Source organism: Cibotium barometz, chromosome 29, assembly GCF_041138505.1.
Source record: "Cibotium barometz isolate CiBa-2024 chromosome 29, ASM4113850v1, whole genome shotgun sequence".
NCBI classification, from domain to species: Eukaryota; Viridiplantae; Streptophyta; class Polypodiopsida; order Cyatheales; family Cibotiaceae; genus Cibotium; species Cibotium barometz.
In genome coordinates, this window is record NC_141074.1 from 45,467,540 (window position 1) to 45,539,628 (window position 72,089).

Here is a 72,089-nt window from a genome sequence, read left to right on the forward strand (position 1 = left end):
AGGCTAGTCCATTTCTTCTCATATGCAAGGCTTGTGAGATCCTTTCTCTTGATGGCCTTGTGTTCGTGAGAGAGAGAGAGAGAGAGAAATGTAAATGAATTTACATCTATATTTATTAAAGAAATATATTTTGTGCATATTGAAACTATAAGTATTAGAGAAATTCCAACAATTTTTTGATCAAGGTAATATTCAGATATGTATCTTTGATTTAATGAATTTTAGTAATTTAATGTGCATGATTTGGATGATGTCAAATAATGGTTTTATAGACATGATGTCAAATAATGGTTTTATAGACGGTTCTCATAATTTATATGAAAAATACTATTTTTAAGAAGTTAAAACTTATCTATGCCTTCACTTTGTCACTCGGATTGCTCGTATGTTTTTGCTTAGAAAATGCTCGTCCCCCCTTCGCAAATCGAGGTCGGGGTCCCAAATTTGGAGACCCCGCCCTAAAAAAGGGATCGTACACACTTACCAAGGTGCCCATACGATGGCCGCATAAGAACCAATGGTCGGCCGCCCATTGTGTGATCCACACACACCGCTACATGGACACCCATGCTGCCTCTGACCAAATAAGGTATATGCGCACCACTCCTTTCCCTGTTAACCACCACCGTACCTTTCTCCCAGAGCCATGCAGGCAACTAATCTACAGCCTTTGTCGGCACACCGTCCTTTCGACCTTGCTTTGCGCGCAGCGCCCACACCCATACCCCACAACTATATAAACCCCTGGGGTGCTCCATGGGTAGCACGTATTTCTGCGTAGCCTATACTCTGTCATGTCGCCGTCCGTACCGCCATTTGTCCCTGCCCAGTGTACTTGCTACAGTGCAGCCGCCCTTGCGGTTGCCTCTCTCCACACCCCCTCATTGGCCACTTTTTAGATAAGGCAACTTTCCTCTACTCCCCCCTTGTTAGAAGGTAGTCTCCTTAACTCTTCTTCCCCACCCCCTCCCCCCCGCCGTAGAGACTTACAGCAGCACCCTTCTCCCCTTCAGCAAAACGTTTTTGTGTTAAGGACATCTCACAATTCTCTCTCTCTCTCTCTCTCTCTCTCTCTCTCTCTCTCTCTCTCTCCCCCCCATTCGCGTGGACTTTAGCAAGAGGTTTTTGCCTTAGAGAGGGTTCATGCGCTGTGGTCTTTTGCTCATACGGTGAGCAAACAATCTAAGAATTGAGATCTGGCTGGAGTGTTTCGACCGCGACAACAAGCCCTACAAGGTGACATCCAAAATGGTCCCATCCCGGAAACGAAAAAATATTACCTCGGGAGGAGTGCGCAACAATGAGATTAGAGAAGATGCTCCTAATGCGGCCCCAACCCTCCTGTTATAAGCTCCTCAAGGAAATGGTGGCCAGGTTAGCTTGGTTATCTTTTAAAGAAGAGTTTTTTTAAATATTAGTGTTAATAAATATGTATCTTTTCCTTATAAAATAATAAAATAAAATTGTATGAAGCTACGATTTGAAGTGATGAAATATTCAATGAATTGTATTTGTATTGAAATTATATGAAATAAAATTGTATGAAGCTACGATTTGAAGTGATGCTATATTCAATGAATTGTATTGAAATTGTTATCTTTAAAGAGTGCAAGTTTTTCCTGGCTTCGACACTAACTCCAAACCGTGCTTGTGTAGCTGGGTGGCGTTGTGCAAAGCCCGTGAATGGTCCAAGGTATCCCTCGTACCATTGGGAGAATAAGGTTTGCCGATTGAGGCGAGAGATTATGATGTTGTCTAGTTCTGAGGGCCCAGGCTAGTGCGGTGAATAAGCCCACCCTAGTGTGCAGACATCCCTCTGAGGGACGGGAGAATCGAGCGACGGAGCCTGAGAGGGCTACAAGCGCCGGCTTGAGTCCTTGCCAGCGGCCGACGATGAGGTGCATGGTCCCGTAGGGTTTTGCCCAGCATGTAGAGGCTGGAAGGCCAAATTGTAGATCATCAGTAGTATAAAGGAAAAGAATAAGAGAGCTGGTTTGGCTTGTATGGAATTGATTCATGTATAATTTTTTTTTATAAATCTTGTCTTTGGCATTATTGTACTGTGAAAAAAGGCTAATTTAACGAACCTTGTGAAAAGGGCCTTAATTAAGGAACATGTTTATTTATGTCAAATACAGTGTGGTAGGATTAATTAGAAAACAAATTGATGCGTAAGTAGGGTGGAAAGTGGGAGGATGGAATGCCACGACGGCACCATCCTACGGACGAGTGGACCTGATTAGTCGGGTAGCTTTCCAACAGATTAAGTGAAAGCCCTATGCTAGATAAATAGGTTCTTGGGCAATTCTATTCTAGAAGACTAGGCCAATGGCTGTACCTTGCATGGATGAGGAAAAAAGCGTTGCCTCTAGAAATCAAGTCTAGTAGTTGCCCAATTTATGATCAATTTCCCTATGGGTGATTTGATTTTTAGAAGATCACGCTCCCCCTGCGAGATAAGACTAGGTCTTACCTATGAATCGTATCCTTGAATCTCTGCACGGTTAAGGTGTCGATGAATAGGAAATTTTTCTCCAAGTTAAGACTTAGTGGACTATCTTAAGTGTTTCCCCTATTTTGGAAGGGGGGAACCTTATAGATATGGCAATACGTACATGAAAGTCCACCTTCAAGATAGGAGGTTAGATAATTGTTTCATTGACTAGGGCCTTTTTTAATATGTTGTATAATTCCTCAATTTCCTTGCACAAACTCTACCAATAGCGTGCACCTTCTTTGAAACTTCCACAATAAATGGTAACAGCCCATACGTATTTGAATCCCTTTGAAGTCTCTTGGTGGTGGCAAGTCAATGATCACCTTGATCTTGGCTTCATCTATTATATTTAATGCCTGAGAACACCACAAGCCAACCCAAGTTTTCTCTTTCATTAACAAAGTACTTTTTAAGACCATTGCCCCATGGATTTTCATCGTATTGGTACTAAGCATATACCCTAGCAATGTAATCCCTAGCTTTGTCATACTTTTGCTCTACCTCTTGTAGTTGAAGGAGATGTTGGCCCCAAAAGCCTACTTACTAGAGCCGAGGGATGATGGCTTGTTGCATGTTATCCCACACTCGAGTTGCAATTTTGGTAAATCTACTTACAGATTTGTATCTACTCATGCTAGGTACATTGGAAATGCACCTTCTCGTTTCAGGATCAATGTAGATAGTAGTGCTCCGTCCATCACACTATGTGGCAATTAAAACTTTAGCACCTAGCACACTTGTGTTGCTCTCCTCATGTGTGTAAGCTAATGAGTGCTTCTTTGTACCGATTTATTCTAGGCAACACATTGGTGTTGGGTGCTAGACATCAGATATCTCTACTAGGCCTTAAAGACATCGCATACTTGGCATGTGGCAATCTTGTCCTCGCCCCCATGACCCTTCATATGTAGTCCATTGACCATGGTCTCCACACTATTGTGGAAGGTTTTGGTTTATAAACGGGCTTTCAGATTGGCCGCTCATTGTGCCCTCCACCATTCTGTGGGGATTTTAGAAGAAGACGGCTGGCCTCGGATCTGACTATACACACAGATGCAGCTCTAGAGCACAAATGGTGCAGAAGGTTGCCTTTCACAGGTCGCATTCTTTTCCCCTTGGAAAAATGATTTAAAATTTGTGAAATTTCCGTCGTAAAAATACCGATCGCGTGTAGAGAAACTAGGATGCTCGACCTGCAAGTCGTGGGCTGTGTTCATTTTTTTAATTTTAAAATTTAAGCTTTTTCAATTATCTGACACTCTTTTGTGTCTTAGATCCTTACCTTAGCTGTAGAGCAAGCTGATTTATGGCTTGTGGGTGGGTTTGTGGATGACCTAGCACTTTCCCAAGCTGATTTATGGCTTGGATAGAGCCATGGAGGTAGCTCCTGGTGTGTTGGTATTGTTCATCAACGTGTTTATCTCTTATTTGCAGCAAGGATGCTACTTCTAGAATCAGGACTTGGGTGCTAAAGGAGTTTGATAGGTTGTTGCCATCTGCATAGCTTTACTAGCAGTTTCTGCATAATTCGGGTAGGAAAGTCCTTGCTCATGCAACCATGATAGTGAAAACCTTAGCAGGGAGAGTGCAGTATAGTAGTCAGTGCATCAGAAGTATATGGATAGAGGCCTACACGGGGACTCAAGAGAAGCTGTACAGACATACCACGACCACGCTGGACAGGGCACTATGGGGCCTGTATACATGGATGGACAGAGAACAGTGGCTGTTTGAGCCAGAAACATTTTTTCTACTGATTTTACTCCAACGCAAGTATGCAAGCATTCCATATTTTCAATACTTTTCAACAGTGGCCAACAATATACAACACTGATTTTCGTTGCTCTTTGGTTCCTGGCTCATAGACGCCTTATGATGTTTTGGCACATGCATCGAAGGAATGATGCATGTGACATGCCCTCCTGCCTATCTTCAAAAAGAGGGTGGAGTGTTGTCATAGATGCTTAGACCTTGTCCATTGTCAAGTCTTCTATCTAGTATTGACCCTGCTAATGGTGATGCAAACAGCTCTTGTAGCAGCTCTACAATCTTCTTCACCTGGTCTCAGTCCTCTGAGAAACTTTAGAATTAGCTTGGTGTAAACAATGCTCATCTAATTTGACTTGAGATGGTATCCTTAGAGGAAAATTTGGCAAGAGGGTCGTCCCTTGGACACTCCAAACCATTGAACAAAGCAAAATTGATGTAACGTGCACACTGCCCCTTGGTTGAAAGTGCAATTACATCTTGTGACAGGCCCTCTTGTCAGAATGCGCAGCGGAGATGATGACCAAATCTGGGAGCAAACGCAATGTTGAAAACAACAGCACAAGACAGAGAGAGATAGAGGCGTGTAACGCTGCTCTATATACACAAAGAAGATCCCGAAGTGATACAAATGTGACAAGGGACTGGGGGGCCATTTTATATGGCCCCCAAAGTGCAGTCGGCCTGTTTTAGAGGTAGCCGATTGGCACTAAACCTCCACGACCAGCCAAAAACCAGTCGGCCAGCTGTAGGGGTGTCGGCCAGCACATGTGGGAGGTCGTGGACCTGAAGCAACACAATCAGCCAGCATCAGCATGTACAAATGCAGTCGGCCAGCTTCAGAGGTCCTCCTTCCACCACAGGGCTGCCACCCAAGCCACAGAAAAATAGGGAAAAATGGGGAAAAAATACGGGGAGTGAGGAAAAATGAGAAAACACCTACAAGGGCAGGCACACCCACAACAAAGGCCTTGGTGTCAACATAAAGACAGGAGATGACTTCTAACACCCCCTCTCAGCTCCTGGCTGTGAAACCAACCATAGGGAGCCGGGGTGTCGCCTGAGCAAATCCTGAGATAGCGACTTCGTGAAGAGGTCCACCGTACTGTCCTCCGTTGAACAGAACACTAGCAAGATGTCATTAGCAACGATTTGTTCACGAACAAAGTGCCTCTGGATGACCATGGGTTCCTCCAGTGGAACCCCAATCCTGCAATGCAACCTCTGCAGCCTCACCACCTCACAAGCAGCATCACAAGGAGCCCGGTACTCTGCCTCTGTCGACGACAAGGCAAAAGATGACTGCCTCTTACTGCTCCATAAAACTGCTCCTGGGCCTGAAGTAGATCTCCTCGTGTCCGGATCTCCTCCCCAAGCTGAGTCACTCCAACCGTGGAGTCGGACTCCATCAATCAATCCCCCTCCTGTGTAAAAGAGTCCATGATTCTTCGCATGCCGCAGAAACCACATGATACGCAATCTTGCCTCCCAAAGAGTCATCTACAACCATGAGCTCAACTGCCTCATTAGGAAGCTCTCGTCCAATCTGGTGTCCATCAACCAAATCAATGAACCATTCTGCTTCCGAGTCAAAGAGGCATCACACTGCCCACAAGGATCAACACCTGTTACGGTGCAAAGCCAAGTCCTGGAAACTTGCTGAAGACCACGCAAGGCCTTCTGGAACCTGTCAACCATTCTGGAACCTGTCAACCACCCCTCTAAATCCGGAACAAATCCTGGAGTATGCACCTCCTTCTGCAAGTAATCTGCTGCCACCTGCCTGGCTTTCCGAGAGGTCCCCGTGAAAGAACATCCTCATCTACAGGAGTATCTTTGTCCCGAATACTGCGAGACATCAGAGCATAAGTTACTTTTTCAGTTTCCTCTGACTGACGAACACAAGAACCACCAACATCAGTACTGGGAAAGTTCCTGCCAACTGTTGCCATCAACTGGAAGCTATCCACCATTTGGTCCCGGAAAGCTTGCACCTGTAGCGTATCCACACTTAAGTGGCCATTACCAGACTGCCACTCATCACAAACCTGAGGACCTGGGGGAGAGGGTGCTGAAAGCTTGTAAACTCCATTCTCCACTCCGCCTTCCCAAACCACCTGGCCTGTTGCTTTGTCCCGGAGAGCAACAAATGCCTCATCAAACCTCCACCTGTACGCCAGTCTTGCAAACCTGATGCACTGACAACCCAGTGTTACGGCCTTTCGACCGTTGGCCAGTTAAGGCCTCCGAACCTCCACCTTGAGGAGGGTTCGTGAATCGTTTCTCCTGGTCCAAGACCATGGGCACAAGCTCCTCCCACGTGATGGTGCTGAGCCTACCACTGGTAATCAAGACAAAGTACTATGTAGTACTGAGAGGGCAAATGCGACAGCAATGTTATGGCCATGTCCTGTGACGATATCTCCTTCCAGCCTGAAGACTTCGTGCTGAAGAGCTTGCAGCTTCTTAATATGCTCCCCATCGTCAATGACTTTGCAGGGCTCTTAACCCGCATCTGTACTTCTTCCAAGGAAATCCTCTTCATGGGCGATACCCTGTTGTAAAGAGAAGCCAAATGCTGCCATATACCCCTCTGGCCCGCGTCATATGCTTTACATGATTGATTACCTGCGGGCGGTGTGCAGTTGATGAAGATAAACGAACGGACCCTGGCGTTGACACGATCCCACATCTGTGCCTGTGCCTCCCGGTCCTTTCGGATCGATGGTAACTCCCCTTCCTCTACTTCCGACCGTGGAACCCCAACAACGATGAAATCAGCGAGGTCGTAAGACTCCAGAACAGATTCCATCATAACCTTCCATATGCTGTAGTTGTTCCCGTCCAACTGACGGTCCACCGGGAACGTGGGGAGTGTAGGGATCTTTCACATGCCTCGGCCATTTCTAGCAGATCTGCCATTGCGGGGATGTACTCTGAAAAAGGGTGGGTGGGCGGGAACAAAGAAGAACTTACACCTGCAAGTGGCTGTCCAGCAAATCAGCCGCCGTCCTCTTGCTTCTCCTTTCCCAAACAGTCCCGTATAGTCCACCAATCAGCAACACAACAGTCCCCCTCTTGCTCACACAAATCCCAAGAACAATCAAGAGCCTAGGGCTCTGATACCATGTCAGAATGCGCAGCGGAGATGATGACCAAATCTGGGAACACATGAGCAAACGGAATGCAGAAAACAACAGCACAAGAGAGATAGAGGCGTGTAACTCTGCTCTATATACACAAAGAAGATCCCGAATTGATACAAATGTGACAAGGGACTGCCCCCCCCCCCCCCCCCCCCGCCCCCCCCCCCCCCAAGTGCAGTCGGCCTGTTTCAGAGGCAGCCGACTGGCACTAAACCTCCACGACCAGCCAAAAACCAGTCGGCCAGCTGCAGGGGTGTCAGCCAGCTCATGTGGGAGGTCGTGGACCTGAAGCAACACAATCAGCAAGCACCAGCATGTAAAAATGCAGTCGGCCAGCTTCAGAGGTCCTTCCACCACAGGGCCGCCACCCAAGCCACACAAAAATAGGGAAAAATGGGGAAAAAATACGGGGAGTGAGGAAAAATGAGAAAACACCTACAAGGGCGGGCACACCCACAACAAAGGCCCTGGTGTCAACATAAAGATAGGAGATGACTTCTAACACCTCCCATGTGTACTCAACCACCAAAGGCTCTTCTTCAAACACTACATCCTGTGTCTACCCCATTGGTTGTATCGAAAGGCTTTCCTTCAGACACCTTATCTTGTACTTCTGATACTTACAAAACGTTGAATCCAATTGCAACCTCATCCACGAGTGTTGTGAACTCAGAGACTACAGTCCTTGAACAACTCTATTGATTCTTCAAAATTGAAAAGTAGCACCTCCTCAGATGTTGAAAGCTGTTGCTTTTCTCAATTTCTCTGCTCTTTGTTGTGCTTGTGGAGTTGCAACAATTCATATTGAGCTACATCAAGCGAGAGTGCACTCACTTCCGGTTCCATATGTGAATCATGCCTTTCAGTTTTACGTGCAACTAACATGTATCACATGGTCTGTGTTGGATCAACCCACTGTGAAATTGCAAGACAAAGTCACGTCTAAGAAGCATGGTTGATGACAAGCAGAGAAGACAAAGTACAATACTGTGGTCATATTTTATTTTCTGACTTATGCATTCTATTTTACTCATTTTTGAACATTTTGATAGATGGCTTGAAGCAACATGAGAGGGAGGTCTCTTGAGTTTTTAAAAACAATCGTTTGTGTGTCGCATGATTTTCTTATTGCCCTTGGACCTTTAAGTAATTTTTTTTTTCTTGTTATGACCATGGCAGGAGAAAGTAAACTGCATTGTGTAACTAGCTTGCAAGGCTAAAGTGGTGGACGGGTGAAGGTTTCAGATTGTTGTTTATAGCAAAATTGGTTGTTAGACACATAGATTTGACTTATTACAAGGCAACATATCACCCTCAGCTGTTTTATCGATTTTCCACATGGATCTGGATCATTGGATCGAGAGGGTGAAGGAGGGGCAGCATTTGATGGAGGATGAGCTGAAACAGCTCTGTGAATACGTGAGTTGTCGTTTCCCTTGTCTGTACATGTTAATCTGATGCATGGCTGAGTTTCATTGGTAATAGTAAGATGCATGGTCACCATGAAACGCGTTTCAGCTTGGCTGAATCCTGGAAACGCTGAAATATGTTTCGTGTTTCGTGAAACCTTGAAATGCCATTTCTGAAACATCGTTTCGTGTTCTCAGTTTCAACTCTCTCTCTCTCTCTCTCTCTCTCTCTCTCTCTCTCTTGCGCGCGCGCAGAGACTGTTACATACATACGCACGTACGTATATACATAAATACATACGTACGTGTATACCTATATTTATATTTATATGTATATATGTATGTATATGTGTGTGTCTTTGTATGTGTATGTATATATTTATGTATTTATATGTGTGTATGTATGTTGGGTGTGTGTGTGTGTGTGTGTGTGTGTGTATAGCCATTTTGGTCGAGCATTTCAGTAAGCACTTGTCAAGGGGTGAAATGTTTCAGCGTTTCCTACCCCGTTTTGAGGTGATGCGCCTAGGATCAAGAGGTCTGGGTTCAAAACCCGCCTTGGTGCTTCTTCGGCGGCATCACCTATGGGTGGATAAATAAGCGCCTACGAGCGGCTGTCTACGAAGGGTGAAATTTGGTAACCTTGGGCCAAAGGCCAGTTGAAAAAAATTAAAAAATAAAAAAAAATATTGTAACGTGCTATTATGGCTCTTAATTTATTAATAAGTTTCCAACTTGCCATACCTAGCCCATAGGTTACTATCTTGACTCAAGGTCAATTCACCTCATCCATGCTAGCACCTTTGATCGAGCGTGGACCATTCAGGCCTACACTCTGCTAAACCCTAACCTAGGGCTTAGTCGTACGCCCAAACTAACCCTAGCTAGTTCGACACGTAACATTATCTCCCCCTTCTTTGAGTTTCACATCCTCGTGAATCCATAAAAGAAGAGAACTGTAGTAGGCAAACCCTAGTTTCCACGATCCTCCATAGCCACCAAACAAGTTCCTTGGTTCGATGCGAACCATCCAAGACCCATCTTGTAGACATTGCTACTAGGGTTTGGAAATCCAAATAAGGCAACATGCTTACTCACGGTGAAAAGTAAAGAGCCCCACCAAGATAACCTTAGCTTAGGCCACTGTATTCTTCAGCTATCAAGCTAAATAATCTAGACCAGTGGTTGTTAGAAGTTACAAGCTGACCCTAACTACAAGGTTAATGGTATCTCATTTACATCCAACACCACGTACTTTTTAAAGTATGTACTGTTAGAAGTCATCTCCTGTCTATATTTATACACCAGGGCCTCTGTTGTGGGTGTGCCTGCCCTGTATAAGGTGTTTTTATCATTTTTCCTCACTCCCCGTATTTTTTCCCTATTTTTTCCCATTTTTCTGTGGTGTGGAGGGATTCCAGATGTTGGCAGAAGTCTCTCGTGGCTGGCTGACTGCCCAGACAGCAGTCGTGGAGTTTCCTCTGCTGGCCGACTGCTTTATTCAGTCGTGGCGGCATTTAACTGCTGGCCGACTGCCTTGTGCAGTCGTGGAGAGCTTCTAGAGCAGGCCGACTGCTTGCATGGGGCATATAAATAGGCCCCATGTCCCCCACCACTTTCTCATTCAGTTATCTGGGGGATCTTGTGTATAGAGAAGAGTTTACACACCTATCTCTCTATGTTTCCTGTGCTGTCTATTTTTTGCATTCTACTTGCTCTTGTCAACCCAAGTTTGGTTATCATTTCCGCTGCATATTCTGACATGGTATCAGAGCCCTAGGCTCGTGATAGATCTTGGGAGTTTTTCTGAGCAAGAGGGGGAGCGATAGGTTGCTGATTGGTGGACTGTTTTGGACTGTTCGGGAAGAGAAGTTGCAAGAGGAAGGTGGGCTAAGGTGCTGGACAGCCACTGGCAGGTTTTATAGATTTTCTTTTCCCACCCACCCACCCTTTCAGTTTACTCCCCGCGATGGCAGATTTGCTAGAGATGGTTGAGAAGCACGTGAAGTTTCTGACTCTCCCCCACGTTCCCAGTGGACTGTCAGTTGGACGGGTCCAATTACGGCATCTGGAAGGTCATGATGGAGTCTGTGCTGGAGTCATATGACCTTGTTGATTTCATCATCATCGGGGTTCCACGGCCGGAAGCAGAGGAAGGGGACCGAGAGGCACAGGCACACATGTGGGATCGTGTCAACGCCACGATCCGGTCATTTATTTTCCTCAACTGCACACCACAAGTGATCAATCATGTAAAGCACATGACGCTTGGCGAGAGGCATATGGGAGCACTTGGCTTCTCTTTACAACAGGGTATCACCCATGAAACGGATCTCCTTGGAAGTGCAGATGTAGGTTATGAACCCTGCAAAGTCCTCGACGATGCGGGAACACATTAACAAGCTGCAGGCTCTTCAGCAGGAAGTCCTACAAGCTGGGAAAGAGATATCATATGAAGACATGACCATCACTTTGCTGTCCCACTTGCCTGCTCAGTATTCTGCTTTCTATTCCTCGTTGATTACGAGTGGCAGGCTCAGCACCATTACCTGGGAGGAGCTTGTGCCAATGGTCTTGGACCAGGAGGAACGTTTCACGAACCCTCCTCACAGCGGCGGTTCGGAGGCCTTAACTAGCCAATGGTCGAAAGGCCGGAATAACAACAAGGGCAAAGGGAAGGCTTCACCGGAGAAGTCTTCTGAGAAGAAGCCTGACTCAGAACGAGAGAAGCTGAAGGCCGAAAGATTCTGCAATGATTGTGGCGAGAAAGGCCAGTATTGGAGGAAGTGCTCTAAGCGGACAGGGAAGAGTGCTGATTCCTCAGCCTCAGCTGCAAAGACTCCGGCATTTGTGCACTTAGAGATGATGGACTCCGACGCTTCATCATCTTCGAGCGAGGAGGCAGTTGGCTTCACCGCGAAGGATACCTGGGAATGGATTCTTGACAGTGGTGCTTCTAGGCACATGACTCCATCCCGTGACTTCTTTCTGGATCTGAAACGGCTTTCAGGTCGCATCTTTATTGGCGACAACTCCACTATTCCGATACATAGTGAGGGCCGGATGGAGATTATTCCCGACGGCAAGGGGAGCAAGCATGCTTCCCGTGTTCTTTATGTCCCTGTTGTGGGTTTTTATCTTCTGTCAGTGCATGAAGTATGCAAGACTGGCTTTCGGGTGGAATTGGAGGAGCATTCAGTTGCTCTACGGGACCGTGAGACTAGCCAGGTTGTTTGGGAAGGCGGTGTGGAGAATGGTATCTACAAGCTCTCTGCACTCTCCTCGTTGACAGGTTCTCAGGTCGGAGATTTGTGGCACTTTCATTTTAGCCACTTAAATGTGGACGCATTGAGGCGAGCTTTCCGAGACCAGATGGTGGTTGGCTTGCCAGATGTTGGTAGTAGGCAAGGGCGTTGCATTTCTTGCATACGTGGTAAGCAGCACAGGGAATCCTTTCCGAAGCAGGCTTCCAGGCGGGCTTCGAAACCATTGGAGTTGATTCACACTGACTTGTGTGGACCTCAGCAGACACCATCTTTGGGAGGATCTCTCTACTTTATGCTGCTTGTTGATGATTGTACCAGATTCACGTGGGTCTACTTTCTTTCCCAGAAGGATCAAGCATTTGCTCGGTTCAAGGATTGGCATGTGATGGTGGAGAAAGAGTCTAGATTTCAGGTCAAGACTCTCAGGGTTGATAAAGGAGGTGAATTCTCCTCGACTGTATTTCTCAGATTTTGTGCAGATCATGGCATCAAAAGGGAACTGGCCAATACAGGATCGCCTTCGGAGAATGGAGTTGTCGAACGCAAGAACAGGACTGTGGTGGAGATGGCGAGGACCATGCTGGAGCATCGTGATCTTCCTCGTCCACTTTGGGGAGAGGCTGTGGCAACGACTGTCCATACCCTCAACCGATCTCCGACGACTTTAGTACCCCATATGACTCCATTTGAGGCATACTTTGGCAGGAAACCTGATGTCTCGCACTTTTGTGTCTTTGGGAGTGACGCGTATGTACATATTCCGAAGAAGCAGAGGGGGAAGCTTGACTCCAAGTCTCGCAAGCTTGTATTTGTGGGGTATAATTCTCTTTCCAAGGGATACAGATTGTATGATCCAGACAGGAACGAGATTGTTGTCAGCCGAAATGTGGTCTTTGACGAGCATGTTCCAGTATCCACTGTCGAGGAGCCGCCACTTCTTGGAGATCTAGAGGAGTCTGGTGATGATTCCCAGACCATCATTCCAGTTGATCAACCTCAGTCAGTACAAGAGGTTGAGCCCGCAGTTGGAGTAGAGCCCCCGCGACCACAGGAGGATCCACGATCTGTTCGAGTACCTAGGTGGTTGTTAGACACCCTTCGGGAGTCCGGTGTCACGGAGTTACCCTCCGAGTGGACCACAGAGGACGGCCCTCAAAGATCACATAGAGTCCGAGATAAAAGCAATACAGGGGAGCTTCTTTAGGTGAACTATGCTTTGATGTCTCATATTATGCGGGACAAAGAGCCCACTTCCGTAAAGGAAGCACTTTCACAGGATACTTGGAGGAAAGCCATGCAGGTGGAACTTGATGCCATGGAGGAAAGCCATGCAGGTGGAACTTGATGCCATCGAGAAGAACAACACTTGGGAGTTGGTACCGAGGCCGTCGAAGCGGTCAGTCATTGGTGTCAAATGGGTCTTTAAGACCAAATATGCGTCTGATGGGTCGGTGGACAAACACAAAGCCAGACTTGTGGCTAAAGGTTATGCTCAGCGGCCAGGCGTCGACTACGAGGATACCTTTGCACCGACAGCACGGATGTCCACGATTCGGACCGTTCTTGCCCTTGCTTCTTCTTAGAGGTGGCCCGTGTATCAAATGGATGTAAAATCTGCGTTCCTTAATGGTGACCTGCAGGAGGAGGTATATGTTGAGCAGCCTCCAGGCTTTATTGTTCTAGGATCTGAAGGGATGGTTTACAGGTTACGTAAGGCCTTGTATGGTCTTAAGCAGGCTCCCAGGGCTTGGAATCAGAAGATTGATTCCTTCTTTATTCGGACTGGATTTCAGAGATCGGTTGCAGATCCAAACCTGTATCTCTTTCGGGAACGCGGCATGGTCACGCTTATCATCCTTTATGTGGATGATCTCATTCTCACTGGCGGTCATGTGGAGCACATTAGAGTGACGAAGGCTGCCTTGTCAAAGGAGTTTGAGATGACCGACTTAGGCTGACTCCACTTCTTTTTGGGATTGGAGATCTGGCAGACCCAGAGGGGGTTTTTCGTCTCTCAGTAGCGGTATGTTCATGAGTTGCTTGAGGCCTTTGGGATGGAGAACTGCAAGCCTATTACTTCGCCGATGGACCCGAACACAAAATTAACCGTTACTGATCCTTGTGAGCCAGTTGATGCCTCGCAGTACCGGAAGTTGGTTGGTTCATTGATCTGGTTGCTGCTTGTCAGATAAGCCCAACTGCAAACATAAGTTTGAAATCTTATTGGCAAACTGAAGGATTGGTTGTGTGTTTTGATGCGCTCCCCTAAACTCGTCTTTCGAGTCGCTGAAGGTAATGGGGCGGTAGAAACCGCTGTTTAAGGTCGAGGACAAACTCGTCCCAAACATAAGCCACAATACCTAATCTGGTGTGGGTATGAGTCCACTGGGTCCACCAAGAAATGGCCTCACCTTCCAAATACCAACTAGCCAAGATCACTCTGTTAGTATCACTTTTTCTAATTGCGGCAAAATATGCTTCAAACTGATGCAAGGAGGAATAAAGAAATGTGGGATTGAGTTTACCATTATACTTACCGAAGTTCATTTTCTCGGGAAAATGACTCGAGGAAGCCACTGGTGTCATTCTTGCATCCAAAGCCGCAAGGTATCATTCGTGTTCCATGCGTCGCCTGGCGTCGTCTTGTGCAACAGCATGGGCTACTACCGCACGATCTTCCATCTGTCGAATCTCCAATGCGCGCATCTGCACCTCGAGCATAGAACTCGGTTGCTGTCGTGACCCCTAAAAGGGTCATTTCGTAGAGGATCTAGAATTTGGGAAACGGAAGGAGAGGGAGGAGACGGAAAACGAGGAGCTGGAGAACGGGTGCACTCTTCCAGGGCCAAGATCTGCAGCTTTTGCTCTTCCAATTTGGTACCACGTTCTGCGGTTGCTCACATTATCTGTTGGAACATCTTCGATACACTCATGCCTGATGTCCTAGATGGGCTGCCTGGTGCACTTTGGTCCCAAGGTTGTCGTTCTCTCTCTCTTCGTCGTAGCTCGCCATAACAGGAAAGTGCACTTCCTTTCCAGAGTGCAATCTAACCATCCACTATGTGTGTGAGGCTTCTGGAGGCTGAAAACCAACCGTCCTTCGAGGGACGAGTCACATAGAAAGGGGTGGTCCACCGGAGTCTAGAAACCAACCAAACAAGTGAGAAAATTTTTCTCTCTCTGTTTTCTGGTTTTTCTTGCTGAATCTTCACACTTGAAGAAGGCTGTGATACCAATGTAACATGCGGATTCTCCAGGGTTGAATTGGTAACTTCAATGCTCAGAATTCAGCAATCGTTCACGATGAACATAACGCACAAAACTGAAGTAAATGTGCAGAAAATATATATATATATATATAGAGAGAGAGAGAGAGAGAGAGAGAGAGAGAGAGAGAGAGAGAGAGAGAGAGAGAGAGAGAGAGGGAGGGAGGGAGGGAGGGACACAGTATTGGGTCCCAAATCTGTAGGGTCCCCACCACGAATGGTGTATTTGCTTTATTAGAATGATGCAAATCAGCAAAATAAAGACTGAAATCTTGACCTTCAATGTTCACCTGGACTGGAACACTCCCTTGGCTGTCCTGGCCCCTTGGAATGCAGCTAATCCTTTGTGAAATATGAGATGCCTTCATCGTTTCTTGGCTGGAGTATTTATACTTCCCTTAGCATCTAGTCGGCCAGTTACTAAAGAGTCTCAAGACTAGGTCTTGGAAAAAAGTGCAAATAATTGGTTTCACACCACCAAATGGGCTGGCCATCCTGCGCAAGAGCCAAGGACAGTGTCCAGGCTGCTGGGCAGCCCTGCGCATGGATATTGGGCTGCTGGGCAGCCTGTGTGGGCTGTCCGATACCTGGTCGACAGCCATTCTAGGGCTTGGGGCCCAGTTGGCTGGCTGTCCAGAGGCCTTAGGGCTGGCTGACAGCCCCTTCTAGCCCAAGCGATGGCTGGTGACCACAGCCTGGGCCCTCCTGGCCCCTTGGGGGTGGTTATACACCTCCCCCATGCCCACACTAAGAGTGCAAATCTTAGCCCTGGGGTAGCCCTATGGGCTGGCCCCATCTCTACATGCAAACCTACATGCCTACAGAAGTCTGGCATCTAGTTACAAACCAGATACATAGAACATCTAACATTTGACATCGTTCCAGAGGGGGACTCGTAGCGCAAACTAGCTCTGCTTCATATGCAGGACAATGCACACCTGACCTTGAACGCATAGAGTGGAACCCTGGTTGACTCGTCCCGGACTAGGCTCGCATGGGACCAGTTTTCCACTCCAGGTCCTTCACCTTCTTGTTCAGATATGTCCACGTGGCATCCAAGTGCGGGATGCACATGACACTCGTTGAAGTCGCCATCGCTAAGGACGTTGCCTTGCAAGTGCCAAGGCCCAAGAGAGGAGAGCTTGAGAGGCTAGAGCTATGAGAGCTTGAGCTTGAGCTTGAGAGCTTGAATTTTGTGATGGAGAGAAGGTTGGAGGAGAGCTTTTTAAAGGGAGGCCAAAAAGTCCAAGGCACACACCCAAGGCCAAGGGCCAAGGCCCAACTATTGGAAGACGGTCTAAAACGACACCAAAAGCAGGCAAGCCCCATAACAGTCAAAAACAGCCATAAACGGGCAAAACGACCTTAAAAAAAAAGGGTAAAAAATGGTCAAAACAGTCAAAACAGCAATGGTCAAAAACTGCGGGATGATAAAAAATGTCGATGTTTCAGACCGTGCGTACTGTACCCTACGACTGCTGTACGGTGTATGACAACTATGGATGTTGCCATCAGGGCATATGTCGGTGTTGATGCTAGAACCGAAGTGGTGGTTTGGGGGGGGGGGGGGGCGGGGATGCGGGCGGAAGGGGGGAGCAACATGCTGGAGGTGCTGAATGAAAAGGGGTATGGGAGCAAGGCGGGGCGGGGCGGGGGTAGCGCGCAGAGGCGATGGCGATGGAGGGTAGATGCATGTGCGCACATGGGGGAGCTCCAGCTGCTTGATGGTATTTCTAATCATGTTAATCTGCCTGTTTTATCAATATCTTTTTTCACTTTTGTTTTTTGAAAAGGTTTTGGATTTGTCTTTTAGAAGCTCAGATGTGAAGTACCAAAAAGTTGTTGGCAATGCAGGTCAAGGAGATATTGGTGGAAGAGTCTAATGTACAGCCTGTTAATAGCCCTGTTACTGTTTGCGGTGACATCCATGGCCAATTTCATGATTTAATGAAACTTTTCCAAACTGGTGGTCATGTGCCTGAAACAAATTATATTTTTATGGTAAGCTTTTGGATGCTCTAGGGCTGCCAATATTCTGGACTCTTGATTGCACGTGCTGCTAACTTGGCTGTGGTACCATGGTATCAGGGAGACTTTGTGGATCGGGGTTATAATAGCCTGGAGGTCTTCACAATACTGTTACTACTTAAGGCAAGGTAAGGGATAGGACTCTCAATTAGCTTGCTGGTTTCTAACCTGAGGTTTCACTGAATTTTTTCATCAAATGTGGAGTTTTTTTTTTTGCACCTTGCTGGCAAGGAAGAGGGCTAAGGAGAGGAGAGGAGATCCTGCAACATTAGGCTGGAGGAGAGGATGGTTGAAAGTGAGGAAGAGGCAAGGGGCGGATTTGTGTTTTTATAGCCCTGCTCTTAGCCAGATATTTGCAACCCGCTAGTGGATGCTTGAAAGTGGAGGAAAGGGAGAGTTGGAGGGAGAGGGTCTTTTTATAGACCTGCTCTTAGCCAGCTATTAGCCAGTCGCAACCACCTTTCAGCTAAGCTGGTTGCTGTGCTGCTGCCTGCTACCTAGCACTTATTGGCCAGGTCAACATGCCATGTGGAAGACAACATATTACCTCCATACTCGGGCATCTTTTTTTAAGGGGATTTTGGGCCCTTCAAAAGCTTCAAGACTCCATAGGTTGCCCAGAGCAGCTGACAAAGCTCCATGAGCTCCCCTGGGGTGTTGCTCGTCCAAACAGGCTTTGTCTCGGCTCCTAACCTTTTGGGTACTAGATTCCACTGCCTGCTCATTCATGTGCTAATGCTCTATTGTGTTAAGGCCCGTACTTCATGGAGTCACCGAGCGGTTTTACATTGTTTGTAGGGGTTTACCAAACTTTGATAAGTGCCAAGCGTTCTGGTCCCTCATTGCAAAGAGCAGTTCCTCCCACAAAGATCCCCTCACCCCAGTCATTGTGGTGTCTATACTGCCATGGCTACGCTCCTCCAGAGCTTCAGTCATGTTGACACCCCCCCCCCCCCCCAACCCAAAAGCCCCTTCAAAACCCGCAGCACTAATGACCTGCACGGGGAAGGCCGTGCTGCAAGTCAGCCGGGTCTCTGGCCTCAATATACGAACATGCTCCTCTCCAGGAGAGAGCGACATTCACTGGGCTCTACCTAGAATGATGGAGCTGGAACCCACCACCTGGATAACGAGCTTGCTGTTGACAGAGATGCAAAACCTTCCCTGGTACAGGGCACCAGAAGGTGTGGCTGCGGCCTAGGAGAAGCTTCTTACCGCGCACAGCCATGCCTGTTGTCAATTGATGCTCCTGAGTCATGAGAACATCAAGATCGCTCCCAATGAGGGCTCTTTGAAGCTCCTCCCCCAGTATGCGTCAAATGCACTAAGCACTGCCCAGACCACAAACGTTCCATGAGACACGGCTGCCTGCAAGTTGCTTAGTGTTCTAGAGGACAGGATATTGGAATACAGATATCATGCCAGAGCCTCCTTTTGGACACAGGCAGGGGACAGTTTCATGTGATTTCTTCTCGTCCACAGGACCACACCACAGGCGAGACGGTGTGTGCATCCTCAGGAACCCTGATGGGAAGGTGGAGTTGGACCCGCCCTTGGGTTTGGGCCATCACCTCTGATTTCTACTGCTTGCTTCTTACCGCAGGCCTTGAGTCCCCCCCAGCACGATAGATCATGCCAGAGTGTTTGGTGGCACACGAGGGCAGTTGTACCGGTGGCTGTGAGTAGTTTTCTGGATTCTCCCTTCTCCACCTATGTGTTGGGGGAAGCAAATGCAGGCTTTTCCTCAATGGAAATGCCCATGGCTGCCTGAGCAGCTTTCGGAGGGGCTGATCCATCTCATCCCCAAGAAGGGGGGGACTGACTGGAGGAGTGCCAGTGGAGACCCATCACTGTCGTGGGTACTGCCTACAAAATCCTTGCCAAAGCCCCCGGCAGGCGCCTTGAGCCATACCTCTCAGACCTCATCCATGGTACACAAACTGGTTTCATCCATGATAGGAGCATCCTGGATAACATTTTCACGTTCTAAGAGGTGAAAACGTCGGTTAGTATCCACAGGAGGACTTGGCGGTGCTGCTTCTGAACTTTGAGAAAGCCTACAATCAGGTGGACTGGGCATTTCTTGAGTGCACTATGCTCAGGATGGGGTTTTCAGCCCCTTGGGTACTGGGGGAAGGAAAGGAGGGGGTGGTGGGGGTGCGGGGGGTCTCAGTTCTATACTCTGCTTCCCATCTCTAGATGAGTGTGCTAGGGCTGCCCCCTGGCCCCCTTTCTCTTCTTGTTCGTGGCAGGGGAGGCCACGAGAAACTTTCTTGGTGTACAGGATACAGGTCTCCAGGGCCTCTCGCTCCCAATCAAGACCTTGGAGGAACTCTTGATTCAGACTTTACAGATGACACAGAGGCTTTCCTCTCCGGCGATGTGAGGGGAACGTTTGGCAACTTGCGGCCACGATTGAAGAGTTCTGCCTTGCCTCAGGAGCGAAGATCAATTGGCAGAAGTCATGTGGCTTTTGGGACTTGGTGCCCAGTTGAGGGTTTTCAGGGGATCCCATGCTGTGCCCCTATTTGGTATCTTGGGTGTTAGGTGGGCATAGACATCTCCCTAGAGCAGCAGATTGCCTCTCTTCTTGTGAGTATTGAGAGGAAGCTCTTATATTGCAGCTCTGCGCGGCTCTCTCTGGTTGGGCGAGTTATTATGGCCAACTAGGTTCTCTTGGCTACCATGTGGTACATCACTTCTTGCTGGGCATTCTCGCTTTCTTGCAGAAGCCAGGACTAGCGGCTTATCAGGAACTTCCTTTGTCTGGGGGCAGTGGTAAGGCTGCCGAAAGTTGCATGGAGAGTTATCATTCAGCCCATCCATAAAGGGGGCTTGGGGATCATCAATCGGATGGTGCAGAGCAGGGCCCTTCTGGGAAAGGTGATAGTCCACAGCCTCCTCTCATACGGGGAGCCGTGGAAGGATTTCCTTCTTGCCCACATCTCGACACAGGGGAGATCCGTTCTTGGCGGCCTTTGGCTCCTAGGCTGAGATGGATCTTCACAGAGGCCCGCATGCACAAGTTTGGTTCCTCTTTTGAGGGCAAATTTGCAGCCAGTCCTTTGCGTGCTTGGGTGTTCTTTTGGCTGGCCCCTCTTCCAAGCTCCTCCCTGCCCACTGAGACAGGGAGCGATCTGACAGGGAGCGATATCAACAGGCCATGATTTGGAACCATTTCTTCCGCTTACCAAGCAACTGGAGGCTAACAATCATGGCTTAGAGGCTTAACAACCATGGTCTTTGCAAAAGCCTCAGAGATCAAGTCCTGCCTCGGGAGGCAAAGATAGCCTACATCAGCATACCAAAGCAACCCCCCTGGCTCTAAGCAGGGTAAAGAGGGAATGATGGAGCATTACAAAAAGAAATATTGAGATTTTGGGGGACGTTGTTGGCAGAGAACCCATGACTAATAACATAATAGGAATTAGAAGAACTTTTGGAAGTCAAGAAAACTCCCCATGCTAGTGCAATGTCGATGAAGATCTTCTTTCGATGCTCTTGCCAAGCGATGGACATGTGGACTATCTTTTTAGGCTCAGGAGCCAAGGCTTTGATGCTGGAGGCTTAATGTTGAAAAAACCCCAAATCTTGGTGGGCATTGGATCTCCAATTTGATGAATTTCTCCATATTGGAGCAAATTCCTTAATTTCTAAGTTGTAGAAGCTTTAATTGCTAATTTCTCATTTGATCTATGAAATCCCCAGATCTTTGCAAAAACACCCGTGAAAGAAAAACTCTCAGAATATTCACCGGCAACTCCGAGTGGGCCGAAGGGGTTTCACAAATTACTTGACCATTAATGCAATTAAACACTTAAATTGGCCACAACCTTAAACATATGCCACTTAATTCCGCAAAATTGTGAAAGCGGGATGTGCACATTTGACACCACATAGAGGCCGGAATGAGTGGACCCCCCCTTGGAGTATTTTATTACCCAAGGAAAAAAAATATTATGTATAAGCTTTGGAGGAGCACACGTTCCAAATTTATTCACATACAACCATGAATAATTCATATACATGGGCTGTCATCAAAAAGCCCCATGAAATTGCCAAGAATATGTATAGCTTATCCAATATCCCACATAGCTGTCCATAAACCCAATTGACTGAATCATAAGCCCATAAAGCTGTCCATAAGCCAATATGGCTGAGATAAGATACAATACACCATGGAAATAGCAAGTGCCCAATGGCTCAATTTCATGCCCAATGGCAAAAGCAAGTGTCCAATGGATGTCCATATATAACCAATTAAGAAAACAAATGCCCCATGGCTGAAAATCATAATACAATGATTAAATACCCTTGGAAGGACTTCCTCTTGGCTAGGATTTGAACCTGTACTCTGAGGGGCCCTTGGCAGCAGAGCACTAGATGGATCTTTACAGAGATGCGGGCCCGCGACTTTAGTCCAACTTTTGAGGATAGATTCGTCGCCAGCCTATTATGAGCTTGGGATCACCTCAGGCCGGCTCTCCAGCAGTCAGTTCCGATTGCCTTGGAGGAGCGTCTTCGGTAGCGCCCCTAATCTAGAACCCCCTGATCTGTTTCACATGCTGGGGGCCCGGCCTCATGTATCCTGGGGAGTGTTGAGCATATGACCTGCCAGATCCCTTTTGCAGATCGGCTTGCATTCAGATAGCTTCCCCGTGAGGCTCAGGAGAGAGGCCTGGTTGGGATCCGGGGTTGAGACAGACTTAGCTTCGACATCGACTCTACTATTCCTAAGGAGTGGCTGATCCCTATTCCAGATCCGACTCTTCGGCAGTTCGTGGCGTGGACGAGGTTTGGGGTAGCTTGGAGCTAGGCAGGCTGATTGGCGAGCTGGGCTAGGGATGGACTGATGGGCGGGCGCCCAAGTGTGGACACCCCATGAGCGGCCAAGAGCCTATAAAAGGGTGGCCAAGTTCATTCAGTCAGTTAGAGTCTCGCGAGTCTTTGCAAGAGCTTTGCGGTTAGGAGCTTGGATCTAGTGTAGAAGTGCACCAGCTTCATGTAGTCGAGGCCAGCAACAGTCTCGAGGCTCGCGAGGGTAGCTCCGTGGCGGTATGGGACGTCATGGGGTAGAGATTGGTTGGTGCGTCTTGCTAGTTAGCTCAGCTCGTGGCTCAGTGGGGACAGCCAAGTCTTGTGGGTTTTGCCCATGGCTGTCATGGTTAGGTGGTGAGTCAGGTCTGCACCCCCTTCACGATTTATGGCTTTGTTTTGCAAGTTTCGGGTCATGTTTCAGGATTGCTCTACAAGGAGACACTTGGGGTTTTGACACTTTTGCCCATCTGAATGCTGCTACTCGCTTAAGATCTCACCATGATAGTTGCAATCTGTGCTAATATTGATGGCTGTGTTTTTTATCCTCTTGTTACCATCATCATCATCATCATTATGGGTGCGGTTTTTATCTTGTTGCCGCCATCATCAACATCATCAGGGCTGCACTTTTTATGTTGCTTGCCGCGATCATCACCAGCACTTGTGTTTTCATCATCATCATCATCATTGCTGTTTTTTTCTCATGCGTTAAACCTACGGCAACCGCCTCAGCCTCAGCCACCCTCTACTCCTCTTCTACTCCAACCTCTCTGCTGCATTGCACCTGCAAGGTGGCTGCATAGGAGCTTCTACAGCATCAAAGTTTTGGGTTTTTTTTCACGCATGAGGTGATGTTACCAACCTGGACATTTCCTAGTATGAAAGGGGTTTGGTGGACTCTTGTACATCTAAATATTGGAAAGTACAAGCTTTGGGAATGGGGGATTATCCATAATTCAATACAAGGATCTAGCCTGAAGCTTGGTCTAGGCGCTTGAGATGGTTTCTTGGACACAAAAATGGGCATTGGAACTCAAGTGTCAAGTGGAAAGCATGTATGGCGAGCTCCGGAGGATTTAGGAGAGATCTAGTATTGAAACATAGTTCTACATGGTGCTCAGATACATTTCTAATAAGGTGGAATACAAAAGATCACACTCCTAATATCTAGGAGAGTTACTATTTTTAGACAACCCCCAATAGAAATTCCATTCGTGTCATTGCATCTTTTTTTCCTTGGAAAAAGATCCTTCTATTAGTTAACAAAAAACAGCCACGAAGGGTTAAGTACAACCGCAAAGGTCTAGATACAAACTCGCCTCCATGTACGGGGTGAGGATCAAAGAGTCAAGGGGTGGAGAAAGATGCACTTCACCTCCGGCTGGCCGCTGTATGAGGAGAAGGCTATCTCATACAAGGGGAGGGGGAGGGAATAACCACACAGGTGGTCTATAGTGCCAAGTGGGCTCACCACCTCTATCTGTGAAGAAAGGGCCAAGCCACCAAAGCCTCAAGAAAGCTTCCCGCCCCTTCCGCATGCAATCAGAGCCACTGTGCAACTTCCCCCACTGGCCGTGGAGGGTATGAATGATGTCAAGCCAAATGCTCCTGATGGACTCCACAAGCGGAGTGTGGGTGCCTTCGATGGCTTCGCTCTGCATCTAGCTCTCCAGATGTGCAGGCAACAATGCTGCTACAAATCTCCCATCCTTGGCACGAACCCAGAGTCAAATGATCAGTAGATGGGGCTGGACTGGTACTGTCGCAATGCGAAGGTGCGAGACCTGAAGGGCTAGGCCCCCACCTTCCTCCTTATAAGCCATGACAAACTCAGCCTCAGTGGCCCAAGCGACACTGCCCCATGAGATGATACGATTCAAGGTCCTGTCCATCCTGAAAATGTTGAGAATGAGTTGCCAAACCTGCTGAGCCTTCGGGCAATCCCAAAGACAATGTCTCTGAGGCTCCTGAGGGTGGCCTCACCTCAGGCAAGCTGCTGGTTGACCGCCTATGTCCAACCACGTGCCAACTGCCAAACTCCTGTGTACTAGCAGCCAAAGAAAGAGGTTGATCTTTCAAGTCAGAAAATTGTCCTAGAGCCTCGTCCAAAAATCCAAGAGAAAACGCTACGAGAGGCCCTGTGACTCTCAGTGTGCTACTCTTGCCACGGTGCCCTCGACCTCGGGCATCTGGATCTTGCGGCCTAGTCATGCAATGTATGCGAAGAACAGAGTACCCAGCATCTCCTCCCTATCAACTGGATCACGCCAAGTCCACTCTCCCAAGTCCCACTGGAGTGCTGCACACGGTAGATACACTCTGAGCACATGACATACTCCCCTTCCTCTAAGAGCTTACTCTTAAGCTTAGTAATAAAAACTTTGGGTACTCCCTCTGAAGGGTAGTCAATGTCTCCCATGTAGCGTCCTTCTCCACACGATCCTTCCACTTGATCTTGTATTCCGTGAGTAGCGTATGCCGCAATCGTCTTTCACGAAATCCAAGAATCTTTTCCGGTTCGTGTGGCACAAATGTCATATCCTCGATATCTACGATTTCTTGAGGAGTAACTAATTGGTATGTTCCACCCAGTACTTCCTTAAGTCTATTGACATGAAATACGGGATGAACTTTCACATGAGAAAGTAAGTCCAATTCATATGCAACCGAACCAATCCGGTGTTTAACCCGAAATGGTCCACAGTATCTAGGGGATAATTTCGGAGATCTGCCTGCCCATAAAGTCTCCGAATTTTTCAGAACTCGCAAATACACCATCTTTCTTTCAGAGAACTCTCTCGGTGAACGATGTTATTAGAATAAAAGTTGTCTCTATCTTGAGTGCTTCTAATAGATTCCTTCACAACTTGTAACATTTCTTGCATGTCTTACAAAAAAGTACGCGTTGCATCATGCTCAAGTCGTGGAAATCCCATCGTAATAGGTGATCTAGGTGAAATCCGTACATAAGCATAAAAGGACTAAAACCTGCACTCGTATGCTTTGTACTGTTGTTGTATGCAAACTCTAACATAGGAAAATAATCATCCCATGAACCTTGTCTTTTGGAGATATATGCACTAAGCATGTCCTCCGAAGTCTGATTCACCCTTTCAGTTTGGCCATCAGATTGAGGATGATGTGAGGAACTCAGATTCAAAGTTGTTTCCAACTTCTAAAAAACAAGCATCCAAAAGTCACTGATAAATTTATAGTCCCTATCACCGATTATGTCCTGCGGTAAACCGTACAGTCTAAACAATTGCTCGATAAATTGTCTTGCTAATTGCGTAGTTGTAACAATCTTCCGTGTTGGTAAAAATCTAGCCATTTTTGTCAAGCGGACTACCACAACCCAAATAGAATCGTGGCCTTGACGTGTTCTTGGCAATCCGATAATAAAATCCATGGAAATACTTTATTACCTGGGATTTGGGAAAGATGCAACATCCTTACCTGTTTAAAGCGTTCAGCTTTATTTGCTTGACAAATCTTACACTTGAGGACATAATCTTCTACATACTCTTTCATCTTTGGCCAATAAAAAGTGTCTCACTAAAGCTAATGTCCTATGTACCCTGGGGTGTCCAATAGAAGGGGCGTCGTGACATTGCTTAGAAGGGGCGTTGTAACATTGCATAGAATCTTGGACCTAATGTCCGGGACTTGCGGTACACCAATTTTGTCATTACGGAACAGTAAACCATTCCGAATCATCCACCGGCCTCTCGCAGCTTGAATGGTAGGCTACTTAGTCACTGAGTCTTGGTCAATCAATGAGCTCCCGTCTTGGATCCTATGCCAATATGGACCAAAATAACTATCAGTCTTGCAAAGCCCTCTCAATGACTGAAATAAGTAAGTGGAAATCTCGGTGAATGAGAAAGTATTCACCTCTCTGATCCGACTAAGCGCATTTGCTACACTATTCATGGACCCCTTTCGATAGCGTATTCAAAATCAAAATCTTGCTTGCTGTCACATGTACCCTGCACTGGGGTACATAGTGACACATTGGCATGATCATCAGTGTAGCAGTTGTACAGAAGTAGAACCCTTTTCTAGGATTATTTGTCGTACGCTGTGACCCCATTGTGAGCCCTCAGTCTAGGGATAGTCAGGCACGAGCTACGTAGGTTAGTCTCTGAGATTTAGAGGTCAGTCAATAGTGAGTCACCTTAACCCACTTGGAGAAAGCATCATTGAGGAGCATGTATGTGTCAAGCTTAGCATTAGATGCATGTAAGCATTGTAAGTGCATTCACATAGAAGGGGGGCAGCCCTAAGGCCAGCCCCAAGGCAGCCCATACTTGGGCTAGGCCTTGCAAAGGCTTCGAAGAGCTTTGCCAAGCAGCTGTTATTACAGCCCGACCAATATCCTTGGGCAGCTGATTGTGCATATGGGCATTAATGCTGCAGCCAATTGTGCATATGAGTAGTCGTGGGCATTCTCTGCAGCCGACAGGTACTTTGCATCAGCCGACTGACATGATGAGGTCGTGGGACATAATTGCATCAGTCGACAGCCTCTTGAGGCAGCGACTGTTGACCAGATGAGGTATAAAAGCCTTGTCTCGGCCCACGTAAACCCATTCAGGTATTCAGCAATGAACATTCAACAACAGCAGCTCCACAGTCCTGCTCATCTCCAAGCAACAAGGAAGATACTCTTCTATCTCAGCCAGCATATGTGTAGTCCTACAATCATCTGGACTTGCATCAGTGGCCAAGGAGAGTCTTCAGCAGATCCTCGGGATAGCTGGATACTCAGCTGACGTACGGTCTTCCTCGTCCTTGCGTTGGGCATTCATATCACTTGTACTTGGCATTGTACAACATTTCTCCAAAGAATAATATAAGCAAATGCTCCTGCTTGCAGAAGAGGGCCCTTGAGTGGGTATTGGGACCCAATACTGTATCGTCTTCTACATTCTCATCAGCTTCTCTCTCTACTCTCTAAAGTTGATGCTAAAGATTCTCACCACATAAAGGTATAAAGAAGGCCTTGTTGTGTGTTATCACGATCAACCTTAGTGCATGTAATATCTGCCCATCTAGCTTTTCGTCCTCTCAAATCATCCACATCACACACATACTTGATTGACTGATGATCAGTCAATACCACAAACTTGGAGCCATATAAATAATGCCTCCAAACCTTGAGAGCGTAAACGACATCGTAAAGCTCCTTCTCAAGGGTTTGCCAATGAGATTGAGTGTTGTCTAGCTTTCGACTCTCGAAAGGAATAGGTCTACCATCTTGGAATAGAGCAACCCTGATTGCATAGTCACTTACATCAGTCTCAAGAACATAAGGCCGACTAGGATTGGACAATGCTAAGGTAGGTGCTTCCTTGACTTTATCTTTCAAAAGTCTGAAGGCCGTATCCAAATCGTTATTCCAAGGGATAGGTTGAATCGACTTACGTCCACGACCTTTCAACAAGTCGGTCATCGGTAGTGTGAGCTGAGAGTACTCCCGCACTGGTTTCCGAAGAAAATCTCACCGTCTGCGGTATTGGCCAAACCAAAACCTTCTGCACTTGGTCACAGTCAATGCAAATTTAGCATACAATCGATTCTGTCTTAAAATAGTCAAGACAATTGTGAGGTGGCTAAAATGATCCTCAAGAGTACGAATGTATACTAAAATATCGTTCAGGAACACCACCACGAACTTCCCAAAATGTTCACGAAAAAGATGGTTCATCGTTTGCTGGAAAGTGGCTGGAGCAACCCAAAAGGTAATACGAGAAACTCGTAATGGCCATACCTAGTCCGAAAGGCGGTTCTTTCGACGTGCCTTTCATGAATATGTATCTAGTGGAAGCTAGTACATAAATCTATCTTTGTGAAATACTTCGCTACCACTAAATGGTCAATCAGGTCATCTGATCTAGGGAGAGGATAGCGGTAATCTCTTGTAATCTACACACTCTCGCCAGGTGTTGTCCTTCTTTCTCCTAAGTAACACAGGCGCACCCCAAGGTGATTTACTTGGACGGATCTAGCTCATCCTTAAATAATCTGCGAGTTGTTTGGCCAACTCATCTTCCTCCTGTAAGGTGGAATGCTAACAGGTTAAACACTTAGGACTAGATCAATATGATGATCCACTGCCCTTTTGGGTGGTAAGCCCGATGGCAGCTCTTTAGGAAATACATCTTGAAACGAGTCAAGTAACTTCTTTAATTCTTTACGTTCAAGTACACTTAATTCATTAACATCCATAGCAGGGACGAGAAATGAAGAAAGTGGAATCAGGACACAGTGGAAAGCAATATACAAAGACTTCTTCAAACTGCGCCCAAGTTGTTGGTTTAGGTTTGAGTTCCTTCCACCACAGCAAAGCTTTACCCAAGGGGAAACTTGTTGCCAATTGAATCTTTTTGTTATTGCCATATGGATGAAATTGGAAGTGGACCTGCCACTTATGTAGCCACGTGTCCATAATCTCCTTGGTACGCTGCTTTTGCTCGCTCTGGAGGAGTGATGTTGGGGCCTAAAGCAGATGCCAAGGTATCCATGCCCGAGAGAGTAGAGAGGGAAGTGGTCAATAAAGAGAGAGAATTTTGCAAAGTTTACATGTGCGCGGTGACATGTGTCTAATGCTCTGTGAAAGAACCCTCGAAAGTAACTTTGAACTCTCGAAAATCAGATTTAGTCACGAAATCTTCGAAAGGATCGCCTTCAGCGGCCCTGGTAGCTGGCAAGACTTTGGGTTCGGTTATAGGTTCCATCTTGGATTCTTGGGTCGACATCTCGAAGTGGGAAAGTTGGAAAGTGAGAGAAAAGCCTGGCTACCAAACGAAGAGAGGAAACAAATGAAGGTGCTACAAGCAAGAGATGGTGCAAGAGCACTCCAGGAGAGGTGCTGTGCTGAAAACGAGAAGTCCACGGTGGTGTTTTTGTATGCCCACGGAAGCTTTTTGGTTGTTGAAAAAGAAAAACTTCTACGTTGGATTGCTTTTTAGCTTTACTAACGCCACCGACGTAAAAAAAAAACGGTTGTTAAAAAAGAAAAACTTCTATGTTGGATTGCTTTTTAGCTTTACTAATGCCACCGACGTAAAAACAAAAAAAACCGTGCTAGTCGTGTTTGAATGCGTTTTCTTTTTGTTTCGCAAGGTTCTGAAAAAAAAACAGTAAGCAACGAAAAGCTTAAAAAAACATGGGCTAAAAAAAAGGCCCCACTTGGGACTGCCTGCCACCTATCGACTGCAACGAAAAAAAAACACCGGCCGACACCTACGAACAGCGGCCGACCGTCACCTGCGAACAGCAGCGAAGAGAGAGAAACTTGCTGCCCGACTGTTTGCCACTTGCCGGACAAGCTCTATCTCCTTCTCTCTCTCTCTCTTGCTGGTTCACAGCCGACGATCTCTTTTGCTTCTCTCCTTGCCAAAAACAAACTCTCTTCACATGCTGTCCAAATCGACCCTTTGCAAGACCACAACCCAACTCGGGTTCCAACGATGCAAACAAGAAACCATACGCTGAATTCTGGAAAAACAATAGCAGTACACATGAAAAAACAGCAGTGTAGCCGAACTCATACCTCTTCTTGACCTCTTTCTTTTCCTACCTACCAACTTGCTCGCTTTTTGAGGCATGCTCTGATACCATTGTCAAAACCCCAAGGGTCTCCTCATAGAGCAATCTTGAAACATGACCCAAAACCTGCAAAACAAAGCCATAAATTGTGAAGGGGGTGCAGGCTTGACTCACCACCCAACCATGACAGCCGTGGGCAAAACCCACAAGACCTGGCTGTCCCCACCGAGCCACGAGCTGAGCTAACTAGCAAGACGCACCGACCAATATCTACCCCATGATGTCCCATGGAGCTACCCTCGCGAGCCTCGAGACTGTTGCTGGCCTCGCTTGCATGAAGCAGGTGCATGTGTGCACTAGATCCAGGCTCCTGACCGCAGAGCTCTCACAAAGACTCGCGAGACTCTAACTAACTGACTGACCTTGGCCACCCTTTTATAGGCTCTTGGCCGGTCACCAGGTATCCACAATTGGGTGCCCGCCTCTTAGTCCATCCCTAGCCCAGCTCGCCAATCCGCCGGCCTAGCTCCAAGCTACCCCAAGCCTCGAAGCTAGTCTTGTGTGCGTGCTGCACACGGTAGATACACTCTGTGCACATGACAAAAAGATGGTTGATCAGCAGCAAACAGTAAAATGTAAACAGAAACCCTAAAGCAGACAGAAACTATAAACGTAGAAATACAAAAAACAGAATGAAGCATATGACCGTGCTTTGATACCATGTTGGTATCCTCAGAATCAGAGAGCAAGCTATGGAGGGTGAAAGATATCCATGATGCGAGTGTGGAAAAGAAAGATGAGGATTCAAGAAGAGAGGGAGTTCAATCCATGAAAATGGTGTGGAGAGAGAGAGAGAGAGAGAGAGAGAGAGAGACATGATAGACCACAAGAGAGAGATGTTGCACAAACTCAAATGATATTCATTGTTGTAATGGAACCACCCAAGTACATGCTTTTGTAGGCATCAAGCCTCATCTTTTGACCTAGACCTTAATAAGGGGGGGCTGTTCACACCCTAAGGGGGTGGGGTGTTAACACCAATGGACACACTACTAGACTCCAAAATACCCTACAATTCCTAACTAAATCGATCTTGCCCATTCGAACGAGTACCCACATGCTATATGTTTGGCCCGGCTAGCCTGCTCAACACCTTGAAAATATTTTTTCTGATCTTTATGAAAATGGTTCATTGAGATGTTCCAAATGTAAATAACACATTTTTGTGATCGGAAAAACTTTCGACCCATAAATTTCTACAATTTGCAAATAATTAATTATTATTATTTTATCTAAAAATTGTGTTATTTACCCAAAGTTTAACATTAGTGAGGCCTTGAGAAATCTTCTACTCCCACAAGAAAATCAAGTAGGAGGCTTGGCTAGTATTACATATGAAAACTTTTGAGGATTGACCCAAGTTCAAATCCTACTTTCAATATTTTTTTTAAATCTTATATTTTAACCCTTAAAAGTTCTATTTTTTTCAATTTTAATTATTTCACCTTTGATAATTTTGTCAAACCTCAAATCCAACTGAATATTTGGCCAATATAAATTGAGCTGGTTGATTTATGTGGTTGTATGACACCGGTCAGAGTGCGGACGCCTGAGTTATGAGGAAATGGTGAAACATGCATTAAATTATGCTTCCTGGAACACTTCTGCTTAGGACCTTAACAGGGAACCCGATTGAACACACGAGTTCACTTTTCCGATGAGATCGTTATCGCCTCTTTTCAGAATTCAAAAATTCAATTCTCTCTCTTTATAAGAACTGTTCTCTTTTTTTGAAATTACAAGGCGATGGGGTAACCTCAGAAGAGGGATATTACAAGCATTGTGGCCCGCACGTTTAGCAGGCACGTTACAGTGAGCCTATTGAGGGTACTCCCACCCCTCCAGTAGAGTACATTAGCTGCATTTGGACAGACACTATCCACATCCTGCGTGGAAATTGAGATTGATTGGCAAAGGACTCCGACCGCATGCACAGCAATACCGCGCAGCCTTCTGCATACTTGGAACAGTGGCCCGTTCCTCACCAACATGGGTGGTGATATCACTTGGGATTACAGACCCTCAGTGTGGCTTTCCCCCCTTCTGCTAGGATGTAGTCTCCCTCTGAGAGCGGCAAGCCATGGAGACAGCACCTCCTCCTCCTTTTTTGAGCATTTTTTCCTCTATGGAGAATTGTAGTCCCCCACGGGTGGACGTCTATTTTTAGCTAATAGAAGGATCTTTTTCTGGGAAAAAAAACCATTTCATGAGGCAATCCGCATGGCTAAGAGAAGAGGCATGCAGGCCCTGGAAGGCCTCTCCTTGGCATGCAAGGTTTTTGGGGCAGATTGGGAAGGGTAATAAGCATAATCCGTCATAGGGTGCAATTGCTCGACGTGAGTGTGAGGGTGCAATTGCTTGACGTGAGTGCGAGTGCTTGCTGACAAGTAGGTTCACTCCATGCTCGCATGGAATCGGGCCTTGCTTGAGTGAAACACTTTGCCATGGATGTACTTGTAGATCCCCCTCTTGGCGGCGAAGCTGAGATGGAAGAAGTTGAACAAATGTATATCCTGGGCCTTCACCTCAAAGGCCTCGAGCGCCATCGATCCCAATGGCCCTTTTGGTCCTGAGGTCACCCACAGTGTGCGAGTATCTGTCAATAGCTTGGTTCCCGAGGGTACCACAGAAGTGTTGTCCCACTCCTGCTCTGACTTATTGCTGGTCAATCATGTCTTCTTATCAGAACAAAGGCCTTTAAAACATGAGCGATAGGATGCATGGTCCACTCGACACGGAGGTGGGAGCTTTGACATCTCACAATTCTACTAATAGAGTAGAGGACTCAATGTATGCCTACAATATGTTCTTGTGTTATGATGATTTGATGGACAAGATGTTGGCTCGTTTGTCCAGATTTGATGCTTGAAATCATCTTGCAATACTCTTGTCTTGAACTCCCCACTGTAATTGCATGTGCACCAACTCAAGTAAGGGAGTTCAAAATGGAGGACCAGTTTTACACTGTAAAAGTGAATCGATTCAAGCCACCTGGAACCTTGGATATATTCCAATCTTATGAGCTGGTGTGTGTCTCTGTGTGTGTACGTGCGTGTGTGTACACTGTACATGCACATGCGCATATGTGTGTGTGGTATGTATGTTTGCATGTGTATGTATGTATTTTGCAAGATGATTTGCACTTTTGCCATGAGGGGGTTGGTATTTTTGGTGCATGCAATTATGATAGAAATGTGTTCTTTATGATATCCATACGAGACATAAACAACTACAATCAGTTTTGAAATGTACCTGGTGAACAGCTTGATGTGAGATATCCTAATGCTTGAACAGGTATCCAGCAAACATGACACTTTTGAGGGGTAATCATGAGAGCAGGCAAATAACACAGGTGATACTGCTTGATTTGTTCATGTAGGATCATAATGTGTGCCACATTGTTTGTTTCTGAGTCCACACCATTGCTTTTCTCAAGTCATTTATGAGTTCAGGTGTATGGTTTCTACGAACGAGTGCCAACGAAGTGTGTTCATGTAGGATCATTATGTGTGCCACATTTTTTTTGTTTCTAAGTCCACACATTGCTTTTCTTAAGTCATTCATGAGTTCAGGTGTATGGTTTCTATGACGAATGCCAACGAAAATATGGAAATCCAAATGCTTGGCGGTACTGCACGGAGGTGTTTGACTACTTAACTCTCTCTGCCATTATTGATGGAAGAGTAAGTGTTTCTATCTTGGCAACACAACCTGCAAGAGCATTTCTGCCACACTTTTTGTCATGTGTAGACATATCAGATGTCTTGGCTATGAAGGAGACATTGATGACCACTGTGCTCATTTTTCTGACAAGTTGTGCTTGTAATACAGGTCCTCTGTGTACATGGAGGCCTTTCACCCGATGTTCGTACCATTGATCAGGTATGTAATGCTGTTCGTGCTTGTTTTGGATGTGTCAGTGGTGCCGAAACATGGGATGTGAAAGATTTTATGGGGAGTCTGTTCTATGTTATTTTTTCCATTGTGAATTATGATTCAAAGATTTATCATCATGCTAGGTTTGGCCTTTTTTGGAAGGTTAAGAATTGATTTTTTTATTTATGCTATGTTCATTTTACAATATTGTTCTCTTTTTCACCCAGCATTTATCATGGTCATGAATACACCTTCACGTGCTTGTATAGCTCTTATTCACATTAGTAAATGCTAACAAGACATCTGCTGAGCCCCGACAGATCAGGGTGATAGAAAGGCTTTGTGAAATACCCCATGAAGGTCCCTTTTGTGACCTAATGTGGAGTGATCCAGAGGATATAGAGACTTGGGCTGTTAGTCCACGTGGTGCTGGCTGGCTTTTTGGAGCAAGGGTTACTTCAGAGGTGTGTTTCTCAACTTGTACATTCTCATTATTGTGGCATTGCAAGGGTCACCGATGTCTTTTCCTGCAGTTCAATCACATCAATGGACTGGAGCTAGTTTGCCGTGCGCACCAACTTGTCCAAGAGGGGTTGAAATACATGTTCCCAGATAAAGGGCTTGTTACGGTATTCTAATTTTCTAGTGTCATGATTCAAAGTTCAACTCCTTGGATACAGTATTAGAGACTTTATTAATGTCTTTTACATGTGAACATAGTTTCCTAAGCAATATAATGATGAGGATTTTTCGTTGGTGTTGGGCATTGACTCTTCTTGACCTTCACTTTGCAGGTGTGGTCGGCCCCAAATTACTGTTATCGATGCGGAAATGTTGCCTCCATACTAAGTTTTGATGAAACCATGGTAACGTTCCATTGTAGCTAATGAAGGCAATTCTCTTGATTTATGCATTCTCATGTGGGCATGTGCATGGGTAGATCAGGTGTGCATGCGTGAAATGCGTTTTTTATGCTTGAGTGGGTGTGTTCATGAATGCGGGTCAGGTGTGCATACGCAGTGTGTGTTTTGTATGCTCCAGCAAATGTGTGCATGTGTGAGGGTTGGTTGTGCATGTGCGGAGTGTTTTTGTATGCTTGAGTATGTGTGTGCATGCAGGCACGTGGGTCAGTGTGCATGTGCAGAATGTTTTTTTGAATGCTCGTGTGGGCATGTGCATGGGCGTGTGTCGGGTGTGCATGTGCAGCGTGTGTTGATTGTTTTTAAGTCTAACAAGCTCATTAAACTGAGTCTCATTCAGGAAAGAGAGATCAAGTTTTTCACAGAAACAGAAGAGAACAGTGCAATGATGGCACCTCGGGCTGGGGTGCCGTATTTCTTGTGAAAACACATGCAATTCTTTGATTCAAAGAGGTGATTGTAATTTAAAAGAGCTTTACCAAAGTGGTGCTTTGGAAAGCCCTTAGATTGTAGCAATGTGTAGGTAAATTTTGGGCATTCTTGTGGGGACCCTTGTTTTCAGTGTAGGGTTTCAGCAACTAAATGTTGATTTTTATTTCTTTTAATGAAACATTGGTGGGCATCTGTCTTTAACCTTAGTTTTACCATGCCATTCAAAGGCTTTGCAATCTCTACTGTTGCCTTCTATAGCTGTAAGATTGCATATCTGAAGTTCACTGCATTCCCTTATGAGATCTATCTCTTGGCCTGTCTCTATGCACTACCTATGCAATGAAACATGGAGCTGTTTGATAGGAATCCGGAATGGATGTGTTTGGTGGTGAACTCCCAAGTATCCGGGTATATCAGTAAAAACCCCTTGTCTAGACTCATTCTGGATGGAGATGCGTTACATTGAACTCCTGTCCTGTCCTCCGGATGTAAAGCTGCCAAAGATAATCTGTAATAATTCTGTTTTACTCTTGTTTTGTAATGTAGGCTGCATGTGATTCTGTGTATGTACAGGAGATAATACATACGCGCAATATCCATAAGTGCCATGCAATGTGATCCATGAATACAAACATTGTACAGCTATCTGCATATGGGAAGATAGGGCAGCCATGGTAAATCTTATTCTGCCATTGAGTGTTTCTCCCTTGTGATGAATCCTTGGAATGTTTATGACCAACTGAAATGATGCATATATGTGCATTGAGCGTGTTGCAAACTTTAAGATAATCTGATGTGGGATGGAGGTATTCTACAGATAAGCCATGAGAGCATCGTAACTGGTAGTGAAACCAAGCGTGTAGTGCAAGATGATTGTGCCCTCCTTGCTGTTGAAGGAGCCAATGCTCTAGGTGTGGAAGAAGGCTTCCCAGTGGCTTGTGTATGTGCAATGAACCCTTGGCTTGGCGCACCTGGAGTTGCTTGTGTATGTGCAATGAATCCTTGGCTTGGTGCTCCAGTTGCCCCAACAGTGTGGATAAGATCAGCTTAAGTATCCCGAATGTTCTTTGTTGGGGAGTGGGCTCGCTCTACAATAGTCTCGCTGTAGCGCGCTCGCTAAATGTGCCAGGAGGCAAGGTTGCAAATGAGCTCCCATCGTTGGCATGCATTAGTCTTCGGGGTCAATGTCGGGGGTTGTGGCCATTGTTCCCATTGAGATGTGACAGAGCACACGAGAGCTAGTCCTCCTTTGTCATCCCCAGAGAAGAGTGGCAGGCCGGTCTCTTCCTGCTAGGCTGGTGTCCCCCAGGTAATGGTGCAGGCATTGGTGGGGTCGGCGGAGAATGTGCCACCAAACCTGCTGGGCCTCCGGGAATTCCAAAAGCAGTGTCACTGGGACTCATCAAGGCTGTTACATCTGTGACAGGTCACAATGGTCTCAAAATCGTGAGTGAGGTGCCATCAACCATAAATAGGATACCTTACGGGGGCTGAAGCTGCTCCAGAGGTGTTGCCAAGATTCTAAAGGACTGTCGTCAGGATCCCTTGAGCATGCCAATGATAAGAGGCAATGGGGGTACCATCAATTTTTGGTGGGAGAATCTGATGCCCCAATTTGGCAAAGTACTTGAAGAAGAGAATGGGGGAGAGTAGCAGTGGGGTCGTGCCAACTCTACTCATTGGGGTCCCACTAAGGGCTTGTTCTCAAAGCCATAAGCACTAGGATGTGACACCCAAGAGGGGGTAGGATGGTTGAGTCGAATGTTGAGGTATATAGTTGAGGCGGTTGACAGACCATGGAGGTGCTTTTGTTGGGTGTGTCAGATGTCTTGTAGCTATGAGAAAAAAAGTGCAGTTGCCCTTCGTGGTTCTCAGCTCTTTTATGTTTCAAATTATAACTGTTTTTGGTGACAGATACTTAGAAATTCACCGAGCTAAGTAGGATCAAAGCAAATATTTAAAATTATGATTAAAGTTGATCATTGATAAGCAAATTAACATTTACATTCTCAAAGCTTCAAAACAAAACGCATTGCAAATCACGCTCAAAATTAGCAAGGAAGTAAATCTTTTTGTAGCCCCAGAGAGAAGCAACTAGATCCCACAATTATCTCCTTGGCTCTGTCATTCTTTTTCGTATAAATTTGAACCAAATAACTTATGAACAAAGGCTATTTAGACCTTCGAGTTCTCTAACCATACATAGAGTTGTGCTCCCCTTTCATCTATATAGGATAACGGGATCAAATTTTTAACTCTCTCCCTTGAACTAATACTTGTAGATTATTCCTTGAGGGACTTCTACAACTTAGGTGAAGGATTGGTCTAGGACCTTTTGTCCTTACATAATAACCTTGACCTTCTTTTAATCATAAGCAGGAGACAAAATCTTCCTTGAATTGGAGGTGACAAGCAATGTTTTTTAATATAAACAATAAGTTTTCTAACTACCATGCATGGATGGAGAAACAAGATTGTTGCCATTGTATACTCTTACTATTCATGCTATAACCTCTTTAATCAATCTCTAACCAATTCTAAATCTTGTTGCAAGATTTAATGTCTCTCTAAGCTCTTGTCTAATCCTTTAGTAGCCTTTTAACCTCTCTTTTCCTCCTCTAATCCCACTCAAGTCACTTTACCCTCTTGTAAGCAAGTTCTCTACCATGGAAACATTTAATAGGAGACCTAATGATTCCATCTCTGAGTATGTTCTTAAACAACTCTAGGAATGAGCAAGGTATGTGGGTTGGAGAGAGATTCACGGTTAATGATTGGGTTTACAAGCTCAAGAGTCACACAGAGTTAAAGCTTGTGGTGTTTTGGAACATCATTGGAAGGGAAGATTATTAGCTTTCAAGAAAACTCGGAATGAAGGCATAGCGGCAGTGGTTCAACATGTGTACAGGGCTTCAGACATTCATCTTCCTTCTCAAATGGCAAAAACCAACTTTCCTTGTAATTGTAAGTATGTTGTTACTAATGTGATTCTATTCAAATCATTTTGTTATACCCTTGTTCACTTTTTTTTTTTGGGTGTGGTTGTAGACATATTCCCATCAAGTTACATAGAGGAATAACCATTGACGAGCATAATAAGGATCTTCAATGCTTTTCATTTCACCATAGGTGAGGTTTTATTTCTTAATAAGAACCCTAGGACACTTATAGTAGAATATTCTTTTTCACACACTCTTACATAGTTCCCTCTAGGCCTAAAGACTATGGAAGACTTAGAAAGGCTTACATTTTTCTCATTAGGCAGTATTGAGTGGCCAATCCCAGACAAATGGAGTGTAGATATCTTCAAACAAAATATGATTAGTGATTTTCAATCCTCTTTAAAATTTACAAAGCCCTCTTGATCAATAAATATTAGTTGGTATTCTCCGTTCATCTTTTTGTGTTTTGTAAGCTCTTGCCACAAGCGACTCCAGAAATGTTCATTTGCGAGAAATTGCAATCTGAACAGATGAATGGTTTATTTGGAAATGGTTGGCATATAGTGGAAGGGGTATATAAAGGAGATGTATATTCTTGCAGAGTTATGAATTTAAGTATCACACTTTGATACTTGAAAGTACGCTCAAATTTATACATCCAATTCTTTTATGAGTGATGGATGAAGAAAAAGGGGGAGTGGATACCATTGCAGTCATGTGAGGGTGTTGATTTACCCATAGAACTATCGGTTAAACTACCCAATGGCACCCTCTAAATTTTTCTATAAATAAGGGACCTCCCTCATTTTTGAAATTTGTATCACTAGCACTCGCACACTTTGTTAGCATACATTTCTTAGAGCTTTGCTTGCACCCTCATTGCAATCCTAATGGATCATTCCATAGTGTATGAGAACTTTCTTGCATTCCTAGAGAGGACTGAGTGGGCTGGCCAGCAAGAGCTATTTCACATTTTCTCTTGCACCATTGACTTCGAAGCATCTATCCTCCTCGCCAAACAAGACTACAAGGAGACCTTGGAGTACATGGAAACATACGTGAAGCCCTTTGCTATGATTATCCCTCATAGTAACACTCTCTGGGTCCCTTGCGAGCTTCTACGCTTTATCAATAGAACCGATGTAAACTATCCTAAGAGATTGCGTAGGTACCAACAAGCCGTGCAAGAAGATGTGCCCCCACTTCAAGGTGCTATGCACAAGGAAATGAGTGCACTTGGTAAGGGAAACATCGACACCAACTTTTTGTCATGGATCTCAACATTCATTCTCATGTTGAATGAACAAGAGTCCGATGTTGAGGTTGAGGTCGGTGACGTTGTCCTGGCCGATTAGTTAAGGGCAAGGAGGTAGATCTAAAGCCCGAGCTCCTTGATCAAGTAGTGGAGCAAGCTCTCGCCTTGGTTCTTCTTCGAGAACACGAAGAGCCAAAAAAAGATGAAGGTACAACCTCATGGGCCATTGGAGAAGGGTCATCAGCGGAGGGAGCAATGGTGGCTATAAATGCACTCGCGGTGGATGAGGTGGATGCCAATTGTCAGCGTGGTGCATTCGCCTCTCCTGAACAATTAGAGGAGCACAAGTGGTCAATTAACATTGAGCATCTAGATGTGATAGCATTTGATGAACTACACTCGGTAAGTTAATAATCCCTAGTTTTTGACTCCTATTCATGGCATGATTGATTACTAAAATGTGGTTTGTATGTAGCATGTCATGGAGTTGGATTACTGGGCACATCATAAGGGTGGCTCAAGGGTTCCCTTTGGAACTAATTCAGCATTGACCCATTACATGCGCCGTATTCCAACTAAAGCCATTATGATTGTCCACAATGCTTTTAGCCCTATAGGAGGATTCCAACTTCTTGCTTTCAAGGCCTTATCTAAAGTGTTGTGCTTGTCTAGTGTCTCCAAGAATGCGGAGAAAATTATTCTTATCAGCAAGTCGAGCGTTTTTGCAACCTTTCAAGGAGGCTATGATCCTAAGGCCCTTGTCAATATAGTCCTCGCTCGCAGAAAGTGTAGGAGAGAGAGATGCCGAGTGTATTGTAGATGCCATCATGTCGGGCACTCTTTCCCTCAACAAGGGAAGGCACAAGATCACAAAAGAAGCAATCACAAGACTTAAAAAAACTGGGATGTTAATTGTAATGCTTTTCAAGTAACCCTCTTTTTTGGAAATATAAATACACTTTTTTTGAAGTCATCTATGCTGGGGCCAATTTTAATTTTCGTAGCAGAATTTTGCATGAATTGATTTTTTAACTGTCTAATTGATTTTGAATTTGCAGTTGAATGGAGTGAGTTCAATTCTGTAATTGAATTTGTACTAATTTATTGAATTTAGTTTTGTAATTATTTTTAAAATCAATTCTAAAAAAGAAAAAAAATAAATTTCAAACATCCCGAAACATTTTTATAAAGCTCCTCTAGGCCTTTTAAGCCCTTCCCCAAGCCTTGGGGAGGCTGGATGGGCCTAGAAGGCCCCACGCTAGTACGGGGCGACATGGGGCCAGATAGGCTTACTTGGGGCCTTCTGGGTCCAACGAGCCCCCCCGAGGCCTGGGGGGAGGGCTTGGAAGGCCTACAGGGGCTTTAAAAAATGTTTCAGGATGTTTGAAAAAAAATCTCGTTTTGCTGAAATTTTTATTACAAATTTAAAATTCAATTTCACAATTTAATTACACAACAAAAACTTATAAATCTATAAATTCTCAAAAGGAATCTACAAAAATTGCACTTATGTGTTTTATGACTTGCTGTGAGAAAATTGGTGCAATCTAGTTTAATTTTGCACATGGTACATTAATAAAATATATTTCAAATGTATATATTTCTAAATGAGTTCTAAAACAAAAAACCATGATTATTTAATCTTAAAATGTGACAAGATAAAAAACTTGAGCTTTCATAAAGTTGTACATAGTACCACCACTTATTACAAGTCATCATGACACAAAAGTCTATTTAATTTCAAATCCTTCGTCATTATTGTAACCCTCTTGGCATGGATAGCAAAAATGTTTGCATCCTCAAAAAAGGTCACCAAAAAAGCGTATGCAGCTTCTTGTAAAAGCTCCCAAGGCAAGGATTTGTACACGATAGTCTTGAGAGTAATTATGTATGATTTTCCTTACAAGATGTGTGAAAGGTGCCTTGGGAATAAGGAGATCCATAGATTTTTAAAATGTGCGTATCTCTTGGAGTGCTTTGACTCCATATTTCCTCCTCCTCCTTGGTGCACGTGGAGGCACATTCGGGTTGTGAGACCTTGGAGGATGAGGATCCTTCTTCCAGTCAGGTCCCTTGGGGAGGCCACAATGAGGTTGTGGTGGAGGTTCTACTACCTGCTACTGTGGAGGTGCTTGTAAATATAAAATAGGAGGCACATTCCCCTCAGTTGTAGAGCCCCCTTGTCCTCTGTCTGCTTGTTGGACTTCCTCTCGTGTTGGAAGGAATCCCATATTGGTAGAGGGAGGGTCTTCCCAGCATGTTGCCCTCGTGGAGGTGGGATATCTTATCCTTCCCATGGTGGAGGACCTTGCTCCCACTCCTTCTCGATGCTGTCACTTGAGGATTCCGTGCTATCAGGATTGCGAGGACGCTTTCTAGTACTAGTATAGCAATATTGGAAGGAGGTGGAATGTGTAGTATTTTTAGTTTGCCATGGGTGAGAAAGTGAGGAGAGTGAAAGTGAAATGACAAAAATGAGGCCATAGAGCCTTTTGATAGGCACTGAACATTAGGTCAAATTTTAAAAAATGACAATTTTGTGTGAAACCAAAAAAAATTAATGTCCATTACAATTTCATGTTGTTTTGCTCGAAATTTGCAGTTTCTAACCATTGTAGCACGCCATGCAACATGGTGTATTGACCCACTACTTTGGTTTCATCTAGCCTTATTAGTATCCTTCATACGGAGTTGGACTGCTTTTGAAATTTGAGATGTCTGTTTTCTCCTTCAATAAGCTTCTACTCAATGTGTATCGAAAAAACCAATCAAACATTTCAATGAGGTAATTTGTTCAGGACACCCCTTCACCATGATGAGTGTTCTTGAAATAGATTCCCTTTACCCTATAATGTGACTTCTCCATCCCTTGGGTGCTCCACATGTCAAGGGAACAATACTTTTCCAAGTAATATGATCCATGAGTGTAAACAATATGCTGGAAACAAGCAATTGCATGAGTGATTTTAAATATATATAGATTGTAACAACTTGATAATAACAAAAATGTACCATGTAATGGGTGATTGATGTTTTCCCCAACTGTCAATGACTAGTTGAGTAAACTCGATTGTAACAACTTGATAATAACAAAAATGTACCATGTAATGGGTGATTGATGTTTTCCCCAACTGTCAATGACTAGTTGAGTAAACTCGATGACTGTTGTCTTGAATATGCTTCGTTGTTCAGCGCTTGTAGTACTTAATAACATGATCAACACCATCTTATCAAAACAAGCCCAAGCCTTTGCACACTTATTAACGAAGACTTTCATCCTTGTCAATCACAGTCAGTAGTACACTTGCATATAACTCTTTCCATAACTCCCATCTTGCTTTGGAGTTTTTTCCTCGACATGTTGTGCAAAAATCGCCTAGCCTTTGCTCCACTCATTGATACTTGTTGTGCCAAAATGTTATTATCTCCAGATATCTTTGCATCTTTCACTAGTTTGATGTTGCCTCCATGCACCCCTAGAGAGTTGAGTAGATCCTCCACTTTGGAAATGGCTTCCATGGATCAATCGGCCAACTTCATTAGTGAATGCAAAGTTAATGTGCAATTTGAGCAACTTATCAAATATTCTCATCATGGCATGTAATGTGCAAAAGTAAAAATTTTCACATAGGAATAAAATAATAGGATTCCATGTAGGATCCTTGGCATCCTTGTCTGGCGGTGCTTCTAAGTTGCATGACATGACTCCATCAATCCATCACAATTCATCTTCCTTCTTGTACTTTTGCTTTGATTTCTTTATGAATAGAGAGTAAGGAAGTAAAGAGGTAGCACTTGTGTCACAACCAAGCATACATTTGATTGTTTTCAAATCTCCTCCTAAATGTCAATCCACTACAAAGGTACCCATACAAGGAACTTTAGGTTGTTCACCATTTATTTGTTGCTTGATGACTTCAACAATCCAAGGATATCTTTGAAGTATCCACCAATCTAGAATTTCATGGTTCTCCTTTGGTACCTCAAAAGCTCCTAACAACCAATTGTCTTTTTCGGATTGAACACTGAAAGAAGACACCTTGTCCTTTGCATGTGCCATTGCCTCATTCATGAGTGTAAGTACCATTCTTTCCAATGTGCATCCTAGGGCAATTTGGCACTCATCTAGCTTCAATACAAAAGAGACCACTCCCATAGACTCTACAATCATGAAGCAAGACATGATTAGATATACGTGTTATTTGATTTTTCATCATAAATAAGAAAGTTTAAATCATACTAACCTTCATGAGAGACTTTATAAAAGTTGATCATTGCTTGTTGAAGCCTCTTTAAATCCATGAAAATATTATTGAAGGCATCATAATCTACTTTGATATCATCCTTTGATTTGTCCTTCACTACTATTGTTCCCTCTTAGACTACATGGAAATTCTCACTGACAAGTGATCTTACATGTTATTGTTTTTCTTTGCTAATGCAACTTTGTATGGAGGTGGAAGAAAGTGGTTTTTATCCCTTTCTTGTGAAGAGCCTCCTTTGTGATTTCATAGATGGACTAATAGCCCTTGCGACTTATACTTGCTTTAGCACAAGCACTTTGAATATCATTTGCACTCATAATCCCCTCAATGTCCTTCATGATTTCTTTCGTTGAAAATATTACGGAATCCCTTTTAATTGGGGTCATGAACAATAGCCAACATGTCTTGCTTCCTAATGTAAGCTTTCAAAAGACTCTAGGTGTAAGTTTGTGTATTCCCTGATGCATCAATCAAAAAGTTCCTAAAATGTAAATGTTAAAGAAAAGTGTTAGTTGTAGAACTCATGTAAATTATTCAACACTCAATTATTCACCTTGTTGCTATGATTTGCCTTTTCCTAGCACCAGTGCCTATTGCAAGCCTATCAATTTCTGATAGCTCTCTTTGCCATTCCCTTGTATCGGCTGGGGTTTTCTTCAAATGATATAATTTGACTATAAGAAGCTGATTTAATTCTCTCTTATTCCTTGATTTGTATCTCCTTTTTTATTTCTTATTCTTTGAATTTTGCACTTGGTTTGTTGAATATTTAATATTTGATTGAAGATGCAAAGTTGATGTGTATATATGTTGCTTGTAAGCCCCGCCACCATAGACTGTTAGACATTTACAATATCCAAGAAGCCCATTTTACCCATCACCAATGTGACATACTAAACTAGTAAGATCAGTGAGAATGGTGGGTTATCTAAGGTTAATGAGTCATGTGGATAGAGCATACCATCAACCCATAAGTCTACATGTCTCTTTTCTTGAGCCCTAAGTAAAGAAGTGAATGCATTATTCAATGGTTGTCTTACGTAAGGACGTTTGATTGATGCATATTCCTCTTCTACAATATGAATATAAAGATCTATCTTACGTTTTCTTATATTAGTAATATCTTCTAAAAGAGGCATGGTTTAGACTAAGGTCAACAATGAAAGAAGGATTAGAGTAAGATGAAAGTTGAGATATATTGATGGAAATAAACATTATAAGATGCATTTTTCATATAAGCTAAAAGAAGGTAGTTGCATGCTAAAGTTAGTAATATAAATTTATTTTTTGAGGTTAACTATGGTTAATGATCTTGAAAAGGTACTTTTGGGAGTTACATATGATTGAGGGACCCTTTTTTAATTAAAAAATATCAAAATTTGAAATAAAAAAGAAAACCCCAATTTTAGGGACCCTTATACTCGCGTTTTTCATAGGGAAGAGAGAGGTGTGGGACCACCTATATATGATGAAAAAGATATGGGCTTGAAAGAGATAGCTATTGGTTGAAAATGATCTTGAAAAGATACTTTTGGGGGTTACATGTGATTGAGGGACCCTTTTTTGGTTAAAAAATATCAAATTTTGATTTTAAAAAAAATTCTTAATTTTAGGGACTTTGATACTCGCTTTTTTCAAATTTGGAGGAGAGAAAAGTGTGGGACCACATACGTGAAAGAGAAAGGTAATTACTAAAAAAACAAGTGGTCCAAGGAATCTCACACATACAAAATTCTAAAATGAAAGTAGACTCTAGAAATAGTGGTAACTTTTTCAAAAAGGTAAGTAAACCCTAGAGTAAAAATAGGAGAGAATCTAGGAGTTCCTAGTCTAAAAAGGGATCCAAAAGTAGGGTATTGATTAGCTTGTCCCCCACTATGGAGACAAGTTTAGCATTCTAAACCCAAAAATTAGCAACTTAAGCTAATCCTTACAGGGCCCTCTTTGTACTCCATATTTCCGCTGGTGTTTCATGCTCGAATTTCCTCTAGCACACCCTTCTCTATTCGAGCCACCCAAAGACAGAAGTGAGGGTTTCCCAAGACCACAAGCTTGAGCTATGATACCATGTCAAAATGCACAGTACTTAGCGCCACCCTGGTTCATGGTCTCAGGTCACTTCCCTCCTTGTGAGATTGGAGGGGGGTGTTGGAGGTGTAAATCTTACATGGGGTAGTGGGGATTATAAGATGGAAAAAGGGGGGCCAAGTAATCTCACATAAAAAAGGTAGTGTGGAAGATGAAAGAATATATATAGTCCAAAGGGACCCCTCCTATCTTCAACTCCCCCAAGCTTATCTTTTGTGAAAGGCTGGAGGGCTGGTTAGGCAGGGTGGGGACTTGCCTTAGCATGCTAGAGCCTTTGTAAGCCCATGTAGATATGTGTGCCTCTAGGGGTGCTAGCGGCTCTAGAAAGCACATTGGGCACATGTATTGGCCAGCCATCTATCTTATGCATGTGGTGTGGTATCATGACACATCTGAGCAGTGTGGAAACTCTTGGTTTCCAAGAATATTGCTTATACTAGGAAAAACAACTTATAACATCCATAGAATATTCTGGGTTTCCAAGAATATTGCCTATACTAGGAAAAACATCTTATAACATACATAGAACCATCTTATAGGTTACACCCTTACAAGCTACAAAACAAGTTTGTCATATTGATGGTGGATAAGCTACACTAATTGGTGGACAAAAAAACATTTACTAAACCCACAATCAAGATACAAAATAAAGAGGGGCTTCTTGTGATTATTGGTCTGGTTCTATTGCATTGCTTTTATATATTAACCACGAGAACAAGTTCTTGCATTCTCAAGCATAGTTACTTTTTGAGTTTTCTCTTTACTATAAAAGTTCTCAAGTTCAAGAGATTAGAAGCTCCAAAACATGTGACATGTACATGCATTCGACACTCATCACTTTCATCAATGAGTATCACGATAAAGCTCTTAAGCTCAAGAGATTAGAAGCTCCCAAACATGTACATACATTTGACACTCCTCACTTTATGTGAGTATCACGATAGATATTTAAGCTCTTTTACATAAAAGCTCTCAAGTTAAGGAGATTAGAATATCCCAAACAAGTGACATGTTCATACATTCGACACTCATCACTTTCTTTGAATATCACGACGATAGATGATGACAATATCATGTGTTGAATTGACAATCATCAGTTTTTGTGAGTATCAAGATAGATGATGATAGTATCATGTATTGATGGTGGTGTTATATATTAGTTCATGATAAGGATGCATAATTACTTAACCCAAGCACACCAACCAAGTCTCCACAGCTTGCAATACACCTTCTAGTGGACACTCACAACTACATTGCTCAAAATACACCTAATGCTAGCAACTTCAAGTGACTTTTGCACCCTCCAACTTTTGTCTGCTTTGTTATTTATAGGATCATCTCCCATTTAAAGATTTGGTTGATTAGTAAGATGCTTTTTTATATGTTTCCTTTTTTTTTTGCTTGTAGCTCAAATGATATGTTATGTATGTGATCACAATATAGGCCATTTCGGCCTTTTGCTCATGCGTATATAATTTTATCTTATTCTTCCTCTCTCCGTGTGTCTCATTGACATTTATTGAAAAAAAAAGACACTACTTTGAAACATAGGTGCATATATTTATATAAACAAATAACTTTTTATTTGAAAAAAAAATGCTTAACTTCTAAAACATAAGTGCATACATAGATGCAAACTGCCATGAGGATGACGGTACAGTAGAGTGCGGCGGAGTCCTTGAAGCCAGCAGTCTTGAAGAGAAGGGGGCCATAGAACACGATGGCGTCGCTGCCGGCCATCTGCTGAAACAGAGGAAAAGAGAACGCCATCGCCAGTTGGGGAAGGTTGCGACGCTCGAACAAGCTCTTGAAAGAGGCTTGCTCCGCCCTACTGCTCCTTAGCAGGTCGTCCAGCTCTTTTTCTGTTTGGCCGGAGCTTCCTCTCAGCTTGGAAAGCACTGCCTTCGCTTGCTGGCAAGTGGCCCCGCTCTATCAAGCTCATGGGGGACTCCACCACCCACAGCGCTGCCAAAGTTAGCAGAACTGCCGGAACTCCAGCCGCCCCTAATGACAGGCGCCACCCCCACGGATGAACTTTGGAAGCTGCGAAATTCACAAGGTTGCCTAGGCCAGACACTCCGTTCAATGGGAAGAGCGCCACCAGTCTCGCCCCCGCCACCCTGGTGGTGCAATTTCCGGCAAATAAACGGTACACCGCAACATAAGAATGCGCAATGCAACATAAGCTTAACTAGAATTCTCTGGTAGCCTTACCCTTTCCAAGCGTTGCTCAACATACTTTTTGAAAGGGTGCTACTGCACTCCATGCCCATGTTTATGATCGATGGAGATTTTGAAGTATCTCACCAAAAGGATAATTAGCTTATCTGAATATGAGTTACATGTCATTAATCAAGTCATACAAATTTTGCGTTTGTTTGTAGGAGTGAAAAAAAAGGCAAACAAAATTTTGTAGTTGGCACAGTCCTCCCAAAATTTTATAAAAATAAGGGAACGTGCCCTTCCCTCGTTTCCCAAATAACACTCTCAGTATCAAAAATGGACCAAAGATACACCTTCAATGTTGAAAGTAGCCATTAGTTTGCTCGAATATAAAAGAGAGAAAAATAGGAATACCGCCCTTGCTTAGCTGAGTGTCGCCAATGCCTTGCTCTACAACGTGCCTACTTGCAGTGTTTCTGCCAGTCTCTACGCCTCCTCGTTGAAATGCAACAAGGGGGAGGGTATCATGGTGAGGCTTAACTAAGAGTAGGTGGTGGTGGGGGCTTCATAGCACTAAGGCTATGTGGAGGAGAAGTGCAACACAAGTCTATTGCAAAGGAGGCAAAGGTAGCTCAACAATGCAAGCCTGTCTTGTGATGGTAGTGCAACCTGTCAGGCAAGCAAAGAGGATGGTAGGGTTGGCATGGCAAGCAAAGGGGCCAGCTATGAGGCAAAGGACAGTAGGCAAGGTAGCACAACCTATCGTGGCACTTCAATAGCACAAGGGGCACGCTGTTGCGCGCCAACGAGTATTGTAGGCATGGTGGTTGTGGCCCCATCATGGCTAAGAAAGATGGACGGGCCACTCAGTAGAGCAACAAGCTAGGCATGGCTCCATGGACATTGTGTGAGTGGAGGAGCTAGAAGACACCTTCTTGACCGCCTTGGGCGTGGGCACGCCGTGTGCTTCACTTGCACTTCATGGTGGACACGGTGAGCGGATGCACTGTGCGAACCCTACGTGCAAGCACTGCTATGACCAAGAGATCCCATATTCGATCCTGCTTCCTCCTTCTCCTTTGAAACTGTGCCATGTATCTATGGCATCTGCTCCTCCTTCCTCGACCACTAGTGTATCAACGACCTCTGCTTCTACGACGCCTCCTACCCCGACAACACCACCATGCAGGACGGCCTGGTCGTTTTCGAGATGATGTAGTTTTGCGTCAACTCCACCCCCCGCTTGTGCTTAGTAACGTTGTGAGGAGAATCTCAAGCCCCTCCCAAGCATGGTGTGTAGATAGATGAAGTGAGTATAGCATGGTGTGAAATGGATCCATGATGGTAGAAGCGGCGTGGCAACTGAGTGGGTGAGACGTAGGTACAGGAATGAGAACAGGAATGCATGGGAGACCAAAAGAAGCGAGAAACGCAGGTTTCATAAGGAAGGCAAGGTGGCGGGGACAGGTTAAAGAAGGAGATTTGGGTGAAATTTTCAGGGTGGCTTGTCAAGAGTGTGGAAAGAGTGACCACTGAGGAGCGAGACCGCTAGAGAGAGACTGCAGTTGAGTGGGCTCTTGTAGGTCTATTTGTTGCAGGCTGGAGTTCTTGTGAATATTTTCAAGTTTGCAGAAGAGATGTTAGGCGCATTGTGAGAGAATCAGCTGGATCAGAGCAGCAGAGCAGAGCAGAGGGAGAGCTTGAGGCCAAAGAGTCTTGAAGGAGGTGTGTGCCCTTGGATCTCTGAGGAGCTGAACTCCATTAGAGACTTGCTTCAATTCAGTTCTAATCAGTTGTAGCTATTTTTTGTCAGCTGAGTGTTGTTTGTGTGGAAAGACCTATCGTGCGTGACAGTAGATTTTGAGTTTAAAGATGTGTTGCCAAGGTTCACTTGAGGGGCATCCTTGAGTTTTGTGTTTTCTTCTTATGTTTGTGCCCATGTCTTAGGGTTGTTGAGACACAGATGTGTTTTTTTGTTTAGATGATGAAGTTTGGGAGTTTGGGTTGAATGAGTTATGTATAGATACAAAGTCTTTTGTTTTAATAATCTAGCTATGGCTAGTGTGTTGCTCTGATTGAGTTTATGGAGATGAAGTTCGTGAGTGTGTGAGTTTCAAGACTGGGAAGTTGGTTCTGGGTTAGTGCTGATTCAGTGTGTGTCAGTTGAGAAGAGAAGGTTCTGAGTTAGTTTTGTGTCAAGATGAGCATAAAAATAGTCAACTGATGGCGTAGATTGCTTGGATTGGCATGTCTGAGTTGAAAGGAAGTGTTTTTGACATAGGTGACAGTTAGGGGGTCAGCTGTCAAAAGGTTTTGTGGTCTGATGGGGTTTTTGTGGCAACTGTGAGTAAGACGAGTGTGTACAAGGTTGGATCCTTGTGAGGTTAGATTGTTTTGAGCATCTAGAGGAGTCATCACAACAAATGCAGAGGAGAGAGAACCTACATCACCTGAGTCAGTTTAGTCATCCTTGAGAGGATAGTCAGGTTGGAAGCAACTGTGTCAGCTGCTGTAGTCACAACATGGTGCCTGTAATGTGATATCCCTCCAAGTTTAAAGCTGTGTGAGAGCCTGTAGTGTCAAAGGATACTTGAGGAAATATTCTGATTCAGTTTAGGCTTCTGAATTAGCCGGTTTGGTGTTAGATTGCTGAGGCAGAATTCAATATACTTGAGTTAGAGGAGGGTCAGAAGAGAGTCGGCAAGATGTCCACCAGGAAGGTCTTGGGGTTGTGGCTGTAGATTAACTGATGCTAGAGGACATTCTTGGAGCCTGGAGGATAGGTTTCTGATGGGGGTCAAGAGGAATAACAAGACTTACACCCTTTAGTATGGTGTGTATGGATTAGAAGCAATAGTGCCCATGGAATTCCTTACATGGAGTCTTACTTAGGATTGCAGTGGCAAAAAGGCTCTCTTCAGAAGAATCAGAGGTGCACAGGATGGAACAACTCCTCAAGCTGGATGAAAGGAGACTGCACAGTGCATGGACAACAGAAATAGTGCAAAAGAGAAGGAACATTAGGAGAAATATAGACTCTCCACCATTTTGCCCCTTAAGGGGTTTCTCTCACTTTGTTCTTTCTCTCTCTAGAAAAAGATTCTAAAATAATGTTATAATATTTGCTCTTTTAGAATCAAGGAGATCTCTTTATATTGTTTTTAAAAGAGATTCACCTATTATTTTATTATAGGACCACTTATCCTCAAAATTCTCAAATGTGAAATAATAATATTCTATTTGATCTAAAAATGTGAACCATCTATGTGACACTCTTAAATGGCCACTTGACTTTTTAGCTTCTAAATCCTTCCAAATAGATTGCATTTTTGTATTTCAAAATGGGAAAAGTTAAAAAACGGAATAACTTGATGTAGACATCATATTTTTGAATTTCTTTTTACCCACGCCTACCTCTATGCTCTAAGAGTGTGACTGTTCATTTTTGTCATTTTTCATTAAGTATACAGGGGTTTATGAATTTTCATTAAGTATACAGGGGTTTATGAATTTTTCTTCATTTAGAGACCTCTAGATTTTTAGAATAAGAAAAGTAGGGTTTTTAGTTTAAGGCGATTTTAGTTTGCTTTGATGAGATATTGCTTTAGGTTTTTCACTTTCCCTCCTTTGTATAGATAAAATTCAATTCTATGTTTGTTTTCTTTAGTATCTATGCTCAAGATCTTTCTTTCCCTCCTAAACCACATTAATGATTTTAGATATTCTCAATCATGGGGTTTCTTCTCTTTTGTAGCAGAGAAATTGAAGGGTAGGTTGATTATTTGGTGCCATTTATTTGGAACCACATGTTCATCTTCCCCTTCAATCATCTTTCTGTTCATCAATATCTGCAAAAGAATCAAAGAATAAGAGAGCAATGGAGGTATGTCCATCTTGTTATGGTTTAATTTTGTCTGAGTTATTATGTTTTTTTTAAATTAATGTTAATCTTATTATTCTAAATGTGATTTAGTCATGTGTGAAATAGAAGATAATATTTGAGTTTAATAATGTTATTTTTGTGCTATATGGATTGTTTTAATATGGTTTAATATTGTCTAAGTTATTTTGTTTTCTTTTCTATTTGATCATCTTATTGTTTTAAATGTGATTTAGTCATGTGTAAAATAGAAGATAATAGTTGAGTTTAAGGATGCTATTTTTGTGTTATTTAGATTGTTTATTAGCTCAACAATCAACATAAGTGCAATCTTACCTAAAGGTAACATCTGACACAGTAATTCTGCACTCAATGATATCATCGTGGGGGTGATTTCTATTGAGATGCCATGACTCACCTAGTAAGCGAGTCATCCAATCCTCGGATGGCAACTTGCATTGATAAGTAATCTTAGTTTTCTTAACTACTTCTTCACAAGATCCAAACAAATGTGCAAACAAACCAAATGGTACAAACCAACTTAGATGCACATCTTTAGAGCCTGTGGATGGTTTCATGACAGCATGAACATCGGTTTTTATCCTTACCCTACATGCTTCTGACATGTCTAAGCTAGGATTATACCATTCTTGGCTAGACAATGGTGGTAGTGGAATATACTCCAAACTATGTCTCTCCACATCATACACTGAATCATAAAAGTAAACATTTTGAGATGCCAATTCACTTGCACTCTTGTTGTCTCTCATAGATCAAGGCACCTATCTCTGCATCATGTAAAACATTTAGCTTTCCACTAAAACATTCTACATTCTGCCAGTCATGCAAGAGTGGATGAATATAAAGCTGCAAGCAACAAACATGCTTGTATTAAAACTCTATCTAATAACCATGGACTCAAAGCACAAGAACACAAAGCACAGAGATATAAACTTACTGTTAGGCTTATGTCTTTCACTGAAGTGATCATGATGCACTCAAATCTCTTTGTGCATATAAACATGTTAAATGAAAGCCTCTGTTATTGTACTCATACCATTTGTGCATCTCCTGAACTTTATGATTCTACCTTTCCATCGCTTGTTGGGGTCTGTGACATCTTTGAGCTTGACCTTGAAATTTCCACGAGTACTTGGTCGCATTAAAATCCAATTTAACTTATTGTACTGATTAGGGATCCAGTTTCCTTCATCATCTTTCTTGTTAAACACCTCCACCGTGTGAATATTATTGATATTCCTCCTCCTTGAAGATATCTAAATTAATAAAGCTAGATTGCATGATTAATAAATATATATATTATATTATAAGAAACAAATAAAGATTAAAACAACAAGAAATAAACAGCAACTTACTGCTTTGATTTACACAACCTTGTTTCTCCTATGAAAATAAACATAAACACATCAAGACAAAACATCAACAAACCCTAAACCTATGATCATTACTCACATCAAGACAAACCCTTATTTTATGCCACTTGAAATCATTACTGTGCAGAGAAGATTGTAATCAACAAATAAAGATTAAAACAACAAGAAATAAACAACAACTTACTTCTCACAACCTTGTTGCTCCTGTGAAAATAAATAGCAACATATCAAGAGAAAACATAAACAAATCCTAAACCTATGATCATTACTGTGGTATTTTATGCCACTTCAAATAAATACTATATGCAAAGAAGATTGAAAGCAATAAATAAAGATTAAAACAACAAGAAATAAACAGCAACTTACTACTTTGATTTACACAACCTTGCTCATGAGAAAATAAATAGCAACACATTAAGACAAAACATAAACAAATCCTAAACCTATGATAATTGCTCACATCAAGACAAAACATAGACAAACCCTAAACATATGAGAATTACTCACATCAAGACAAAACATAGACAAGCCCTAAACATATGATAATTACTCACAAGAATTTGATGCCACTTCACATCAAGATAGCTATCTGTGGTGCAGAGAAGAGAAAGTTCATGTGAGAAAACGGGCATAACTCATAGACATTTTGTCCAAATGAGATAAAAATTTTAGGAGGAAAGAGCTATGGTGGAGAACAACATGCTTGTAAATTTTCATGAAGAAAGAACCAGAGTTGTAGAAGATATGGCGAAATTGAATTCTGCCGTAAAAAGTTAAACATAAACAATGAAAAAAATTAAAATTCAATTTTCAAACTTCCATGTGCTGAGACCACAAGGTACATCTAACATGAAGGATATGAAATCTGACATGAAATCTGACTTTTCTCTATTTTTTAAAGATATGGGCTCTATTACTTTATTGTCTTAAGAGATTTGGGCAAAGATATGACAAAAAGATCCATGTTAAATGGATCTAGAATCTCAGCTCTCTCATTGGTTAAGCCAATCTTTTTTTATCCACTCCTTAAGGGGCAAAATAGAGAGTCCTCTATATTTAAGTGGACAGGAATACAAAGTTTAAGATCTTTGAGGAAGGGGATCTTGTCCTGCTATTCTCCTCAAGAATGGGCACCACCTTGGAAAATTGAAAATGAGATGGACGGGCCCATACAAGATTGTCAAAAAGCTGGGGACATGAACTTTTGAGCTAGAGAGTCTGAATGGTGAAAAACTCAAGAAGCTGGCAAATGGGTATAGGCTGAAGCCCTATTGTGGAAAGATGCAAGATGAAGGGAGAAAGTGTCCAAAAGGAAATCAGAATCTTGGTCTAGAGATGATTGAGGAGCCAAAATCCATGTCCAGGAGTAGGAAGGAGGAGAGGATTTCATAGAAATTAAAAATGGTAAAGAAAATAGCCTAAAATTAGACTCCCCATGTGTAAACATGATAATGGTATGTACAGATACCGAGGAGCCAAGTGGTAGTAGTAGGGTGCAGGTAGGAAAGTCAAGGTTGCCACCACCACAAAAAGGGGTGCATGGATGTGAAAAGGAACTCATCACCTCACCAACAACTATTATTATCTTGGCCATTAATAACCTTGAGATTGGTGCGCATTGTATTGATGATGGGGGAGGAGGATATAGAGCAATCATGAAAATATGAAGCAATTATGGCCACCCTTGGGAAGGGTGCACCTCACCGCAACGGTCAAATGTCTCTCCATCCAACACCTACTTCCCAAATTAGCTTTCGAAAAGCTACCCTGCGTGCTTAACTCTCTTCGTGCTAAACCTTGTTCATTTGCTCACCTTCTTCCAAGCAGCCCCAACATTCCTAAAGAAGAAGACATGGTGATGGAGTTTGAGCCCCTGTCGTCCACGGTGTACAAAGAGGTCGATATAAGCATGCACAATGGCTAGAGACGAATGGCTAGAGACGATGGGAATCAAAGAGTTCGGGGAGCTGCCATGGGAGGAGCTCCAACAGAACTATAAGGTATAGCAAAGCTATCTAGAACAACTGCCAAAAACCGATACCATCACACTTCTGTCGGGAGAGAAGAGGGTTTTCGATCCCCTCTATGTGGTGGAGGTCAAGCTACTTAGCGGAAGGTGAGGGAAAGATTAAGGCAGCAGATGAAGAAGACCTTGTAAAGGAATTTGGTCCTTTAGAAAGCAAGGCCAAGGAATTCAAGATCACAGGAGTGAGACGAGGATCGGTAAAAGCGTATGCACTTTGTGGTAGAGATGATAAATCTCACCCCCACAAGCCATACTACATGTTAAGAAAGGCATATGGATTGGTGAAAGCAGTAGAAGTAGGGGAACGAAGGTGGATTGGGTAGAGGTACTGTACAATAACATCAAGGACTAGATTGGTAAGGTCAGCCACCTAAACACAAAGACAAAGATTGGCCCATATATAAAAAAATTATTTAAAGCATAGGCAAGAGTTGGGCAAGAGGAGAAGAGCAATAAGGAGGAGGCATGCCACAAAAAAGGACATAGAGCCTAAGGAAGAATCTTCAAAGCCCCATGAAGAGGGGAGTTCAAGACAAACATAGTATAGAAAGTAGCGGGCATTTGAGTTTGGAGAAAAGAAGAAGGGGAAGCAAGGAAATACGGGAGTAGGAGAAGAGTAGCAAACAACTCAAGGAGGACTTTGCCGACACTAGGAAGTCCATCCACTCATCACAGAAGCTCGAGCAATAACAACAGGAAGCCCCTTCAACGGAGTGCCTGCCAGACACACCAGGAAATCACCACCACATAACACTTGCAAATCGGACAAGAACAGTGGATTGTGCTTCATAGAACCCATCCACCTTGAGCAACCATAGTCCAAGCCCTCTAAACCCTGCCCTACAATTTTTCTAAAGACCATTGAAGCAGGTTGGGTACAGGGGAGTCTCAACTACAAAGGTGTATGATGGATGGATCAGAGGAGATAACCACGCTATAGGCAGAGGTCAGGGAAAAGGAGGCCACCATCCAAGAACTAAGAGGTCATCAAGAACCACTCCAAGACGAGCTAAGAAGAAGAAGAGTAGAGGTAGGCCGTATGGAGGAGATGCAAAGGCAAATAACAAGGCTCCAGAAAGCAAATAAAGAAACAAGAGAAGAAATGGCAATGATGAGAAGCCCTGGTCCAGACAGAATAGACAAACAAGTAGTTACAAGATGAGGTGGACAAGGCCATTGTAAGACAAGCAAGGGCTTAAGGCTAGATCAACATGATCAAAAATTATAAGAGAAGTACAAGCCAGGGTGGACAAGGACAAAGTGGGGCTAGTCAAGGAGGAAGCTCGGCTGGCAGTTGTGGACACCAAAGAATTACTAGAAGTCTACGAGCTAAAGGCATAAAAAATGGAGCAATGGGAGAGCCATGTAATAGAGGACTTAAAGGAGGTGTGGGGAGAATACTTGAGGAAGTTGACCATGGCAATGCAAGTCCCCACACCTACCTATAGGCAAATAGCTCCCCTCTAGACTCAAGACAGGGATCCAGATGGAGGTTTGAAAATCCGGACACTGCAAAGCCAATAAGAATGCACTTGACAGGAGCAGTAGGGGCTGCTGGACTCAGCCAAAGGGGCATGGAGGCGGGAGCGAGGAAGAGGCCTAGAAAAAGTGTTTCATGCTTTTAAAGTGTGACAGCAAGAAACCTGCTTGAGCAATCGAAGGGGAAGAAGCTGGTAACCTACAAAGGGTCGTTAATGGACATAATCCCCAATGATGAGCTGTGAGTGACGAGAGCATGCTTGGGTGGCAACTAAAAAGCTAGAAGAAAGGGCCAATGATGAAGCTACCTTGAGTGCACAGATTGAAGAATATAAAGGTTTAGTGGAAGAATACAAGGAGAAGCAAAGGCAGGATGGGGAAACAATCAAAGGTCTAAATAGGGAAGCAGGAACAACTACAACCAGGGTGACAAGAGGGGGTAGAATGATGGTCATCAATGAGCTGAATGTCACTCTGACAACAACTCATGTGTCGATCTAAAGAAGAGACATGAGCAGATGGATGATTTGAGAAAAACGCATGTAGAAGAGTTGAAATCATCCAAGGCTAAGCTCAGGAAAAGACAAGAGCAGGTGGAAGCCATGAGGACAGCTCATGCACGAAAATGCGGAACAAAGAGAAAATGATCGAAGACTTCCAAGGATGGGAAAAAAGAGAGAAGGCACAACCCTAAGACATATGAGGAGTTTAACCCAAGCTGCTCAACAAGTGGGAGCAGTAGAACCATCCAACTGGAAGGATATCACAAAGTTTATGAACCTGTTGGATGAGACTGTAGTTGAGAAACAGGGGCAGAGCAGCATAGCAAGGGGAGCCGAGGCAGGGGAGCCGGCACACACAGAGTAAGACCCTTATTTGAGTCTCGGGCTGTACGGGGAAGTGGTTGGATCTCATGACTCGTGGACCCGGGTGAGTAGGCAATAACTCATGCACAGAGGAGGACTGCCAGTGCCCCCTCGCCCAACGGAGTCTCCTGTGTCAGAAGAAAGAGAAAGGACAAGACCCATTCTGGAACCAACAACTAGACCACCTTATGGGTGGAAATGGAGTCAAGGGGGGAGGAGAAGGTCTCGAGAGCCAAAGAAAAATGTTTTTGAGGATGGAGCCATTGCCCTACACCAGAATGAGCCATATGCCTTTGTAGTAGGAATGGCTATTGATGCAATGGAGAGAGTGAGAAAGTAATTCCTACATGCTAAGACCATTGAGGTGCAGTTCAGTCGGGCAGACACAAAGAATGGGCTAGGGCATGCGTGGGTGAGCAAGGGGAAAAGGGCTTATGAGCCTAGGTACGCTCAAGATAAGCCAATAAGGTTTATCTCTGGGGGCCTTGCCACATGGAGGAAGGACCGGATGAAGGGGGCTAGAACAGGATGTAGGTTGAGACCCAGATTCTTGATATGAATTTTTTTCAAAACTAGAGCAGTCCGGATGGAAACAACAAGGAATTATGTGGGCTTCTCTACTGGCACATCGTCCACTGTGGTCAGCCCAAACATCGACGGGAGGCACCCATCGCCACTAGTTTCATCGCCTAGTATATTCGTTGGGTAGCAACAACTTTCTTGTAACAACCTTGTAACTGAATCTTGCCAACGGTGTAAAAGGGAAAGGGGAATTCTCCAAGATATGAGAGAGAGTAGAGAGTGTGACATGTGGGTGCTATTGCATTGTACTTGGTCCTAGGCTTTCACTCTGATGATACAGTGATTGTTGGTGTAATTCTCCATTCTCTATATTGTGCAATTCTATCTGATTTCTAAGTTGTGTTAGTGCTCTCTGTCTGGATATGTCTTCTAACTGGAATCTGGGTTCAATGTCATTCCTATCCAGATGTGACTCCTATCTTGAAACAGAATCAAGAGCCATGTTAGGAATCTCATCAGATGGAGCTAACCTCTATGCTATCGCGAGAGTAACTCCCTTAGGCAGATCGGTGGTGTAATGCTCTAGCATTGGCTTATCATGTTGGGCATAGTTGCATTAGTCGCATCTCTTCCGGAGCCAACTAGGTGGTTTGGAACCACGCAAGTGCCGGGTCTCGACCGAACATCACCCAGCCCACCACTCATGCTTTGGTGCCCCCACTAAGGAGGATCAAAAGGTTCTTTGCTAAGGGCTTTGGTCACCAATTTGGAACTCACTTGCTGTGCCAATGGCTGATTTTAGATATGATGTGTTTAGAGGTGAGAAGGGTGAGGATGCCACCCAGCTTTTGAGAAGTATTGAGTTGGCAGCTTTGAGGGTCAACAGAGAAGATGATTCTTACAAGCTGAAGTTGGTGAGTTTGTTGCATGAGGATGCAGCCAGGGATTGTTGGTTTGAATATGAAGCCACAGAGCGGCTGAGAAAGGAACTTGGGATTGGTTGACACACAAGCCTTCAAGAGGAAGTATGGGAGAGTTGACAGTCCTCCTAAATAAGGACTTGTGGCGAAAAGAGTTGGGTAGGTTGACCCAAGGAAGGGATTGTTACCATATTATAGTAGTGATGTGTGTGAACACACTTAGGACCGCCGGGGCACTTTTTCCCTCACTAGGAGGTTTTTTCTCCCGTGCATTGTATATACGCCCATTATCTTTTAGGGTTGGTTATCTTTTATTTTTGCCACTCATAATACACTACAGTGTTGTGCTCAAGCTTCCTCATCTTCTTGAAGTTGTGTGTGCATTCCTGCAACCCTAATTCCAACAATTGGTATCAGAGCAGGCTTCCTCCTCCCGGGCAGCATCACCGGCACCTGCCGCTTCATCTCCTCCGATTGCAACGAGGTTTCACGAGCGTCTGCAGGTTAGTATATGCCGTGGGAGAGCCCGTAGGGCATGTTCGTTTCAGAATTTTGATCTGAAGTCATTTCGCCCTCCGTTTTTGCATTCCAAGTACTGCGCAGGCAAAATCGTCCTACTGTGCAGATTTTCTGTCAAGATTAAAATCTGCAGGACAGGTGCCCATTCGTCTGTTTTGGGCTGTGCTACATAGCACAGGTCGATTTTATACAGGTTTACCTCTTGCAGACAGCATTTACATCTAGTAGTACAGTCATTGGCCATGGCTGACAACAATGATGTATTCCGCATGTTGGCTGCTGAGGATAAGTTGGATGGCACCAACTATCCATTGTGGGCATATATGATGCGACATGTATTGGTAGCAAAGGGGTTATGGAACATTGTGCAGGGTATTGATGCACGTCCTATTGTGGCTGGGAATGCTGCAAACACATCAGAAACAGGTATTGTTGATGATGGTGCAGGCACAAGTGCTGTAGCAGCTGTTCGAGAACCACCACTTTCAGCAGAGCAGATTCGTTGGGATGGTAGAGATGCGCAGGCTCATGCCTTGATTGCGCTGTCTGTCAAACGTACCATTATCCCACATATTCGCTCCTGCAGGACTTCTAAGGATGCTTGGGATGTACTTGCCACATTGTATCAGGCAAGAAATGAGGCTCGTGTTGCTTATCTCCGAAAACAGTTGGAGAGTGAGCATATGAACGAAGGTGATTCTATGGATAGCTTTTTGACAAAGATCAAGGATTTCAAAGAGTAGCTCATTTTTGCAGATGAAATCCTGTCAGACAGTTCACTTGTGCAGACTGTTTTGAATGGTCTACCAGATTCTTATCAGGGTTTTGCTTCCACTCTTCGCTTGATGATGAAAGGCAATCCCAATGCCTTATCATTTGAGGAGTTAGTTTCTGTTTTGCTGCAAGAAGACCAGTCAAGGCAAAACAGGAATATTATGCGTGTCGCAGATCAAGCTTTCGTTGCTAGTCAGAGAAGCGGGAAAGGTAAAGCTGGCTTTTCTTCTAGTAAGCAGAAATTTGCAAATGCTGCGCAACCAAAGAAGGAAGACAAAGATGAGAAGAAGGGTGACAAACAGAAGACATTTTGCAAGTACTGTAAGGGAAATGATCATGTCATCAAAGCGTGTCCTAAGCTGGCTGCGAAAGAGGCTAAGAAGAAAGAGGCTGGTATGGCTGTTGCAGATGCCTCTCCTTCTAACAATGAATCTGCTAATGTTGTGCTAGATACAGAATGGGCATTCAATGCGCAGTGCAGTTATGACCCATCTTTGCATGACACATGTATGTCTGCAGTAGATTCAGATGTATGGTACTTTGACAGTGGTGCCACTAAGCATATCACCTCGCAGCGCAGTTTATTCACTTTCCTTGAGTCTGCTCCCACAGGGAATACTGTCACTTGTGCCAATAACTCCTCTTATCCCGTTGAAGGAGTTGGACAGATTGTGCTGAATGTTGCAAATGGCAACACCTTTACACTTTTTGATGCATTGTATGTGCCAGGGATCAAAAAGAATCTGCTGTCAGTCTCCGCATTTGCCAAAACAGGTTTGGTTGTAAAATTTGTGGATGACAGATGTACTGTTCATGATCTCTCTTGTGGTGACATCATTGTAGCATGTGGTTCACTATGTCGAGGGCTGTATAAGCTCAATATGGATGGCAAATGTGTAGAGGATTCAGCATGTGCTATTATGGATACGCAGGCTATTTCAGATGCAAAACTGTGGCATGCACGTTTTGGTCATCTGAATTTTGCAAGTTTGCTGCGCCTGCAGAAATCTGAAATGGTGTCTTCTTTGCCTAAGCTTGAGGCACCTGTCAAGCATGTTTGTGAGGGCTGCATATTGGGTAAAATGCAGCGTGCTTCCTTTCCCAAAGATGGATCAGTGAGAGCTGAACGCAGATTGCAGCTTGTTCACAGTGATGTTTGTGGTCCCATGCAAACTCCATCATTTGGAAACTACCTTTACTTCGTGACTTTCATTGATGATTTTACCAGGCATGCATGGGTATATCCTTTGAAGGCAAAGTCCGAAGTGTTTTTGTGCTTCAAACAGTTTTTGGTTATGGCTGAAAATGTGTCAGAAAGTAAGATGGGCACCCTCCGTTCAGATCGAGGGGGGGAGTATATATCTTCAGAATTTAATGCATTTCTGGCTGAGCGTGGGATAAAACACCAATGTACAGTGCCGTATACACCACAGCAAAATGGTGTGGCTGAGAGAAAAAACAGGTCTCTCATGGAAATGGCAAGATGTATGGTTAAGAGTCAAAGTCTACCACATGGTTTTTGGCTTGAGGCTGTCATGTGTGCCACTTATGTACTAAACAGGTGTCCCACCAAAGCATTACAGGTTGTCACTCCATATGAGGCTTGGCATAGCCGCAAGCCATCTGTTGGCCATTTACGTGTTTTTGGTTGCCTGGCATATGCATTAGTGCCTGTGCAACATCGCAGAAAATTGGATGACAAAGCTGTCAAATGTATTTTTGTTGGATATAGTGCTGAGAGCAAAGGCTATCGTTTGTATCATCCACAGACAAAGCGCATTTTGGTTAGCCGTGATGTTGTATTTGTGGAAGATGCAGTTCAGCCCTTGGTTTCATGTACTAAGGAGACAGATATCAGCTCACGTGATGTCTATGATACATTGTTGCCTCTTTTCAGTGGTGCACAGTCAAGTGCAATACCTCATGAGGCAGTTTTTCAGCCTATGCAGGTTTTAAATGATGGCACAGATCAGCCTATATCTGATGCAGATGTGCATGATGCACTTGAGGATGAGAGACAAGAGATTGAGGGCTCTAGGAATATGCCTAGATGGCTGGTGTAGACTTTGCGTGACAGCAAGTTGGATGCCCCTTTGTCTAGTCGCACTCGTTCTGGCTCTCATGGTGCCTCTTATGCGTCAGATTGTTATGCATTGGCTGTTTCTAGTATGTGCGATGAAAGTGAGCCTGTTTCATTTGATGAGGCACAAAGTTCAGAAAATTGGATGGCTGCTATGCAAGCAGAATACGATGCTATTATGAAGAATGGTACATGGTCTTTATGTGACTTGCACCCTGGCAAGAAGGCCATTGGCACTAAGTGGGTATACAAATTGAAGCGTAAGCCTGATGGCACAGTGGATCGCCATAAGGCTAGGCTTGTTGTAAAAGGTTATGCTCAAGAGAAGGGCATTGATTTTGATGAGACTTTTGCTCCCACATGTCGTATGACCACTGTTCGTAGCATCTGTGCATTAGCAGCTCATAATGGTTGGAATGTACATCAGCTGGACATAAAGACTGCGTTCTTAAATGGAGATTTGCATGAGGAGGTGTATGTATCGCAGCCTCGTGGTTTTGTTCAAAGAGGGCAGGAAAACAAAGTGTGCAGGTTAAAAAAGGCTTTATATGGTTTAAAGCAAGCTCCACGAGCTTGGTATGAAAAAATACATGCATATTTGACTGCACATGGGTTTCAGAATAGTCCAACAGAAAGCACTTTGTATGTTAAACGTGTGGATGGTGTACATCTAATCATTGCTCTCTATGTCGATGAAATGCTGCTCACAGGACCAAATGAGAGTCATATTGCTGATTTTAAAACTGATTTGAATGCCTCTTTTGAGATGTCAGATTTGGGGCATTTGCATCATTATTTGGGGATACAATTTAAGCAGTGTGATGGAGGTATTGCTTTGTGTCAGACAAAGTATATTGAAACATTGTTGCGGAGATTTGGCCTTGAAGACTGCAAGCCTATTGCTACTCCAATGGAGACAGGTTTGAAGTTGAGTCTTCATGATGCTGGAGATCACTTTGATGTCACACTCTATCAGACAGCTATTGGTTGCCTCATTTATGTATGCATTACGAGGCCAGACATTCAGTTTGCAGTCTCACAGGTGAGCAGATTTATGCATAGCCCAGGCATTAAGCATTGGCAGGCAGTGAAGCGTATCTTTCGCTATTTGAGTGGTACTCGGCATCTTGGGTTGTTTTATCCCAAGGGGGGATCATTGCCGCCAGATTTACATGTTTTTTCAGATTCTGACTGGGCTGGTTGTTATGACACACGCGTGTCCACGAGTGGTTTTTGCTTCATGCTTGGAAGCTCATGCATATCATGGTTGAGCAAGAAGCAGCCTACTGTGGCCACTTCTAGTTGTGAAGCTGAGTACAGGGCAGCTTTCACAGCTACGGTTGAGTGTGTGTGGCTCAGACGCCTTATGGCTGATTTGGGTGTTGGGCAGCCATCTGCCACCACCATCTTCACTGACAGTCAGAGCGCATTGGCAGTTGCGCGGAACCCAGTGTTCCATGCTCGTACGAAGCACATTGAGGTGCACTACCATTATGTCAGGGAGAGACTCTCTGCAGGAGAGATCAGTTTGGCTTATGTGCCAACACAGGATAACCTTGCAGACCTTTTCACAAAGGCTCTGCCTCGTGAAAAGTTCGAAGCTTTTCGCAAAGCTTTGGGCTTACTCCCTTTTGTGGATTCGTCCACATAGCTAGACACTTCCCTATACATGAGTGCTAGCTCTTGTTCACCGCATCACTCCAGGGGGGATTTGTTACCATATTATAGTAGTGATGTGTGTGAACACACTTAGGACCGCCGGGGCACTTTTTCCCTCACTAGGAGGTTTTTTCCCCCGTGCATTGTATATACGCCCATTATCTTTTAGGGTTGGTTATCTTTTATTTTTGCCACTCATAATACACTACAGTGTTGTGCTCAAGCTTCCTCATCTTCTTGAAGTTGTGTGTGCATTCCTGCAACCCTAATTCCAACAGGGATGAAGATGTGCTAGATTAATTGGATAGATTTAAAGCTGTTTGGAGAAGGATGGTTAAATAGTTGAGAAACATCATGATGTAAGATTCAATTTAAAGGGATTCTTTGTTAAGGATGACGATAGGAAAGTTGTTGCACATGGAGAAAGAGTTAGAAGACTTTTCAAGTTGAAATTAGATGATTCTCACCATGCTCACTTCTCATCTCAAACCCCATCGAGCTCATTCACTCTTTCGCATAAGAGATTAGGTCATGTACTCACTCACTCTTTTGCATAAGATATTAGGTCATGTAAAACATAAAAGCATCATGCATTTGCAAAGAGAAGTCTTGCGGAAGGGTTGCCCATGCTACAATTCAATAAGCAGCAAAGCACATGTCCATCTTGCATGTTTGGAAAGCAACAAAGAACCAGATTCAACAAAATCACCTACAAAGCAAGGTAAAAATTGGATATTGTACATATACAAATCTATGGCGTCTAAGCTAAATAACACTTACATAACGCCATAGATTTGTATATGTACAATAGCAAGGTAAAAATTGGATATTGTACATATACAAATCTATGGCGTCTAAGCAAGGTAAAAATTGGATATTGTACATATACAAATCTATGGCATTAGGGAGGAGAACACTACTTCATGACATTTTTGGATGATACGTCCAAGTAGTTTTTATGGATCTATTTCCTAGTGAAAAGTCTGAATGCTTTCAATTCGATGCAATGGTAGAGAAAGAATGTTAAAGCTACATCAAAACCTTGAGGTCAAATAAAGAGAGGGAATACATATCTAAATAATTTGAAGGCTTTTGTAGGTAGAAAGGCATAAGGAGGTAGTACACATGCTCTTACAGCCCTCAACAAAATGGAGTAGCATGCAGAGATGAAAAATAGGGTGATTGTTTACTGAGCATGCTAGAGCCATGTTAAATGAAGCAAATCTTCCAAACCACTATTAGGTGAGAGAAATCAACACATCAATTTACCTCATCAACAACAATCCTATAGAAGCACTTACCAAGCTCACTCTAAAAGAAGCATACTTAGGTAGAAAATTAAACATATCTCATTTGAAAGTATTTGGTTGCATTGCTTACATGCATATCCCACATGAAAAGAGAAGAAAGTGAAAGATTTAAATTAATTGGATATGACTCACATTACAAAGAATATAGGGTGTATACTCTTAATTCCAATTAGCTACATGTGTCAAGAGATGTTATGTTTGATGAGCATGATAGGTGGTTTAAAGTTACCCCAAGTATATACCATAAAGACATAGGAGAAGGTTAAAAGTATGGTTTAGCAATTTCTAGCCAAGAAGATTCTCCCATGAACTCATCCATCACTTCTCAAAGTTCCACCTCCTTTACACCAAAACAAGGTTAAGATATGGAGGAACAATGAGTTCCTATACACATGAAGATGAAAAAACCTTAATCACAACACTAAGGAGATCTATAAGAGCAAAGTTCACCCTCAAAAGTTGACTTACACACACATCAAAGTTTGCAACCATACATATAAGCTTCATGGCTAAGTCTAATCCTATAATTGAAGCTCAAACATATGAAGAAGCATGTACAAAGAAACAATGGATGAAGAACTAATGCTCTCATGAGCAATGATACTTGGGAGCTTGTAGACTTACCACCACAGAAGGCAAGAAAGCAATAGGATGCAAGTGGTCTAATTGGTAAAGATGAATTAAGATGGTTCTATTATGATAGGTATAAAGCCATGTTATGTGTCAAATCTATCTCTTAGTTTGGTTGGGTGACTTCTATATCCCTATCTTGTTGGTGTATTTCCTACGAGCAATATAACACTCACAAGATGTAGTGTCTAGACCTATAGAGATGTAGTGTTTGAACTTGTAGAGATGATTATGTGGCCTTTTTGTCTTGAGAGACTGATCATAAACCAATCTAACCTAATTCATCAAGTATGTTTTTGTGAGAGAAATGTAGGGTTGTTGGGGTATACTTGGAGTATTATAACCAAAGCCATAGTATTCACACATATTCCCAATATATCTTAATGAGTAAGAAATCATCAAAACATGAAGAATATGTTTTCCTATCCAAGAAAAGAAGTGGATGAAGCATTCTCAAGGAGTGGTAAAGTCTACACTCTACTACCTTAAGTTTAGATTGGTGATGATGATGTTTCACAAGAGGGAGTTTATAAGAGGTGAGCAATACCTTCTCACAACACGTGAGGCACAAGGAGTATATGATAAGGTAGGGATAAGTTGCCCAATATTATGCAATGATATATAAGAAATGATAAGGTAGGGATAAGTTTCCAATCTTATGCAATGATATATAAACAATTGGATACAAGGTTTAAGACAATGATGTAAAAGAGAAGGGTTTTTCCACTCCCATATGATTTCATGTGTCACAAGTATGGAATTTATTGAATTGTAAGGTCTTGGGTCTAATTGATGAGCCTATACATCTATACCACACACATGTATATAAGTTTGGTTTGAGTGAAGTGCCCTTTACCTTGCATGCAAGCAATAATGTTATAGTAGATATATAAAAATCACAAGTAGCAATGGTAAAAATTTCTACAACTTGTCTATTGGAGAATATGAAGAAAAGTTAAGAGTGAAATTGTGAATGGTCAAAGGTTAGAGCAAGTTAGCTTGATGCTCATGAATAGAGAATTAGGTCCTAACATCTTGCCTGGTCATCCATATTACTTTGATGGCGCAATCTAAGAATGAAACATGGTCACTCGATTGCATTTGAGGTGCCAAAGGAAGATGAAGATCATGAGATACTTAAGGTTTTCTTTAATTTTATAGAGATACCAAATGTGACATCAAATGGTGAGAAAGTTTTGCATGTTGGTGAGTACTAAGTAGAATGGCATCTTTGCTGATGATCTTAAAACTTGGAAGTGTATGTTTAGTGTGTCAAATATTGTAAATATAGAGTTACTTAATTGTATTATATGCTATCTAGAAATAAGAGCAAGGATGGAAACAAACATTGGAATGTAGAGATGGGAAAAGATGGTGCTCCAATCCGCAAATCAATTTGTATGCCATGGGGGGGAAATGGTACAAGTGGCCCTATCCTTGGCATACCACCCTTGACACAAGAGAAAAATTTGTATAATCTTGGGGGAAAATGGTACAAGTGGAATCCTATCCACGATGATATACCCTTGGCAAAGGTACACTTTTGCATGCCTAGTGATAATGGTAAGAGAAATTAGAGTACGAGTATGTGTGTTTTGATTATAAGATACAATTGATTCTAATCCCCTTAAAAAAAACATGTAAGAAAGTGGAATAAATTTTATATGTGATAGGCCTACATCAAGGTAAAGTGGAAGAGATCAAGTGGAATACATTTTATATGAGATAGGACTACATCAAGGCCAAGTGGAAGAGATCAAGTGGAAATCAAGAAGGATGAGAAGAAGAAATTAAGATTGAGTGGACACTTACCTTGTAAACCATGTTTTAGAGGGATGAAGGCAAGGAAATTCCTCTCTACACCACAAAATGTAAGATTGAGTAGAAATTCACCTTGTAAACCATGTTTTGGAGGGGTGAATGCAAGAAAATTCCTCTCTACACGATGAAATGTAAATGGTAAGTTGCTACTACTGTGACACCTAGGATGATGTATAGAAGAAATTGCACATGGCCATTATTGATCAAAGCAGTGGATGAAGGAGAGAGATAGCAAAGCAAAATGTGTGGATTGAACTTGACAAATTGGCTCAACTTTTACAAAAGATGACATTTATGTGAGATAATGTCAAAGACTTAAAGGAGGTGGTGCCTACCTTTTATAAGTCAATGACAAAGGCTTGGACTTCTAGTAGCATCACACATTATATGGTAAAGTTACTATTTTAAAAAGTACACATGTTATTCGGAGTCTAATTGTGGATATGTTGCTCATGGTTGTAGCACATTTTAGAGGCTCACACTCTTTACAAACAAAGGAAGTTTAGTGATCTGGTCTACACAAGGTATGGAGCAATTACATTAGCACAACCACACTGTGATTTCCAAAAGGCAATAGCTCATGGGGGTGGATTCCATGATGTCAATCCCATGAGGCAATTACCCCAATATGGTGGTACATGAAGATAGAGATAAGATTAAATGTAAGATTCCTCCCCCAGCTCCTCAAAATGTCCAATTTCTCCCCTTGTAAATAATCAATCCCCTTTTCAGAATAATAACAGATCTTGTTTCTCTCTGTTTTGGCCTAGAGAGAGAAAATGTTCTAGAGAGAGGTAATTCAGTTTCTAGATATCTTTGGATGAAAAAATATCCCTTCTTATTAAAATGATTTCCCCTGAAACAAAAATTTAAAAAGAACTTTCCAGTGTGCAATTGGAATAAATTGAAAATAGGTAAAAAGGACCTCAGCCTGAGGGTCCAGATTTTCTGAAAATTTTTGGATTAAGGTTCCTATGGACCAATAAGATAAATCCAAATGTAGGGAGGAGATAAATTGAAGAATAAAAGAAAAATCTCCCAAAAATGAGTAAATACTCACATAGACTAAGGACAAGGTTTATCAGTTAAAAAAGAAGAGATATTTAGAGGAAATGATGCATTTTTGACACCTCAGTGTGGGGAATTCCCCTCATGAAGGAGGCACCTATTTCACATGTGTGGATGAGTTTTAAACTCACAAATAATGAGATATTTTCATCTCTCCTCTCTCCTGTTTCAACTAGATCCAAAAAGTAAGCTAAACTGAACTGTCAAAAAGTGACCAAATTGATCTAGAAAATTCTAGAATCAGTTTGCTTGGTTAGAGGCTCACTTTTTCCTATAAATAGAAGCCTCCCCCCTTGTAAAAGGTTAATAGTGTTTAGGCAATGTTACTCTACTCCTCCCCAGAGTCAAATACATTGAATTTACTTGATAATTCAATTGTTTTTGACTAAATCCTCTCCGAAAGAATTGGTGGCCACTCTTGTTGTTGCAAGCAAGAGTAGAACCCTCAATCCCTCAAGACAAAGGAAAGCTTACAACTCCATGTAAGCTTAATTATTACTTATTGTGAATTTTAAATGTATGGTTTTCTTAAATTTTATGCTTTGAAAATGTTTGAATTAAAATATGATGCTATGCCTTGATGGAAAGGCCACCCCCTTCTCTTCTTTACAATTCAGCCCTTTTTAATCCTAGAAAGTTTATTTAAATGATTGATTAAACTCTTTTCATTGTTTACTCTCTTAATTTTTAGAAAATGGAGTAGATTAGAGATATCAGAATTCAAATTGGATTAATTCAAGTCATAAATTGAATGTTAAAATTGAGAAATGGTCAGCCATACAAAGGAGGTTATGGCAAATTTTTCTTAAATTTTGTGGAACTAAAGTTTATCATTAGGTTATTCTAAAAGAGTAATTCCTTGCGTTTGTGTATTCTAAAAGATTTATTTTTATTTCAAAAGTGTCATTCTCATTAAAATTGAATTTATGCATAGAAAGATGCATAAAAGAATTATTTTTATTTCAAAAGTGTTATTCCCATTAAAATTGAATATATGCATAGAAAGATGCATAAAAGAATTATTTTTATTTCAAAAGTGTTATTCTCATTAAAATTGATTTTATGCATAGAAAGATGCATAAAGGAATTTATTTTTATTTCAAAAGAGTTATTCTCATTAATTTTGATTTTACGCATAGAAAGATGCAAAAAGGAATTTATTTTTATTTCAAAAGAGTTAATCTCATTAATTTTGATTTTATGCATAGAAAGGTGCATAAAGGAATTTATTTTAATTTCAAAAGATTTATTCTCATTAATTTTGATTTTATGCATAGAAAGATGCATAAAGGAATTTATTTTAATTTCAAAAGAGTTATTCTCATTAATTCTGATTTTATGCATAGAAAGATGCATAAAGGAATTTATTTTAATTTCAAAAGAGTTATTCTCCTTAATTTTGATTTTATGCATAGAAAGATGCATAAAGGAATTTATTTTTATTTCAAAAGAGTTATTCGCCTTAATTTTGACTTTATGCATAAAAAGATGCATAAAGGAATTTATTTTTATTTCAAAAGAGTTATTCTCATTAATTTGGATTTTATGTATAGAAAGATGCATAAAGGAATTTATTTTTATTTCGAAAAGTGTTATTTTCATTAAAATTGAATTTATGCATAGAAAGATGCATAAAGGATTTATTTTTATTTCGAAAGTGTTATTTCCTTAAAATTGAATTTATGTGTATAAAAGGATTTTTATAAAAGTGTTATTCCCACTGAAGTTGATTTTTATAAATGGATGAATGGATGTGATGAGAATAGAGGTGATGAGAATGAGAGATAAATAGATGTGATGAGATGTGATGTGAATCAGATAAATAGATGTGATGAGATGTGATGTGAATCAGATAAATGTAAATGAATGGATGGATAGATGTGATGTATATCAGATAAATGTGAATGAATGGATAGATAGATGTAATGTGAATCAGATAAATGTGAATGAATGGATAGATAGATGTGATGTGAATCAGATAAATGTGAATGAATGGATGGATGGATGTGATGTGAATAGATGTGATGAGATGTCATGTGAATCACGATGTAAATGAATGATATGGGATGGATGTGGATGCATGTGAAAGAATGGATGATGTGGATGCATGTGAAAGAATGGATGTGGATGTATGTGAAGAATGGAAGTGGTGGATGTATGTGAAAGGATGATGTGGATGTATATGAAAGGATAGATGTGGATGTGTATGTGATAAATATGGATGTGGATGTATGTGGAAGAATATATGTGGATATGAATGTGATGGATATGAACGAGAATAGAGGCGATGAGATGTGATGTAAATTGGATAGATATGAATGATAAGGGATGTGAATGAATGATATGGGATGTGAATAAATGTGATAGCACGTGAATGAATGTGATAGCATGTGAATCAGGATGTGAATGAATGATAAGGGATGTGAATGAACGTGATAGCCTGTGAATCGGGATGTGAATGAATATGATAAGGGATGTGAATGAATGTGATAGCCTGTGAATCGGGATGTGAATGAATATGATAAGGGATTTGAATGAATGTGATAGCCTGTGAATCGGGATGTGAATGAATATGATAAGGGATTTGAATGAATGTGATGGCATGTGAATCGGGATGAGAATGAATGGTATGGGATGTGAATGGATGTGATGTGATGTGAATCGGGATGTGAATGAATGAGATGTGATGTGAAATGGATGTGATAAGATGCAATGTAAACTGGATAGATGTTAATGAATGTGATGTGATGAGATGTATGGGTAAATGTGAGTGGATGAGATCTAATGAGGTTAATTGAGGAAAGAAGGGTTGAGATGGAAAATGATGTGATTGGATGAGAATGGGAATGCATATGAAATGAATGTGGATTAAGTAATGAAGAGTGATGTGGAAAGACGAGAGTCCGTTATAGAAATTGTATTTATGACTTGTTTTTAAATGATTGATTTATGTCAAGAATGCTGGGGAAGCATTTTGACCGTCTTGTGAATGAGGTCATGGAGACCTAGCTGATAAAGTTGCAACAGCTGACGGAGAGTCAACGGAGGACATCTTGCGTAGCAAGGTCGGCCGAGGTCTTGACCAGCCTCAGTTCGATTTAAATGGTGAGCTTCCGGTAGTACGGTGGATGAGGGACCAAGGAAGCAGCCTATGAGTGAAGCGCTAGGTGACTTGCGAAGGATCCTAGAGGGTGTTGACCATACAGTGCTCGGGATCTGGGTCATTGAAGATACCCACAAGTACGTCGTCGTGGTGGAAGATATTGGAACAAGGAGTAAGAGTTGTTTTCTGAATTCGGGTATGGATCTGTTGGTTGATCTTGACCTTGCTGATCTTCAACGGAGTTTCCATTTTGATATATGAATATATGCCGGTTACTATGAGCTAG

At 43.0% G+C, this 72,089-nt stretch overlaps 1 protein-coding gene across 2 annotated transcripts; it reads left to right on the forward strand.

Annotated features, from left to right (window-relative positions):
• Nucleotides 1-3,367: 3,367 nt before the first annotated feature.
• On the forward strand, nt 3,368-35,245 carry LOC147622254 (phytochrome-associated serine/threonine-protein phosphatase-like). Of its 2 annotated transcripts, XM_086823362.1 has the most exons (11): nt 3,370-3,595; nt 8,590-8,829; nt 17,206-17,352; nt 17,440-17,507; nt 33,106-33,163; nt 33,384-33,494; nt 33,643-33,693; nt 34,008-34,151; nt 34,221-34,316; nt 34,482-34,553; nt 34,948-35,245. In XM_086823362.1, exons 2-11 carry the CDS (start codon nt 8,749-8,751, stop codon nt 35,029-35,031), a joined length of 912 nt encoding a protein of 303 aa, XP_086679488.1. In that variant the 5' UTR covers nt 3,370-3,595; nt 8,590-8,748; the 3' UTR covers nt 35,032-35,245. The 2 variants fall into 2 exon arrangements, with proteins under 2 accessions (XP_086679489.1, XP_086679488.1); XM_086823363.1 differs by lacking the exon at nt 8,590-8,829 and having other exon boundaries at nt 3,368-3,595.
• Nucleotides 35,246-72,089: the final 36,844 nt, after the last annotated feature.

What these genes read in the sequence shown, in the direction of transcription:
- LOC147622254 (XM_086823362.1), top strand. Translation starts at nt 8,749, where the DNA reads ATGGATCTGGATCATTGGATCGAGAGGGTGAAGGAGGGGCAGCATTTG. An exon ending in TGAAACAGCTCTGTGAATAC is followed by an intron (nt 8,830 to 17,205) that starts GTGAGTTGTCGT and finishes TTGGCAATGCAG; the next exon opens with GTCAAGGAGATATTGGTGGA. An exon ending in AAACAAATTATATTTTTATG is followed by an intron (nt 17,353 to 17,439) that starts GTAAGCTTTTGG and finishes CCATGGTATCAG; the next exon opens with GGAGACTTTGTGGATCGGGG.